Below are 71,812 nucleotides of genomic sequence, written 5' to 3' on the forward strand. Positions count from 1 at the left end.
CCCCCCCGGTTTGATAAATAGCTATCAGTTTATATTCCGAGCATTCAGACTTCCAGCTGCAGTTTCACAATAGTTGTGAAATAGAGGAGAGCATGCAATAGCAACACTTTGCTTCACCTCATTTATCAGAGGCTGAAATGGTAGGTGATTCAACACAATGCAAAAACACAAAGCAGCTAATGCAGAGCGCGCAGCAGTGGGCGAGTCCCTCATCCACACTCCCTCAAACTGGCATTGTGTTCACGGATAATCCCTCCCAACTGTAAGAATCACAATCGCTGATCTAACACCTGCCAGCCGTTCATACCTTGCAGGCAGAGAGCCACAGAGAGTCAACGTTCACACCTTTGCTGGAATGCGTTTTCTTCTCCCCAACATTAAAATATCTTTATACGCCACTTAAATAGATGTCAACAGCAGCTCTGAATCGTGTACTGGCAAGATTGATCTAAAAAAAATCACAGCTTAAGGTCTACTCGGGAGCAAAAAGTGGATTAAGCACACAGTTCCCCTTGGGAAAGAAATTGACTTTAATCGGGCCTTTTTTTGTTTCTTTCAGAGAGCTGGACGGAGAAATGCTTTCGGAGGTGAAGCTGAAGGTCATACCTCTCAAAAGAAAATCTGACGTGTCCTCGCTGAATGGATAACATGTCCTCAAGAGGAAGAAGTCTACTCAAACTGATCCTTTTCTATTTGACTTCTGCCAAGTCACTATAAAAGAGCCTTCATGGCGGGTGAGTCTGCAGAGCGGAGGCTACAGAGCCGACGCCGTGGCTGCGTATGGAAGAAAGAGACGGACAGCTTCCTTTGACCTCATTGAGCCGACGCATGAAAACCTGACAGACTTTCCCTCCAACTCTCTGATGAGCTTAATTGCCAACTGAATACTTTAAAAGCTCCGGACTGAATGAGGGACAGATAAAATGCAGGTGTGTAAAAGGACTGAATGGAATAAGATTAAAAATTGGGAAAAACGTTTCATTTTGTCAATGAGTGATTCAGAAAATCTCCGCGAGGCGTAACCCTGTGACTTTGAAGCGCCCAATCGGTGTTTGAATAGAGCAGCAAATTAAACATTTCAGTCACCATTTTCAAAGTTCCATTGCATAAATTATATTTAATACCCTTCTTTTAAAATCAGTACATGAGGAAGATAAGACTTTTTTAATTTCTGCTAAATTGGACTCAACAATCTTTACATTGTCCGCACTCTAAGGCACTAAAATTGACTTTGCAGGTCAAATACTGAATGGAATAAAGTTTACGTGATAAACTTGCACTCTCCTTTAAGAGAGAGAACTTTTTAGCACATGAAAAGGGCATTTAAAAGGATTGTTTTAAAATCAAGATCGCACATGTTGGGCCCCATTTAAGCCACATCCTGCTGAATATTCCCCCTCCACACGTCTTATGAGGGCGGCGGATGATGGCTCACTGGTTGTCACAATGATAGAAGGAACTGTTCCCAACACCTCTTTTGTGAGAGACACTTTGCACATTCAGTTTGCGTCTCCCATCCCTTCCACAGCTGCTAGAATACAGCAGGCCGGTTGATTTGCCCTTTGTCAGTTTACGTCAAAACGGAAATTGCTTAAATCCTGCTACATAGAATGCATTAACGGCAACAACACAGTGTGACTCCTCGACCGTGAAATCCTTCCCCTGGTATCTGAAATTTGACACTCGTCTGGCTCGAGTCTTAACTTTATTTATCATCTCACAGTATGATAAAGTATTCCATCAGTCAAGTCATGTTTCCACCTGCAGAATGTTCTGAACAACTGTGGTGGGAGGAAGCGGGAGAACCCGGAGAGAACCCGCGCAGACACGGGGAGAACATCTAAACTCCTCACAGATGGGTCTGACTCGTGACATTCTTGCTGTGATGCAACAGTGTTTACTGCTGTGCCGCTGTCCTTGCCCTTCAATATCAAGAAAAATTGTTCAAGAATTATAAAAGTTGATGAAGTAAAAAAAATGTTTGTCCTTGTACTGTTTAGTACTGAATGGCCACATTCTGTGTTTATGTCCTACAGAATCAAAGTTGTGTGTTTGTTTGGATGGTTTAAAGTTAATTGATAGAGGTCACGTGATTAGATTGACGTCTGAAGCGGCATCTCATATTTTAGCATATTGTAAGATCGATAGACAGACAGATAGACAGACAGAGAGACAGATAGATAGATGGACGGGCAGACTTAGATACATAGATACATAGATACATAGATACATAGATACATAGATACATAGATACATAGATAGATAGATAGATAGATAGATAGATACATAGATAGATATATACATAGATAGATTGATACATAGATAGATAGATACATAGATAGATAGATAGATACATAGATAGATAGATAGATAGATAGATAGATAGATAGACAGATAGATGGACGGGCAGACTTAGATAGACAGATAGATAGATAGATAGATAGATAGATAGATAGATAGATAGATAGATAGATAGATAGACGGTCGGACTGATTTCTGTCACCTTTAACACTAATTCGAGGTCTTTGTGTGATTTCTCTGAGGGGCGTCCATCGTCCCGTCTTGCTCCTCTGACAGGTTCCACCGTGTAACGCGGTGGTGAATCACGCCCCCCCCCCCCCCTCAGCTGATGGGCGGCTCGGCTCTGCACCGCCCGCCCCGTGGGTGTGTTTAATATGGCCCCCCCTGCGTCCACCTGCTCGCGCCCTGCCTCCTCCTTCCAGTCAGGAGCGCACAAGTTTCCCGAGGAGCACACGCAGCGCGCTCGGACCTCTCCGCCCGAGGACTTTGGTTTCAACTGATTGGTTTTTTTTATTTTTTTATTTTTTTGCCCCCCCACCCCCCCACCCTCCTCGAGATGTCGATTGTGGTCGCGCGACGACAACACCCGATCACCTCGCGGTAACACCCTGTCCTTATTGAACTGTCATTTTCTCACTGAGCACTGACACCTCCAGAGGTAAACTGCAACCCCCGCCCCTGAACAAGGACCGCCTCGAAGCTGCGCTGGGATATTCATCAATCAATTCTTATTATTATTGATTACAACTTGGAGTCGGAAGTGACCGATTTGTTGGCATTTCAATGACTTGCCTGATTGGATCTGAAGTTGTTGTCGGGAAGCTGTAACAATAAGGTGAGCGTTATTGTTCTCCCCGCTGCTTTTATTTGATTGTAAATCACCTGCTTTAACATTTAGAGTGAAAACGATTTCCGGTCTGCTCTATTTCTAGTATTTTTTTTATTTTTTATTTCTGGTCTAATTTAAGACACTACTCAATGATTAGAAATATATAAACAAAAGTCTGTCGGATAATATTTAAACTTTTCAGATAGGTTCGTCTATCAAAATCCAATTTCTTCCATGAGCCATTATTAGCTAATTTATAATATTCTACTTATTTAATTGCTCTTCGTTTGAGCGTGCGCGCTGACGCCGCGCCGGACCGTCCACGTGTGGCCGAAGCTCCAGTCTGTTCAACACAGATTTCAGTCGACGCCTCTCATGTTTAACTGGAAATTACTGCATTTATTGATTTGGAATGTATAATGTATTCTATATATTGAACACATTTTTTTCCTCTTAATTATTATTAGTAAATGTGTCAGAATGATGAAACGAGTCTCAGTAATCATTTGAATAAAGATGGACATACCTGCAGGATTGAGGAGACGCCCAGCCCGTCCTTTGCTCATTAACCTTCACTGGTTGTATTATATTTATCCAACACGTGAAAGTTAATAACTTGCAGATTTAACACAGTGAACGTGAATGTGTTTTCTTTTTACTCAACTGTTTGGGCTGAGTCTATATTTGACCCCTAAATGGTCCTTTTTTTTGTTGTTGTTGTAAACCTGAAGCGATGTTTCCATTGTACGACACAAAACCGGTCAGAGCAGTGATGTGAAAGGACTCTGTGCCTCTCAGCCTCTTTGGTGATCATCCGTGTGCGGCGCCTTGCTCAATTTCATGTGCTTGTGTGAAGCGCTTGGCCTCCGTCTCAGAATAAACAGCTGGATGCTGAACAAATTGTCAGTAAATAAGAGTGGTTTAAACAGCTGGCAATGCCCATAAAAGCACTGCAGCCGACCGTTCCGAGGACCGGCTGGGATGATGTGTGAGATGCGACCTGGACTGAACACACGTTGCTTGTTGTGATTCATGCGAGGAGAGGAGACAAGGAGAGGAGACGAGGAGACGAGGAGACTCCTGGCCTCCGTGGGGCAGCGATGCTGGTGTGGGAATTAGACTGGGGGTGAAAAAAGTTCAATTTGACCTCGTTTGAGTGGATTTGATGGATAATCGGTGAATGCAGTTGTTGATGGGTCTTTCTGATGAGCTGTGATGTGTGTGTGTGTGTGGGGGGGGCTCATTGTGCCCCCCGTGTCTATCATTCATTAACTTCACGCTTCATTGATGGCCGACGCTGCATTGTTCGAAAGACGTGTCGGCCTGTTGTAGTTAGCGTCTGAGCCTGTCATCATTCGTAATCCCTCTCGCCCGCCTTTCATCGAGCGGTTAATGTTTTATTGCAGGTTGCACCGGCTTTTATTGTGTCTCTTTCTCTCTTGAGCGTGAGGACGTGGTGAAACCCAGCATTAGGTGAGCCTGTAATTACAGAACGGTGCACGCATACAGTGTCTGTCATGAGGCAGGAATGTGTTCTGGGTGCGTGGAGAGGAGAATTCGCCGCTGCCGAGGCTTCTCTCCATCGGTTTTGTCTCACAAGCCGAAAAAACAAACACAGTTTTTTTTTTTTTTACCAAACGGAGCTCGGCACACATCCCCGAAAGCCTGGCTCCGTTCCATCGACTCATCAGACGAGCAAACCTCCCGGAGATCTGGGGCGTCAACGCCACACCTCGCCGTTTCGTTGCCAAGACTTGCAGCGATGGGTCCCACGGGAGACGGTGATGAGACGTGTGACATAAATCAACACATGGACGCAGCTTTCGGACGTCTCTTTGTAATGTTGAATCAGGAAAGCGTCTTCTCTTCTCTGCTCATGCATTTCTTCTGTATTTATTGTCCCTGCAGAGATTTCTTATTTCTCTTCCGTGCTACTGGAGGACGCTCAACCATGCAGCTGGACGGTCTGTGGACGGTCCATGCTCTCCTGGCACTGTCCACTTTTGCTTTCGGGAATCCAGTGATCAATGAGCCGTTGGCTGCTCCCCGCGTCTTCACCTCCTTCAAAGGTAGGAACCCGAAGCTCATCTTCCTCTCTTGTTCGGTCCCCTTCTTCTTCTCGTTCTGCATGATTTCTTTTTTTTTTTTTTGTAAGAACATGCTGGCAGTCCAGAAGCAAGCCTTTTTATTTGACATATAAATCAAGCAACATCAAAGAAAATAAGATGTCATCTTGCGGGTGGATTTCAACTTCTGCCCGGAGGTCATGGAGCTCCTGAACTTTGCTCCGCCTTCCCAAATTGAGGGCATGTTCAGTTAGCCGCTGTCTGCTATTAGCTACCTATTACATCACACACTCCTGCCCTACTGCCTCTCTTGCTCGATCCTTTTGTAGACAACAATTCTGTTTTGTTTCTACCTCCTCTGCCGGCTCGGAGGCGGAACGGCGGCCCCGCCATTCTGATCTTTGTGAATTTTATGCAGAACAGTTTGGACCAACAAAGGGAGAACAAGAACCGGCTTTTGTTCCTCTTTTAGAACCGGACTCGTCGTGTTTCTAACTCTTACATAGTGTTCATTGCATAAACGGATGGCGTGACAGTTGTGCAACAGGAGCCGCCGTGGCTTCGGTAAGTGTTGAAGGTTTTTCCCGAGGACGAATCTGACTGTCATGTTCGGCCACGGAGCCCTCCGCAAACGAGCCATGCAATTCTCATTTGCTCCTCCCCCCCCCCTCCCTGCAGACCCCTATGCATTGTAATAATCACCAGATGCTTCCACTTGCTTATTTTGCAAAAAATAATTAAATATGCAAAGCTTGCAAACCATGACTGAGCAGACGCACACACTGAAGATATTTTGTGCGTTTGATGTCGGCGCTCATTCCCAGACAATGTACGTGATTATTGTTTTAGTTTTTTTTATCTTCATTCATCTTTATTACGGAATCCCTTAATGGGAGTCAGAAAGAGAGATGGGATAATGAGGAGGATGTAATAACACCAGGGCCATTATGTGATTATTCCCCAGTGAAGCAGACATGTATTTTAGGGCGCTGCGTTTGTGCACTGCGTCTGTGCAGATTTGGTAAAATGGGTTGCTGAGAAAGAGATGGGGGGGGGGGGGGTGTATTATCAAGAGCAAATTGGCAGGATCAGCCAAGCACAGCGATGTCCCAGAGGCCTGTCCTGCTCGCAGATCTAGCCTTTGATTAGCATCCCCAGAAAAGCCAAGGGAGCGAGCAGCAGCGCCCCTGTTTCCTCAGTGCTCCCCAGTACAAGGTGACTTAATAAAGTGGGCCGGCATAGTTCATTGTTGAAGGCCTTTTCCTATTTTAATCAACTAGGATTTAAAACATCAATGAACTTGCATCCAGAGCTCAGCAGGTCTTTTTTTCTTCCGCTTACAAATTGCATTTATTTTAAATTTCTATGTTGTTGTTGTTGTTGTTGTCGGGTCTCCATGCAAATGCTTGTGTCGCTTTTCGGGAACTCTTCCAATTGATTTTGTTTTGCTCGATAAGTCTTGAATCCTTGAATGCTCTTGTACGGGGGGGGGTGCATCTTGCTGGAGCTCACCCGAAGTGCGTTTGAAAGCAATGGACTGCAGGGCAGAAGCGCACGAGTGGGAAAAGGTCAGCACTCCCGCTTACCTGTGTGTGTTTGCCTCGCCAGTCAATATGAATTTCACAGTCTGCTGCCGCTGCCTCTCTCTCTCTCGGGGGAATGCACCCCTCTCTCCATTCAATATGTGATTTTCTCTCTCCCTTTAATTGCTTTTTGAGCGGCCCGTGTAGCCCTTACCTTGGCAAGTCGACTGTACTTCCCCTGGTGCCTCATGACGGGGCTCCGCTTTTTTTATTTTATTTTTTTTGCCCGAGCTGTTTGAGAAGGCGGTTTGCCTCTGAGCAGCAACTTTAAAGGAACACCGCACGAAGACAAGTGCGGACAATATGCAGGTTTTAAAGCGAGACAGAGGGAAAGAATGCATCAATTATCCCATGCTTATAATTATTGATCATTATGGCAAGCATGTCGCATCGGCTAGAACCTTAAATTGCAGCTATAAAGCTGAGTGTTTCTCTCTCAGCGTCGAACTAAACACATGTTCCAAACTGATTGACTCAGTAGCCGAGGAGCGAGTTTTCCGAACCATGTCCTCCGTCTGGGAGGCCCATACTAAAACAGGTAGAGTAAATCATGGGACCTAATTGCTTTGCTTTGGCTTCAAGCAGTGTGCAAAGCTTTTATTATATGGGGAGCACTCACTGTGGTTTTGGAAAGCATCTCAACATAGAAGCATCTAGAAGGTGAAAAATCAAGGTATTTCAGTGAAAATTGCTTTGCAATGGGGGGGGGGACAAACCTCGGCAGCAGACTTTGTTCTTTGTTATCATGCGGGGTAATAAGCGGAGGAGAAAGGGCAGAGTTGGCAAGAGCAAAAGAAGTTTAGACAACGAACGTGTATAATTAATGTCAGATGAACAAACAGCGGTTCATGGAATGAGGGGGGGGGGGTACAGCGGAAGCACCGTAGATAATCAGTTGACGTTTTACGGTTAGCTGAGACAAGACTGCTGTCGCCAGTAGCCCCCAAGAGAGGAATCGTATGAAGGGAGTCAATCTGATAGTTTGAGTTAACCCCCCCACCCCAAAGCGACCCCTACCACTGCAAGGAGAGAATGATCTTTAGACATTTAAGGAGCATATTCCTTATCATGTTTTGAAGCAAGGTTTCCGCTCATAATCATTTCCAGGTTTTGATGAATCTGCTCTTTTGTGTCTCCTCCTGAAAATGTTTATTTTCGTTCGGTTCGGAATGAACAAGGTGCTTGACGATCTCCCTCGTGGTGAATTTTCACTTTTCGGAGGGAGCCTTGTGAGAAACGGCAGTCTGTTCGTGTTAATGAAATCTGAAACGGCTGATGCTACAGCGATGGAATCATGCTCTGTCAGCACAAAAGAAAAAGGTCCACAACAGCACGCTGGATTATCTCAACCCCCCCCCCCCCCCCCCCCCATCCTTCCACTAGATGCATACAAAGTTAAATCCACCGAGATGACACCAGAATGTGGGTCAAATGTGCTGCACAAGAGCTCACCAGCAGGTGTATGTGAAAGGAAGCAGCTCCGACTCATCATTATTCAGAATGTTTCTTCTGTATGCCCCACCGTGAGGGGATGTGTGTGGATGCGTACGATTGAGTGGATGAGTGGGTGGGGTAGGGGAGAGAGTGAGAAACTCCCCGTTTGGGTTAAATGACAGGGGTTCTAGTACGGGTCAAATCTTCCTATGCAGTATTCATCCAGTTACCTGGATTTTAATTCCTGGGAATAACAACAGATCAGAATCAAATATGAGCTAAAACACTTTAGGAGTGTTGCCAAGTCAGCAGCTTTTTTATCAGTTCATCTGTGGCCCCTTTACTGTTGGCCTGACGCTTATAATAGTCAATGTTTAAACTGCGATTGCGGTATTGCAGTGGCCACTTTCTTCTCTGTGCTCCGGCACACATTAGCGGTCAAAGCTCTTACTTCCTCGCCACCGTTGAGCTGATTAGAGCTCTGTGGCATGAAGCATTTCTGAGGCCTGGGCTGAGTGCTTACGCAATATTGATAGGCTCAACAAACATAGTGTGGTTTCTTTGGCCGCGGGTTCCGGCAACTTCATTACAAACGCCCCCCCAAGGTTGCCTTTAAACCCGAGCCTTTTTATTTCCAATTCGTAAGATACCTCAAAACCTGCCGCCGCACCTTAGTCCTGTAGCTAATTCTCGACTAATTCACCACACGAGGAGGCCACAGAACCGCTGCCCCAGTCGTCTGGCGCAGCTGCAGCAGTTCGGCTGTGAGCTCTAATTATTACCGTTTGTGAGGATACATCCCATGGCAGCAAATTCATGACTGACAAAGCATTGACAAGCACCGAGTCCCAGACCTCAGCCTCTCTGCTCTGCTCTGCCCGCGCGAGGTTATATTTAGTGGCGGACTCTCCTCCCTCAGCGGGCACACAGTGGTCGCTTGTAGCGCCGTGGTTAACCATTGAACACAGTCGGCGGGGCGGTGGCGGTGATTCAGGGGCAAATGCAGCTCGGTCCCGTCACAGGTTCACAGTTTCAAATCCGTCTTTCTGTGAGGAGTTTGCATGTTCTCCCCGCGCCTGCGTGGGTTCTATCCCGTTTCTCCGGCTTCCTCTCGCCGAAAACATGCAAATTAGGTGAATTTGTTACACTAAATTGTCCTTAGTTGTTAGTGTGTGTGTTAATGATTGTCTGTCTGTGTGTGGCCCTGTGATGAACTGGTGGCCTGTCCGGGGTGTAACCCCCCCCCCCCCACCCCCACCCCGTTGACTGCTGGGATAGGCTCCAGCACGACCCGGTAACGGACAAAGCGGTTAAGAAGAGGAATGAATGGATATTTTTTCACCCTAAAATACAATGTGAGAGTTTAATGTGGCCCAACTTGAAATGCATTTATCTCTGACCAAACTGAATTTAGTGATTCAGTCAGACGTTACGGTTCAAATGTGTAAATTCATGTCAGAGTCTGAGGTTGACGGCTGTGGAATTAGGCATCGATTTGCTGTCTGCCCCGGGACCCGTTACCTAAACTGCACCCCCCCTCCCCCCTGTTAAGTGCAAACACAGTCCCATCAGTCATACACCTATCTTCAGACCACTCGACATGTTGTCAGTGGAATCTGATGATCAAGACGACTATGCAGCTGCAGGAAACAAGGCAAAACGCTGCACGGCATCTGTGTGATTTGATTGCAACTAAAGGAACCGATGCTCATATTTTGTATTTGCCTGTTGCCGCGGCGATTAATCAACATAAAAGCACGGGGACTCTGCATTTTATCTGGAAATAAACGTAATTTAATGTAGCACAAATACATTTCCGTAAAACTTAGCAATTGGCCCAAACTGTGAAATCAATGATTCATGTGCATCGGTGTTATAAAATGCAGCATTGCTCTTTTTTGTCACCCTTCTCTTTATCAAGTATATGTGTGAGACAGACATGTGATATTCCTCCAAAAATAAAAGGAGCACGTTGGCGCCTTTCGGCACGTTGACCCTGAATCCGGCAGCAATCTCATAGCCGTCTCTGATGATGCCAGTTTCCCTCTGCAAATCAAATTGCGGTCAGTGTCGTCCTGCGGCTGCGTCAGCCAACCAGTAACGCTGCCTTTGCCTCCCACCTCGTACCGATTCTGCAGCTCCTGGTATATTCTTGTATTCTCTCCTTCTGATTGTTAAACACACACACACAGGCCTTTATTTACCGTGGCCAGTGAATAGAACCATTGTATGTCAGTACTGCGACATGTATCTCCTTGCCGTACTCGATTCTCATGCCACATGGTTGCAAGTTTGCAGAGTGTATCGCAGGAAGCTTGGGTGGTCCTGATGTTTGATAAAGGAGGAAACGGTCTCAGAGTTTGTGTTGTTTCTCCAACATCTGGCCAAAGGTTGCTGCACGACATTGTGTGTGCAGGTGGGGAAGTGTTTGTTGGTGACAAGGTTCTTACACATCACCGGGGGGATTATTGCGGGCAGAGGAAACTGAAGGTGACTGAGGGGCATCTAAACATAGTCTGACTCATCTTTTAAATGCTTGGTTTCCTGCAGCACTTCTGTCCGGCTTTCCTTTCTTATTATTCATTTTTCTTCCTCAGGCACAGGATGGGCCGTAAATATACAGGAACCAGATATAGTTTTGGGTTCCTGGCATGTGGTGCTCCCATTTAGCATCTGCACGGAGTTATGTTGATCTCCCTTTGGACGGGGTTTCACCTGTGTAACAGACCCGTGTCAGATTACAGGTGCCGTCAATGCCTCGCGCCCGAATTCAACATCGTCTGAGACTGAGACCCCAGTGTTGTCTGTCCGTGTTGCCTTTTGCATCCCCCCGACGAGCCCTTCCTGCCATTCTGGAAAATAACAGCCAAATTGTCCAGATACTGTGAATCACTTTCTCCCGACTGGTGCATCCTCTTCCATGTGTTTTTTATTTATGGGACAACAATTCATCTTTTTTCCCCCAGCTTTAAATGAAAAGGTCAAAGCTAGAGAATTAGAGCATCCATTACTTAGAAGCAGAGCAAAGCTAACGTAATTCTGTCTTTTATGTCCGTGCACACTACGGGTAAACATTACGGAGCGGTAAATGATCCCACATGGTCTGACGGCGGAGTGCTCGGCGTTGTCCCAGCCAGGGAACGGTTTTTGGTTGCTGTAGAGCATGCCAATCCCACCGTGGCGGTCCTGTCAGGTGTGATTAAACGCTACACATCGTTTCACTGATGTGGAGAAAACTGTCGTTCATCATCATTTGTTACAATGCTACCTCTGTCCTCGGGAAACAAATGATGCATCCTCAGGCTTGGCACAATGGTTGAACCGAGCAAATGCCCGGGCTCATCTGGGCCTATGACTGGCTATGTAGCACACCTGCCAAGTCTCAAGGTTGGTCGTTTTTCTAGGTGGAATAATTAAGACTTCCTGTGGGATTTGGTGTCTATCCGGGATTGTGAGCATTTGTGGAGACCGGATAAACCGGGTTGAGAACTCTCAGACTGGCTTTAATGACATCGGGGATGAACGCCGTATATTCTTAGCGGTAGTGTTTCTCTTGTGGTAGATTAAGGTGTCAGGTAGAATCATGGTCCGGGGTGGGGGGGGGGGGGTTAGACATGTCTGTGGCTTCAGCTGAAACCTTTGCAAAAGTTTCAAGGATCGTTAACATTGAAGAATGAATTATCTGTGAGGACTTTATCGAACAATGTTACTCAAGAAGAGAAGTTGTGAAATGGCAGAGAGGGAGGGGTTGGATTCAGTAGGGGTGTGGAAAGAATATGCAAGGGAAGAACTCACTGGTCATGATTGTCATACATCATTTCTGCATGCTCGTACTAATCCCTAAAGATCTGGAGTAAAAGTGTGCCTCTCGAAAGGGTCAAGTGGAATGTTGTGTCCCTGACTGAGGAGGTCAAGGTCATGCCCCTTTCTGATCCCCAGCCTCAATCATTTCTAACTGTCAGAGGAGGATTGAATTTCAGATTCCTCTTACAGCCTCGGACATGATGCATTTGAAGTCGACAGTAAATATCCCAGACGGCGCCCTGGCATACAACCGGAACCTCAGAACAGAACAGAACAAGTCAAGTTAAATCAGTTACAGGTTCTCTACACGCTCACCTAAATGGTCAAATATAGACACGGCGATCAAAATTCGCATCCATCGGTTTCAGGCCAGCGTGGTTTCAACGTGAAACGATACCGACGTACATCTGGTTTTGTTTGAAAGTCCAGGGAAACAAAGGTTCTTTTCAGTGTAAATTTAGAATACAGAAACTATACGGATCATTATTCGAGCTCACCAAAGAATGCTAAGAGTAAACTGCACTTTCAACACACACTTGGACGCATGTGTGCTCGTACCTCCTCGTCTGCTCAGTGATGAGATCAGACGCTATTCCGCATTAGTGACAGGAAAAGAGGCTGTTTAAAAGATGCGCTGGAGAGTTCACCACACAGCAGCTCTCAGCACTTTGTTGCTTTTGTGGCGCCATGGTTTTGAAATGCTGATTTGGAGATTTTCTTATTGCTGTTGGTGGAGTAGGTGTTAATTGCAACGTATGGGGATGGACTCTCATTCACATCCATTGAGGCCGAGCCGGGGCCAGCGGTGACCCCCCTGACAGGCCGTTTTTTTTGTCAATGACCCATCCTTTCAAGCTCCCTCCTGTGGCAGTGCCTCCTCTAGATTGGAGAAGGAGTAAAAAAAAAAAAGAAATCCTGGCATGCAATTCCCTTTTTGTTGATGCTGTTTGGTGTCGCCCACACACTCCTCCCCCCGTGAGGGTCCTATGGCTGCAGGGGAGTTTGTGTAGGTTTGCCACCTATTCACAGAAGTTCATTCACATTCTGGGAGACCTGGGGGTTGGCGTCAAATGGGCATCAGGCTTTTCTTTTTTTTAATCAATGAATGTGGCGCTAAGCATCCCGCAGGCCTTTCTCTATGCTGCCTGCAGATTTCTCGGCCCGGGTCCAAAGAGCACCTCTGAGGAGCGGCAAAAGGACGACAGCGGTTTATAATGGAGGTGAAAAATGAGGTCCTTGGATGGAGGGAAAATGAAAGTCAAGACGCTCATTGTTTATAGATCCACCACTCCAGCCGGGCCTAATGCCAAACCAGTTGTGGCAACGTGTTGCAATTTGGAATCGCGGAGGGTTCCGAGTATCTGCGGTAATGCTTGTGAAACTGTTTGAGCAAACTAAGTTACGTTGGGATATTACCAATCACTCAACCCCCCCTACTTGGGGGTTGAGGGACTCTTAAGATGAGCGGGCTTGGTGTTGCTGTGGGCGCCAAATCCCTGTTTGACTTCTTAACTCCGTTGCTTGTTTTTCCTGCTCAGGCCTTTTAATGGAGGGTTAATGAATACTTTATTGCCTACTTTACTGCGTGGATCTCAGTGGCTGTATTTGATTTCCCTCCAGGGACGTCCTGCGGTGTTTCCCAGCATTTCGAAGAAGCCTACTTTGCATTTCCTTTCTGTGAGAAGACAAACGGGCCTGGAGTCCAAGATGAACCACTTTGACATAGGGAGAAGGAGACAGGGGGAAAAGAGGCAGGCTTGGGTTTCACGTCTCCCTCTTTCTTTCCATGCTCCTGAATCAAAAGTCTCTCTCGTGGGCTACAGCATGGACCAAAGTTTTACTCCAGCTTGTCCTCACCCACCTTCCTAGAGTCGACATGCTTACGTTTTATCTTCCAGGATGGAAATAAAGATGGACCTTAAGGGTGCCCGCTGACGAATGGGGTTGCAAAGAGTCTAGCAGTTTGTCAAATGTGCTTTTACCACCGACAGTCTGTGTCGCTAACCGTTCCTTGTTGGGCAATCTGTGAGCTCGGGCTGAACTCTGCTGGTTTGCAGGCAGGCAGGCAGCCGCCCACACATTCATCAGCTTTGGGGTTGCGATTCTTCCATCTTTACTACTGGAACAAACTTACCAACTCCAGCACAGGTGGCTATTGATTTAGGTCTTCGCCCTATCAGATGGAGCCCAGTAACGCAACTCAAAGGTTAGGAGCGCTCGCTATTTTTAAGTCAGTTAGTCTCCCCTTTTCCTGTCATAATGAATGAGCAGGGGTGCCCCTGCTCCCGGTACCCACCAGCATTGAGTGATTACTTTTTAATTGAGGCCTCTCACTCAAAAAAAAAAAAAAGTCTCACGGCAGTTGAACCAGCCCGTGGGACTATTTAAAAGAGCAGCAATGAATAAGCAGCTCTTCCTGTTTTCTTAAATGTGGAATTAGCATTGAGTAAAGGTAATTGATCGGAACTAATTAGCAGTGGGGAGATAAATGATGGTTAGGTGAGATACGGAGCCTTTAACGACACACTGAGGGGATGAAGTGCACGGTGGAATTAACTCTTCAGTGGGTCGGTTGAGGCTGCAGCTCGAAGCTCAGTCGTGTGTTTGTGTTAATCTCCAAGGCGCCGTGTCGAAATCATTAGTAAACCCACGGAAGTTTCCAACCTGACCTTTAGAGCTATGATTCAAAAGTTTTAATTGGTGAAGCACTTGATTGGAAATAAACGCGTCGTTGTTGCTCGTGCATTTTCATTGGCACGGCAGATGCTTCAACTTTAAACTCGTCTACTTGTTTAATGGGTTTCATTCTACTGGTTTCTGTCATGAGCTGTTAAACGGGAACGACGCTTTTGCTATGCTAAAAGTCATATGAGCGCACTGTGTCTCACAAGCAAGAAGGCGCATTCTGTTTGCTACGAATACGAGGATGAAGGCCACATCAAAAAACGTCTGTAAATCGGCAGCAATTAAGGGATTTACTGTGATTTGCTTGGATGAAGGGAAAATAAGGGCTCCAATCTGACTGGAGCTTAAACAACACTACAAGAAATCACTTGAAATTAAATCAACAAGCGAGCATAGCCCATAGTATGTTTATATAACACGCTGTTTGAGGTAATTGCATGTTGGTGTAGATTATCATAGGTCATGGTAATCCTTGAAGGTTAAATCTGAAGTTACTGGACTCAGATGTCGAAATGTCTTCAGAAAGTTCCTTGGCAATCACCGACACAAGTGGTACTTTACCTGCCAAAAAGATGCCGCTCCTTTTTTAATTCTACTTAATCTCACCTTTATTGAGAGGGATGCTTTCATGTTATATTAATTGAGTGTTGATACGCCTGTGGATATTAACATTCTTTGGTTTAAGGTTTGTAGGCAAAATAAATACTGTCACCAATCTCGTTTATTTAACGCTATTTCACCATTGGGGGTGAGATACAGATCTATGCCATCGCTATCTCTCTCGCTCTCTCTCTCTAATGGGCCAGACAATTGATTTAAGCAGAAAATGGGATTTGCAAGAGATGAATGTTATGAAGGGGAGCCTGACTGTTAAATGTTCCATTTCACTTGAACTTGAAGCAGCAGCCCTGGTGCAGACTTCATCCCTCTTATTGTTAAGAGAAAAAAAATAAAAATAAAAAGCCCTGAGGTCGATTGTGATGAATATCATGTGAAAAACCCAGCCGTCGCTGGCAGTTTGTCCTTGTTAACCTCGCCACGCTCTGGAGTGAAAAGATTTTTTTTTGTGTGATTAATGTTACATGTCAAAGAAAACTCCTTGGAAAAACTGCCGCTATAAAAGATATATATTAAATTACCTTTTGGGGAACAGCGTAAAGTGAAACAACAATGTCCACATGTAGAGATGTCTCTTCTCATTGTCTGCAATGTTTCCAGTTCTTTACTTTTGGTGCCACATAGCAACTCACCCACATTGTGTTGCTGCTAAGCCAAGTGTGGTGGATAATATGCTGCAAGTCTTTAAAGGATCATTCCGATAATTCATGCCTCATGCACTAACTGCACGTTGCATGGACGTGCCTGCTGACTACTGTCCAAACCGTGATGCCGGTTGTGTTTTTGATTAGGAGACTCTGTTTTTAACTCTCTGTGTGTCTTGTTTGGTTGTGTGCTTGACTTTGCTTAACACGATGGAGCATTTTTCAACCTTTTCCTTAATTTCAAGCTACCTAATTTAAAAAAAAACTTGTTCGTCCTTGGCGGACGTTTACGATCTGATGACTGCAATTCGTAGTTTGGACTGTGGTTGCCATGATGTAACTGCATGACATCAATTTTAAGCTTTTTTGAGGTCATGTCAGGTTTAGTTTCACTGAATTGTTTCAAGTAAATGCAGAAACTTTGAATATCAACCTCTTTACTGTAAGAGCTCATCATCAAGTCAGATTTGTTTGTGTGACATTACAAATAACACTGTTCATTGTAGTAATGTAATTAGTTCTGCAGGCTTCAATCCTGTATAATTAGATGCTCAAAAATTAACGTTTTGGAAATATCCGTTTATAATCTGGTTGGCCAAAAAGGTACCCGATGCTTGACTTGTAGAAGTGGTAAGTTATGCAAGAGCAGTTTCAGGGCCCATTAAAGGTGATGCACTCCAATTAATCTTCTGCCTATAGTCAAATATTTTCTTTGCCGCGAACTGTCTGGCTGAAATTCATCATGTCATTTTCTGTTGAGTGCTCGACATGTTCAAGATAAATTTGCCTGCGGAAGCAAATCGCTCTCCTCTCAGAGGTTCCAGAGCGGCGCTGTTGGGACTTGTCTGGCTTAATTGCCGTGCCAATTAAAATATGTCTCAGAGTCATCATACGGGAGGGACGCAGGTCTCTGTGTGCTGCCTGCAGCGCTAATGCAGAGAGTGGGACATGCTGGATAACTAAAGAGCAGCAGAAATGTCATTACTAGGGGCCGACACCCGATGTTCACGATCCACTCTTCCACTATCCACTATCACATTTTAATAATTCATGAAGTTAAGATGCCGCCCCTCCTTTGGAAATGGAACAGATGGCCCAGACGCGCCTATTTCTCCTCCTGGGGAGGGTCGCCACAGGTACTGTAATTAACATATTCCTCATTCATGACACATTATTTCACCTGCCACATTTGCTATTAATTGAAATGAGAATTTTATGTCAAGTTGCATCAAGCAAACTTGGTTATTTGGTTGCTCTATATGGATCATTACTCAAGACGATGGTCTCAGCAATGTCGACCGATGAAATGACAATCGTCAATATTAATTGGTGGAAATAAGAGACAGCAATAAGGGAAATCCTCCGATTGTTACTGGGGTCAAGAGGAAGTTTGAAGAATATAATTCAATCACGAGAGGAAAGGAATGCAGGCTATTTTAAAAAGATTTTGGTGGCCAATCTTATGCTTCAGTAAAGTGTATGTTGCCACACACTCCTAATATATTCTACCAGTAACCTCACTGTAGCCGAGACAGAATATACTGTAAAATACTTCTTAATAGTTTCCTGTGCTGTGGCCAATGACTGGCCTTCAAACTCACGGATCTAACTTTCCAAGTGTATTTAATCTTCCCTGGGCCTGCAGCAACGCGCCAGGCCGTTGCATTTTTTTTAGCACCAGGCTATGTTTGGTTTGAAATCCCAGCTCATAGCTCCAAAGAGGAGGCTAAGTATTGCCTTAAATGAATCAAATACAATATTCCAATTGCACCGGCCTCCCATTGAATACCTTTTGGGCCTGGGATACCTGCTCTCCACCCGATTCATGTCTTCACTGTCTACGAATTCACTCTCAGCAAAGGCTGCATTTCTGACCACTTCCATACTTCCGGCCTCTCCTGCAGCTCATTACCTGCTGCTGGAAGTGCTCAGGTATGCAGGGTCACAACAAAGGATATCCTGCCTGTCAGTCAGACGCCGTGGCTGTCAGGCGCGCCTCACTGTTGCCGTCCTAAACCGAGAGGGGAAAGACAGACTAGTCATTAAAATCTCGCAGGGAGGGCGATTTTTGCCCAAGCGCCATGCTTTTTCCCTGCTGTCAAGCTGCCTGTATGTCTGCTGCCATGTGTGACTGTCACCTCAGGCATGACTGGGGCGAGAGAGGCAGCTTTCCTTTGAGTTAATGAGGAAGAGAGATGAGGATGAGGGGGCCAGAGATAAGTTTTGGGAGGGATGTGAGTGGCTCTTCTGAGAATCAGAAGGTGTTTATTGCCATTCTGCTTCTGATTCTGCAAAGAGCCACTCAGTTTTGGGAGGGATGCGAGTGGCTCTTCTCTGAACGTGTATGGCGAATGTTAACCCCGAGTGAGATGGCATTAATAGTCTGACCAGTCGATGGACGCAGAGTTTGAAGAGGTGCACAAACCTGCGGGCGCGACACTTCTCTTCCTTTAAATCCAGAGACCCTAAAGAAGCCAAACGTAGTCTGCAAGGTTTGTAGTTTCTGTTTGCCTGACATGCAAAGTGCTTTTGATCCATCGTACTCTCAGTAGGGTTGGCCATAAAGCAGCACCTGCAGAGGGACATGCCAGCCCTCTTCTTTCCCTTTTACTTGCTGCATTCTCCTGTCATGCCAGCCTCCAGCATTATAGATGGATTTGGGAGCCTTTCATGTGTTTGTGAAAGGGGGGGGGGGTCAAAGTGAGGCTATCATGCACCCAGAAGAATCATGGATGTTTTTGAGGTGATAAAAGAAAGGCCTGGAGGGATACTATATCACTGCCACACCGAAAAACAACAGAACGAGTGTAAGAGGGAGTGCGGCCTGTCGAACAAGAAGAGCCGAGTGTTCAGAAAGTTTCAAAAAGCTTTTCCTTTCCTCCCCTACCTGATCGGAGAACAGCGCTGTTGGTGGGGAGCAGCTCCGACCTCTATGTGCCCTCAGTCTCCCGGAGAGATTGCTGCCTGTGACGGGCCAAGAAGCAACTCCATTAGCCGCGATAAGACAGGCAGGGATTGTGGAGCTCAGATCAATGAGTCATTATGGCGAGTGCAAAGCTCTTGCCACAAACTCAACCAGAGGTAGACGCTCGCAGTCTCGGCTTTGCGGCGGCGCAGCCCAGCAATCGCTCAGCCGCTTCTCTCCGACCTGCCGGGAGGTCATCCTGGTGGAAAACACGGCAGGATTTCCTCCGGATTAAGAGTTGATTCCATGTCAAATATGCTATCCAGGAATAAGGAGGCCACGGATCAACCTTTTGACCTGACACCGTTCAGGTTGACAGAGTGGCCGGTGGATTTCCCACTTTGTCAGGGTTTACTTTTCCGACTTCTTTACATGCTTAAGTTGCACATTCAGGGATCTTTTCTCTGTGGAATGTGAAAGGCTATGAAAATAGCGTTTGGGAAAACCAACTGGAAAGACTTAAAGGATGTTTTCTCCTGGTTGAGATCACCATTCAAAGAAACATTCCAATTCAGTGTACACTAAACATTCTGGTCATGATTCTTAAGTCTTAGCTGAACCAGGAAGTTGCTGTATAAACTAGGATGGATGTTTACAACCGACAGTTGGGATAATGACGGCATCTTAACTGTCTTTCCTAAGGGGTTTCACAACTCGTTTGTCCGGTTTTTTGTAACTTCTTTAGGCTACATTACCTCTCAGATCTCGGTGATTTTAAAGGTGTTGGTGTCTCATTCTCATTCATCCAGCTCATGGTCATCTTTAAAAGTTGAATTTGAAGCCGCTGGACTTCTGCTTAGGATTTCAAAGACATTTCAGCTCTTGCTTCTTCTTCGATGCTTCTTCAGTTCGGACTAACCGGTTTTTTGTAACTTCTTTAGGCTACATTACCTCTCAGATCTCGGTGATTTTAAAGGTGTTGGTATCTCATTTTCATTCATCCAGCTCATGGTCATCTTTAAAAGTTGAATTTGAAGCCGCTGGACTTCTGCTTAGGATTTCAAAGACATTTCAGCTCTTGCTTCTTCTTCGATGCTTCTTCAGTTCGGACTAACCGGTTTTTTGTAACTTCTTTAGGCTACATTACCTCTCAGATCTCGGTGATTTTAAAGGTGTTGGTATCTCATTTTCATTCATCCAGCTCATGGTCATCTTTAAAAGTTGAATTTGAAGCCGCTGGACTTCTGCTTAGGATTTCAAAGACATTTCAGCTCTTGCTTCTTCTTCGATGCTTCTTCAGTTTGGACTAATCAGGGCTGCACATAGTTAGACTCTTCTGAAGGCATCAAATTGTCAGTCGATAAGGTTTAACAATTGAGTCAAAATCCAATTTTGGGGAGAATCCAACTCAGAAAATTGTTAAAACATATTTCAAAATAACTTATTGTGCTATGCACTATGGCCACATATAATTTCCTTTCCAAGGATCACCCCTGCCCTAATAGCCACTCCTCAGAGTAACTCTTTGACTACCTTTTGACTGATATTGATCAAACCAAAGAGGAGCCTTTAAGTGAGGTGTAAAAAGCACTGGTAATCAATGATTGACAGTTGGTGCGTCGGTCATCAAGGTCACTTTTACCAATTTCAATGTAGAGAAGCTGCAGGGCAATCAAGTGATGAGAGAGAAAGAAGATTATTTGTTTTGCTGTACCAGAGGGAGGTGAGCTGAGACTGATTCAAGCCAGTCCTTTTATTTAATGCAGTCAGAATGAATAAATCAAATTTCTTTTTTGGGGGGGGGGGTGTTTTTCTTAGCCATTTGATTCCTGAAACATAAACACATTGTTGAAAAGAAGATGTATAGCTCTGCAATTTGAGGGCGGCCAGGACAACCTGTGGAGTGGCATTTCACCAAAAGTTACTGCATATTAACTGTTTAACTGGGTTACAGCTGATGTGCCGAAATTTATCTTGACAAGCCCATTTCCTCTTAATGTGTTGAAGTAAAAGCCAGTGAATAAATGGGGTTGTCAGCTAAAGGTAAGACCCATCAAGTTCTTTATGAGCTTCTAATTTAAGATCGCATGTCTCTACGGCTCCCAGAGCAAACAGGAAGCGGAGTTTTGGGCCCCAGCACTTCAGATTAATTCCGTTTGGCTGGGAATGTGAGAAAAAAAGAGAGACGCTCCCTTGATTTAGAACGCATATTGCCTGGGTTGGGGAAGAGGTTAGTGTTTATTATTCGGGGGTGGGAGAGGTCTTGCTGTTTGGGTTTGAAAGGAAGCGATTGAGGATGCTTTGGCTATGTGTCTTTTCCTTTTCTCTGTGAGGGATAAAGTTTCGGTCAAGACTGCCAAAGCGAGCGCCTCCATATTCCACCTGAGAGGAACCGATACGGACCTTTCACATGCTCTGCTCGTTGCCTTCCATCTGGATTTACCTTATTGCTCTCTGCTTTTGCTGGAGTGGAAGAACCGCTGTGACACTTACGGGATCCTCGCCTCTGATGAAACTGAGTGAATTTATCCAGCTGTTGCGTGTCCGACCCACACTTGTGTTGTGTGTGTGCGCATGCTATACACATTATCTGTGCATGTGTGCAAGAGGCCCGATAGATGAGGTCCTGCACAGCCACACAGTTTTCTCTCACCCACTCTGATCTGTTTCTCTCTTCATCCATCTCCTGCAGTTATCGGCCTGATTTTATCGCCCTGTTAGCTGCAGGGAGATTACCAGCGACAAACTGGGATGGCTAAATCGGCTTGGTAAACTTGTTGACCCTTGGCCCGCCTTCTCCACGGCGTGCGCCGCTATCTCTTTAGCACCACCTTACATGGACATGGAGGGTGATGTGCCACAAATAAGTCTTCAGACAGGTAAAGCTTTTAGCATCGGTCTGGTTAAAGGCGGGATTAAAATGAAGGCTTTGGTGAGTTTTGAAGACATGCAGGAAAGAAGTCTGGATTATGCTCTTAAGCAACGTTCTCCACGACCAAAATACAAAAATGTAAAGACCAAGAAACATAAATCGGGAATCAGGGACTGCCCTTTGCTGTCTTGTGACCTTTAGGCATTTAGTAGCTGCACAGTTATGAAGGGATTAGGCTCATGCAAGCTGACCAGACAAAAGGGTGGAGACACGGGAATGGAGTGGGCACGATTGTCAGTTTGAATAAAGTAAATAAATTACCGGACAACCCCCCCCCCCGCCCCCCACCCCACCCCTCCCCGCCCCGATTCATGGGGTCGTGTGGGCGCTGTCGGGCCCAGCGGCGCGACGGCAGCAGAGAACACAAAGTTGTGGATAAAAGGCTAATCGCCTTCAGTTCACACGACCGCTCTTTGTTCAACGAAACTAAGTGATGAGGCAAAAATGCTACCGCGGCGCTGACCTACGTGTTGAACAGCAGGATTTGTCCCCTAATCCAGCTTCCTGTGCACGAGGCCTGGGAATCAGCGATGCATTGGAAGCCAGCCGAACAAGAACGATGTTTCTGTCGACATCAGCTGCTTTCATATGCAGACCACCGATGCCCCCCCCCAAAATTATTTTTTTCTTTGAATCCACTGTTACCAGAGGGAATATCCGCTGCTCCATATACAAATAAAACCTTTCCTTCTTGGATTGAAACTGCTTGAGCAGCCGAGGATGCAGATTGAGTGTACGATAAAAATCCCCTGACACATAAAAAACATGATCGATCCACTCGTGATGCAGGAAATAAAAAAAAATACTTTGGTGTTGAAGAACTCCAGATGTTGAATTCGTGGCCTTAATTGTCCTGATAAAGTGGATTTATTTCGTTTCAATGGGCTACTGTTCTTTTAATAGCTTGGTTTTTGCTCAGATGGTTTTCTATTTCTTTTCTTTATTGCCTTAGAGTCTGAGTTTCAGGCCTCTCCATTTTCACTAGCTTCAACATTCTACGGCGGGGGGGGGGCTGAAAGAGATCCATCTTCATTACAACAAGGCTGCGCTGGTCTAATAGCTGACAAAGGTCCCAGGTGGACCGTCCTCTGCAAAGCAGACACCAGAAGCAGAGATGTTGGAGTGTGTCTCTTTTTCTAAGTGTGTCCAATATGTGGGGATTAGGCTCTGACGCCAAGCAGAGACATGCGAGGCTAAGATAAGTGAGGCTAAAGATAACCAGGCTCTTCCACTCAGGGTTTTACATTCAATCTTTTTTGCGTGGTCATTGCTTTGTTCCCCTGAGGCAAACGTGCATGCTTGTCTCCTACCTCTTGTATCTCCTGTATCATATCGGCGTTACAATAAATTCACTCAGGAAACCAGAGGATGTGGATAACGGATACCAGATGGATACTATATGCATGATTCACTGCTTCATGAGGTGTAGTTAATCCTTTGCCTTAGTGCATGTTGATCTCTACCCAGTTGGAAATGAGGGTTTGGGGGTGTTAGAGTGACGGCAGGGAGGCTGCACTCGTACCCCCAGCGACTCAGGCTGGACGTACCTGCCTTCTCTCCTTCACCCCTGTCGAGCACAGGCTCATTGCGATTCTGGACAGGTCGTGCAGTGATGCCACTTTACCTCAGGCAATCCCTGTTTCCTGATTCCACTCAGGCTAGCGGACAGATAACACTGACCCCGAGCTAATCCCAGATTAAACCAGAACATAAAGCACCGCCGCCGCCGCTGCCTGGCCACCTCTGACCTCGTCCACGTCTCCTGGCCCAGGCTGCCGTAGCCCTGTCTGTCGCCACTTGCCAAGACATCGTCTGGCTTGTTTAAAATAATTGATTCAGATGAAGTGAACTGCTAATGCTCCCCCTGTGACTGAAAAAACCTCCAAAACAAATCGCATTTAAGAACAATGGTGGATTTGTCGTGGTTGCAGAAGGCTTGTAGGATTTGACATGCAGGATGAGAAGGTAGCAGCATCTGTGGTGAACAGGAGAGACTGTGAATCAAGCACAGTTAAAGCAGATCCAAGTTTGTGCAGAAGTGTGTAATTAGATTACGACTCTCATTTGAGGATCTCCTTCCTCACTCTGCTGGATCCGTGTTTCCTCCTCTGCCGGATCTCCACCTTTTACATGTTTCTTCTAGATTGAGGAAGAAATGTGTTTGTGCACATTATTGGCAGAAAACACACACTGTTGGTACGGAGTCATTTTGTTTTTGTCATGGATTAATTGCTTCGTGCTTATTTTGTGCCAGAGCTTTTATGTCTGACCTTACAAGAGTTTACATAAAGACTGAGACAAATGTGTTCCTCGACTCCAAAGGCACCCTTTGGCCCTGCACCCTCTCTACCTGTCCATCAACAGGAGGCAGAAGGAGAGGGGCTTAGATGATGGGAGCCCCCCCCCCCGAGATAAGGCAATCTCTGCATGAGAGCTCATCGGAGATGACCGTGAATACAAATTGCTTCCATTAGAGGGGTGTTGGGGCAGTTGCAGGCTGCTTTAAAAGGAGCAGTGGGGCACAACAGTGGTTCCTAATTATAGAACAGGTCTGAATATGTCAAATGAGATTGGCAGGTGCAGCAACGGCGGTAAACAGTAAAGTGTCTCGTCTCGCATGGTGTCATAGGGCAACTTTTGACCACTGTGGTGCTCGATGACGTGAGATACTGGGCTGTTTTAACTGCACCTCCTATGATGGATCACATCAGTGTCTATGGAGACAGGAAGGGGGGGGGGGGGTCACACCTTTTCCACAGTGAAGGAAACCTCTATAATACGTATGAGTGAGGCAGTTGTTTGTGCAGACATGCTGTTGTGTCCTTGTTGTCTCTCCTAGCAGCAATCTGCAGAGCCTCTAAAACATGTCGACAGACACACACACACACACAGAGGATTCAGCCAAGCTTGACCACATCACCGAGAGCGCGTCACGAGAGATTACCATTCCATTGTGGGCCATGCTTTTTGGCATTACCAGTGCGTCAGATATTATCTCTAGATCTTGTGCCCTTGTATATTTGCCGTGCGCTGCGTGACACTCCGATCTGATGCGACACGGATCCTCCGACCCACCAAAGTGGCTAAGCCGATGCGAGCAGCTGCTGTGTTTGCATACTGTTATCGCCCCTGCTCATTTAGCAGCAGGGCTAACCTGCTACCCTCGCTCCGATAATCACACAGACATTCTTTAACAACTGTGTCACTCTGGTGGATTTGAAGCGTGTAATTTACACAAACCCAAATAACTACCCGTACGTGTTTGACACGAGGAAGAGTTGTGTTGAAAGGAGGGAGAGCAAAGTGAGGCGCACTCTGCCAGCAAACAGCCCATCATATTAGGGGTGTTAGAGTCACACACGTGTCCGTGTGCATGTGCATGAAAATGTTCCGTAATCTCCCTCTTTGTGATTGTGGCCTCTGTGATTTTTTTTTGTCTATATTAGGCAACTTATCTGGCAGATATAGGAAATCAGTGTGAGAACGTTTTGATAGAGTAAGATAAGAGTGAGAACCACAGCAGCTCTCTGACGCAGGCGTCTGGGGGCGGGCCAGCTCAACCCCGACTGTGGAACTCAAGTCGATTCACGGGCTTAGCCGGACCATTTATTGCCAAACGTATCATATTTGATGCGCATGGCCGTTCAGGATTTTGAGACTTCTACTTCAGAAGTTTGATTTTCTTCTTCTTGAAACACCTGATAGATACATGCCAACACATGCATCTGCATTTCCCATGAAATAAATTCCAGATTTTACAAGTTACATAAATTAGAGCACTTTTTATAATAATAATATATTTTCCTGACCTCATTCTAGATCAGATCCAGAAGATATTTTGCATCGACTGCAATATGAATAAAGATTTGAAAGTGACCCAGAATCCAGGGTCTCTTCTGGATCATCATCAAGATGCATCTGTAACATTTTGAGTTTTCTTGTTAACAAACAGACGACAGACAGACAAACGCTGGCAAATACATAAACTCCTGGTTGGAGGTAAGAATCCGAAACCAAGATAAAAGTAAAAATAAAGACAAGTGACCAAGGACAAAGTTGACCTTTCTTTCAAGGACGGAAGCTTGAAATTCTCAACAAAAAGTGAAATAAGCTTCCTCTGCATTGACATCATTTAAAATATTTGTTCAGGATTTTTGACAAGTGCTGCCTTTGATGTGTGAGAGCATACCGACTCCCACCCGCTCTTAAACGCCACAATAATCACTCCTGCCACTCCAGTGTGAATGAACTAACACACCTCTATGACTGGTTGGAAAACTGCCACAGGCCCCTGCTCAGGTAGCACAGCTTGTTTATAATGTGCCGGGGGGGGGGGGGCTGTGGGAGTATTTCTTTGTTGCTTCATCATCCGACATTAAAAGACTGATTTGAACAGAAGATTTCTAAAATTACTGTTCTTTCAGCAGAGTGGATCCTGGTTTATGAGCTCTGGCTTTAGCGCCTCACTTTAATCTTCGGACGGACGATGTTGTGGCGCAGTTTCTAATTATCAGCCGCACATTCCACATGTGAAAATCATAGACCCAAAGAACTGAGTGCGTGATTGCTGCGCAATTTGGTCAACGTTGCTCATCGCTTCCTTCCTGTCAAGAGTCAAAGCAAGAGACCACAAATGTTGATCTTGTGCCATCGCAACCCCGTAGCCTCTTTACAGTCAGTTACAGTTCTCTGCAAGCAGGGACATGCTTTGAACCGTCATTGACAGCGGCCCGCACTTTTAATCTGCCCAATTTGAAACCAGAGAGTTATGCACATGGGTGGGGACGCCCATATCGCTGTCATGTTACGAGTGTGCACTCTATTTACTCTGTTCTGATCTTCCCGGAAGAGAAATAGGAATGAATAGCTCAATATGCAACATAGAGCGCCGTCCAATCTTTGTCGTATGACAAGCATGGAGGGAAATCATTTCGTTAAGGACTAACCCTAACCAGTGTGCTCTCTCGTGACTGGAGACGCATGATCTTGAGAGAGTGCTGCGTGCCAGTAAACTGTTCCTGTCCAAACGTACTTCCAAAGTAAATTTGGCCTGTTGGCTATTAATTTAAGATGGAGAGATACGCCGTAATATGAAGGCCTGAAGCCCCTGAGATCACCGTCGGCAGCCAAGTGCTCTCTCGGGAGGAGGGGGGTTGTTTCAGCCTGACAGTGAGGCATGTCTCTGTATTGCTATACCTCATTTAAACAAGCAAGCCGAGACCAAAGTACCGTATTTTTCCGGACTAGACGTTGCACTTTTTTCATAGTTTGGCTGGTCCTGCGACTTGTACTCCGGTGAGATTTATGTATATTAAAATATGTACAGTAAGCCCCCCCCCAAGCTATCCGCGGTTCCAACTCAAGTATCCGCAACAATTTTTTCATTGTTCCTTCTCGAACAATCTCGCGAGACTGTTTCGAGATCTGAATTTTCAGCGAAATCTCGCGTGATATGAATTTTGAGATCAATCTCACAAGATCTGAATCGGTTTGTTTACCTCGTTTTTAAGGCGGCGTCGATTAATTCAGGTGTTTTTTGCAAACTTTTACAGATAGATAGAGAAAATATTCAGACGAGATCTGAAACCATCAACGCTTGCTGGAAGAATCTGTGGCCTGAAGCGGTCAGAAAAGCGGCTTCACCCCCTAAAGACAATGAAAGTGCAGCTGCAACCACGTCCGTGTGACTGAGCTCTGAGGTCGGGAGAGCGGAGCTGTAACCACATGACGGAAACACGGCCCGTGTTCACCAGAACACCACGACCCTGGACCTGATTAGTTCAACTTCCCTCCGGTGTAATCTTTTACATTTCTGTGTCGTTCCGCAAATAATTGAGATCGAAAAACAAGAAATCACTTCCTTTCGTTTCCATTCAAATGCATAATGCAACAAAAAAATGAAAGTGATTGAAAGAAAAGATACGGCGGGTGAGGATCATGTTCCTCGACGGCTTGCTTTCACCTCTAAGCCTTTGCCATTCTGTGTGTGTGTGTGGGGGGGGGGGGGGGGGTGTATTACCCAAAAACAAAGCTCTCGCTGTGTGCGCCGACCCCCCAGAGTGAACCGAACCCGTACAACGGTAATGGCCTACTTTAAGAGTTTATCTGGCTTTAATAGACATGCAGCTCCCGGACTCGAAATCACCAGGACACGTCTGTGTGCAGAAAACCGCTGTCATGCCCTAATGTGGCTGACAAAGACCAGGGCAGCTCAGCCTTTTGGGCCCTTTCCTGTTTGAGTTGTAATCCCTGAGTATTTACATGCGTGTTCCAGGGGAAGCAGCGGACAGAGGATCTCTAGCCCTGTTCCCCGGCAGTTCTGTCCTCAACAGCCTTCTATTGATATACTCACCACTGATTTGAATCTGCTATGCGGCAAATACATGAATCTTTTATATCTAGGCACCAGGAGTTCTGCTACTCCGCATCAGTCTTGATTTGAGACGATGCGTGTCCGGGTTTTTTTTTATTTATTTTTTACCCGGCACCACTCTCAGTTCAGGGATCCGCTGGAGCAGCGTAGCAACACATCCTCAATCAGCATTTCGTAGGATCATCGGCACACTAAGCCACGTCTGGCCGAATCGAAGGTTGTGTTTGGGACCGAGTTGAGACAGGCTGACAGAATAAGGAATGGTATTTAATAGCTGGAATGACTTCACTCTTTCTGGACCAGATTTATTTTTTACTTTTTCTACTGCCCTTCTCAACTTTCTTTTTACGGTCACCATGAGAGTTGGGGAATGTCTTGAAGTATGTATTGTTTATGTATGTTTTTAGGACAACTTAAGAAGTTTTGAACAGATTTTCTAGACATTTTGTGGAAAAGCGGACTATGAGGGTTTGATGGTGTCGAGCCGAGATTAGTTTTTTTTTTTTTTTTTTATGAATTCTATTTTGATTCTTGGTAATGACCTCTGAGAAATGTCATCAGAATGACCAAACCAGTCCAGAGTAAGGCCGGTCTTGGCATTGCAAAAGGATCTGTGTCTGTTATCAGAATTACATTACACAAAAATCTTTGAATGGATTTAGCTGTTTTTTTTTTAAATGATCCATTTCTATATTATATCCGGTCATCTTCATGATCCATGATGGTTTTTAAATGATTCCATTTGCGATTGATAATGGATAAGATCTTTTGTCGAGAATTACACGCTGACATCCTCATGGCGTCACACATTTTGATCTAGAACAAATTTGACATATTAAAATAACGGCGATACATCCTGGAAAAAAACAAACCCACCATCTGTTGCTTTTCTTCAATAATTGTTATCATCATCATGATGATCAAACTACTAAGGGACTTTGGCACAAAGACAAATTGTGGAAACTGAGCTGCTTCGGTGGAGGTTTGTGCCATCTGAGTGCTGATAAGCTGCAAGTCGACATCGTCTGTCAGAGGCCAATACCGAGGCTGGACAGCATAGCTCTATCTGCGAATGATTCTAGAATTACGATAATAGATCACATATGTGTTGGTGTATTGTAACGGCTGTCGGTAGAGCATGCTGTTACTGTGTTCACATTCCCTATTCAGCTGACTGATGGTCCCATCCAGCTCTCTGACAGCAAATACACCGAGCACTTGCTGACAGTCGGCCTCAGGAAAGCGTTTTGGCTGTCCCACAGAATGTGTGTGTGATATACAAGGCACTTCTGGCTGGTTCAGTCTCTCTGTGCACACACACACACACACACAAACGCAGCGAGAGTGTATGGGGACTCATCATTCAACTAAAGTCTCCAACACAAATAATCAGGGGTCCGACCACATGTTGCAGCGCCTCTGCTTTGGGCTCTGGCAGGTGTCAATCACTCTGCTGACCTGTAAACATTCCTTAGGTGGGCACAGTTATTAAATCAAACCGTACAAACAGAGCAAATGTAATGCTATTAATCGTTGCTTATTGACATAACCCCTTGTTAAATTTAGATCTGGCTTGTAATATCAGATTCCATTGGGACCGTTTAAAAGGGTCTTTAGATGGCGTTTATTTTAAGGCGGACATGTTGACGGCTTTGGCGTCCAGACTTCTTTCGCGCGACCACATCACATTGCACAGGAATGTTTCTTAGGAGCTCCAAACATGGTGAGCCCGATTCAAAGACAGAGCCTTAGTCTTGAAATGGTTCTGATTTGAAGTCTGTGTTGTACTTTCATGGTCCGACACCTCACAATAACCACCTTTCACACTTCCTTCCTTTTAATTATCTGCCGGCGTGTCTCTGTTCTAATAAACCATTTGTAAACAGTCAACCAAAGCTAACTGGATAGGACGGTTTATTCTCTGGTTTTCCTTCGCCAGATATTTTATTTTTGTCGGTTAAATCCACTCAGAAGAACTCGGGGTAACCTCAGTGCCGTGGCTCCCTGTTTCGGCTCTCTGTTGGTCCAAGAGTAAAGCCAAACCTCCTGTTTGACTGAAATGCCTGTTTGTCCAACAATATGTAAATGCCACCCTCTAATGCCTCTCCCCTATAGATTGTGAAGGAGTGTTTGCCTATGGTGTGGCATGGGGCCTTCAGGATGCCGTCTTAGCATTGGCCTCTCTGCCCTGCTTGTATATGGCTGCTGAACCAAGACCAACATATCAAACAAACACTCCGACACAGCGCTTTAGGAAGATTGGGTTACTCTAGACATGAGAGAGCATGCCCACTGCTTGGTGCACACAATCCTCTGGCCGTGTGTCAGGCATGGGGCAGTTTAAACCCACCTTAATACTGCACCCCTTACTCTACCATGGTTCAAACTTCTTCTACCATGTCTGTCAGAAGACTTGCTAGATCTTCTGATCCCACTCAGGCGGGATTAAGGCATCAACACAATGTGACAGACTCTCAGTATCACTTGCGTCTAATGCGTGGTGTTAAGTTGCAGCAGTGTTTGGTGGGAAAACCATTAGATAACTCCACGCGGGTACATGCAGGAGCAACAAAGGGAACGTGTCAGTCATGCATGCATGTTTTTGCGAGCCACAGCTGTCCTTAATGGCTATATTTCTGTCTCTAAACAGAGCTGAAGTCCACCGGTACTGCTCATCACTTCGCCTACTTCCTCAACACGTCCGATTATAGGATCCTGCGCATGGATGAGGACCATGATCGCATGTATGTTGGCAGCAAGGACCACATCCTGTCCATGGATCTCCACGACATCAACAAGGACCCACATATCGTAAGAGCATTCCCATAACTTGAGAAAATATCTTCACCTCAGGTCAACAACTGGTGGTTCCAGTGCAAAATGTTCTGTGACAACCATCTCCATTAATTTACTGTTTATTATCGTTGGAGAGCACGTTTGTGGTGTTGGTCGTTAAAGCACTGGAATTAAATCTTTACAATCCCAAAAGGGTAATGTTTTGCCTGTCTGGACTCTGCTTTTGCAAGTTTAGCCCTGAAATCTCGATCATATAGGAGAAGCTGGGTTGCGTAGATAACTTGCCCTCTGTTTGCTCCTGGCAGATCCACTGGCCAGTGTCCGAACGAAGAAGGATGGAGTGCCTAGTGAGCGGGAAGGATGCCGACGTAAGTACAGCTTGGAATGACTGTGAATGGCTGCTGCTTTTCATTTGGATGCTTAATTAGATCTGTCTGTGTTTCCAGGAGGAGTGTGCGAACTTCATCCGTCTGATTGAGCCATGGAACCGAACTCAACTTTACATCTGTGGGACGGGAGCTTACAATCCAGTCTGCACTTTTGTCAACCGTGGGCGCAAACCTCAGGTTAGGATTGAGGATGTCTCCAACTGAACAAGTAGCTTTCTCTGTGTCTGCGTCGTGAGTGGCAAAGCTCGTCTGTCCTGTTTCTTTGTCTTACCCAAGCTCTTGCTCTCCCTTTTAATGCATACCCATTACGGTGAGTTTTCTCCATCATTAAGCAGGTTTGTGGTACCTTGTCTTCGCACCTGGCATAGCGGCAAGCACAGCTGTCCTCCCCAATGAGCTGTTAAATCTACCCTGTTCGTTCTCAACCATGGGACTTTTTTTTTAAGCCAAGCCAGGCATCACTACCTCGCCATACTCCCCATTAACACCTCACTGTTCTCTAAATATTACACGTGTTCCCTCATGATGGCCAGGGGACTTTAAAAAAAAGGGACAAATAAAAAGTCTAATTTCCCACATGCCTCCAACTCAAGTTGTCCAGTCTGGTGCCAAGAACATGTCGGTAAGCATGACTTGAACTGGTCCCTTGTTGCCTCTGCATCTATCCATCCCCTCACCCATCCATCACCCATTCATGCATTCATCCAGGCCACCTGCCAGCCTCTTCCATGTAAGACACTGGGAAGTTGGAGCTCCTATCTTGGGGTGCCGATGGAATGTTCCAGTTCTAATCCAAAAATGAGTCGGGCATTTTTTTTTCCTCCATTGCATTCAAAAGACAGGTCTGAGTCGTCCTCGCTTAGCGCACCTTTCTCAAGTTACTTATGACTGCAACAACAAGAAAACACACACATCCTGACGGACGTGAGAAAACGATTCATTAACCATCCTTTTAGCATTCAGATGGATTGTCATTTTATTGCATTTGAGTTCATGATTGAGTTTCCTGGAGCTGCGTAGCTTTTGTGATCTGTAATACCCAAGTGTGTTGTCGCAGCAAAATCGTTCACTTTGAATCTACATAGCAAACTGCGAGATCCTTTATTGAATCAGAAACAGTGGGATACATTTTCCTTCCCCCCCTCCCCACTTCTGTAAGTCAGGAAGGATTCATATGGAGGTTAGGTATGGGCTTTCAGCATTTACTGGTTTCACGGTATAGATTATTGGTGTATTTATTGTGAAGGCAATGGGCAAATCTCTTTTGCTCTTGGCCTGCCGGTCAGACTATGCACTGGGTGCAACGGGGAAAATGGGAACGGGAAGCGAGACATATATGACTGTTCTCTCCGCCACAGAAAAGAAAGTAAGATAAATATTGTGGGACTGTAGATATCTGGAAAACACACGTAGATTAAAGGACGGATGCCCTCTTTGCAAAAGATTTGAGTTGTTTTTGTCCTGTAAAACCTAGCACCCAAAATATCTTACCGATTCCATTTAAATACTAGTGAAACCAATTGCCACAAAATCATGTGCAAAGGGAATTTGAGTTGCATTCACATCCAAACATTCCAAGGAATTGAACATTTCAGTAGTGCATTTTATTGCCAAGGACATAATTCCCATAAGAGTCATATAAAAGCCTGTGATGCACAGTTTCCTTGTTTATTAAAAAATAGTCGAGGGATTCACTATAATAAAGCATCTGGTCATCCTTTATTGATCCCTGGTAATAAATAATAAAATAAAATAGGTCACACAAAGAAGATCTCATACCCTTGCAGCCCTAGTCAAGAAGGTCCTTGATCCCTCGTCACCAGTGGCGTAACATCCGGACTGTGTTGCTGTCTCCTGTTTTAGACGTCCATGTATCTGCAGATGGCCCAGGCCAGAGGAAGGGCTAGCCGCGCAGCTGAACCCAGTGCGGTGCACGAGACACTTGGACTAAAGGTGTGATGTGGGCCCTATCTGCACTGCAGCCCTGCGTACTGCTTGGGCTTGTGGTCACCAGCAGCATGCGCCCTCTCTTTGTGTTTGAACACAACATCTCTTTTATTTATTTATCTCTCTAACCTTCATCATGCATCTCTTCTCGTCCGTGCACAATCATAAAGTCTTGTGCAACGTGGAATTGCTTCTAATCTCATGCCATGTGGTTAATCCAATTTTTTCTTTTCGTAACCGTCACTTTCTGAACACCCTTTCCCCAACCTTCATTGTCTTTTCTGTGCTTTGCATTTTTGCTAAATGTCAGATTTTGCATTAAAATTATGTTGCCAAGTTGGTATTGCTTTTAGGCTACTAAAAAAAAATGTTGACTTTTGCTGAACACAAATTCAATTAAATAGGCTTTCACTGCTGCTTGATGCATGGCATATTCATTTAATTTAGCATATTCTGTTTGCCGTTAATCGAGAGCAGATATGAAATCTTTTATCCTGCTTATCTGAGACCTCACCGACCCCCCCCCCCCCCCCCCACACACACACGCACACGCACACGCACACACACACACACACACACACACACCTTCTGTAGGAATGCGGTGCAGTCGCTCCCACAGAGGCGTCAGGACTAGTCAGCATCTGACCCACTCCCACAGCAGGCTCTATTGGCCTAGAGCAAACACCCGCCATCTGTAGCCAACTAGCTGTGCAGTGCAGGAAATAAAAACGGCACGTACTTGAACATGTCTCCAGTGTTTGGGTTCTCTGAGCACTTTGCAACAATATAAGGGACTTTGGAACGATGCTTTGACTGAAGTCGGACTCGTTTTGTACTCTGCTTTTCCTTTTCTTTTTTTTAATGCCTTACAACTTTTCTTAAGGGTCATATTTTACAGCGGGGTTGTAAAAACATGTACAGAGCACAGGTTCCCTGTGGCAAACATAAATGTTTGTGACCATTTTACAGGTCTGGCATGGCTGGAAGTGGGCTGCCAGCGCCTTCTTTATTTGATCTAGTTGTGATTTTAATTAAATGTGATCTAATGAACGGAGTTTGGCAAGGTGCCGCGTTCCCTCCCCTGCTTGAGTTCTGATGTACGATGACAGAGACGTCTCCGTCTCTGTAACCGTCGGGAGTGAAAAAGTGGGGATTGGACATGCTCTGGTCTGCGAGGCAAAAAACACAGGACATGTCATTGCATGCCACTAATTCATCCCCCCCACTCTCATACGTGCGATCCTGCCAATTGCATTTCAGTGCTTGTGTTCAGAATGTCGTGATCAGTATGAGTCATTCAGCCACCATGCCGCTTCTGTGTTCATTATGTTGGATTACAGGTGTCAGCAGGAGACCTGCACCATAGGCACCATGTGGCTGAGAGGTATTTGGCATGCAGCTTATTATGCTGCAGGAGGAGGCCCCACAGAACATTGTTTTGTGCAATACTATGGCATAGAGATGGATTGGAAATTCCTTGACTTCCCTGCATGTATTTTTCTGTATGAACACATGCTCATTATTCTAACACTTCAGGCAGGTCCCGCAGGAATCAGAGGAAGCGCATTGGCTGCCTCGTATTCCCTCCACAAGGGAATTACAGCGACAAGATGAAGAGTACTGAATTTATTGCCATCTCTGTATTGTCTTTCCATTTCAGGAGGAAATCTTCCATTTGGAGCCGGGCAAAGTGGAATCTGGGAAGGGAAAGTGTTCTTATGACCCGAAGCTCAACAGCGTGTCAGCTTTAATCAGTGAGTATCATCGCACTTTGGTCACATGATTAGGGTTTAGGCATCAGTACAGCCTGGCCCAGCAGTCGTCATAGCAACGGCAGTGTCCAACCATATGGGTTATGTATAAAGCGGTCAAGAAAATGGATGGATGGATATTCTATAAGTCCGGTGGAAGCATTATCTTTAAGAAAGGTGTTTCTGAGGCATATGATGGCCTAATTAACATCCAATAAAAATAATTCATGATGGCAGATGTCCTCTGTCCCTTTGTCCAAAGTCAACCAAACCACACCGTTGCCACCAATGGAAGGCGATCTTCTCCGAGGGTGTAAATCACTGGCACTGCGTTCCCCACAGTAGCACAGTGCCAGCTGGCAAGGGTGGAACCAGTACTGTCATCCCAGATGGATTTACCTTCCCCTCCACCAGTTAGCATCCTGTAGTTGCTTTACAATTATTGATTTTTAGTGACCACTAGCTCTCTCTCCATCACATTCCCACTACGCTGTCTGATTTTAACATTTCAATGACATGTTACCAGTCTCCGTATTGGACCAGGACAGTGAATATAATGATGGTAGGACAGTGTTTTTTTTGTTTATTTCATTTGCCCCCCCACCTCCTCCTGCTGTCTCCTCACTCCATCTCTGAGAGCTCTGACAGCCACGCCTGGTCCAGTGGGGCCCTTCCGGCAGCTGCAGAACCAACACCTTGCCTTCCTGTGGCTTAACAAGGCTGTTGTGTGCATGTTTCAGTCTGCACACATGGATGTGCTCATATTTTATGTGTTTGTGGAGCTGGTGCTATGGCTGTTTCAGGAGGTTTGGGTACAACAATTTATTTTACGTCCTGCAATTTTACTGGTTTCCTGTGGTTTCCAGGGAAGGATGTTATAAATTGATACTAACGCTAGAAGTAAATGGCCATCAAGGAATATAACAAATATATTTATTTCATGGTTTAGTGAGTCAACTACAGAATTCTTCAACTAAAGCTTTGGTTGATCATTCATAATTTAATAGCATATATTTATTAGATATTATTATTGAGTATGATTTGCAATGCAAATTTTTTTTTTGCTTTGCCCTAAATATTATCAGAGGATTATGCAAAACCTAAACAGAATTAACCAGCTTAAGTCTTAATAGATGGTGATGTTTCTGCTCTAACATTAATTAGCAGCATTCGCCAGCATGGTCTGCTAACTAGCTTTCGCCCTCCAGATGTAACCCAGGCAAGGAAGCATGTCACTAGTAAACTACTTAGTTTGAGGTTTTTAAGGATGTTAAAAGTAATGAAATATCTACCTATTATTATATCCGAGTCCTAACCGGGAGCTAACGTCCGATTGTGTTCGAGTCTGCAAGCTCGTGATCGGGCCCGATTTCCAATCATGAGATCGGATTGGGACATTCCGAGATTGATAACTTGCCACTTATCGTCCACGTTGCGCCTGAATGAAGACAAATCAGGATCAGTTAGTTTGTGTAATAGGTGCTGCTGAGATGTAGAGTTTTAAATATATATTTTGAAATAAAAGTCTGTGTTTTGTGCAAAGGGTTGTGCTGGAATAATCTCAAAGTAGAGGAATTTTGTTGTTGTTTATTTCTCTTTTTCAGGTGGTGAACTGTACGCCGGGGTCTATGTTGACTTCATGGGAACCGACTCGGCCATTTTCCGAACACTGGGGAGAAAGACTGCCATGCGAACAGATCAGTACAACTCCAGATGGCTAAATGGTGAGTGTCCTGTTTAGCCCATAAATGATAGGTGGGGCTTCGAAACGGCTTTCTCAATTCACAATCCCTCTGGATTCAACGTGTGTAGCTGAAATGTTAAGATTGCAGTATTTGTATATGTTTAGGATCCCTCAACAAGTGCTCAAAAGGGAAATGGTGACTGTTTATAAAGCCTTTCAGTCAGATGGTTCTCCATATACATCCCCTGCATGAACATCTCACTGCCTGATCTCCCCACAGACCCCACGTTCATCCATGTGCACCTCATCCCTGACAGCGCCGAGAGAAACGATGACAAGCTGTATTTCTTCTTCCGGGAGAAGTCCTCAGAGATGGGCCAGAGTCCCGTGACCCAGTCCCGTATCGGACGCATCTGCCTGGTGTGTACACATTTCAGAGTTGTGTTTGTGTTGTGGTGTAAACATAATGTAAAGGAAACCAGAGCCGCTGTGAGAAATAGGCTGGAGTCGCCCGCCGCGAAACAATGATCGTGGGTGCAGAGCTAGTATTTGGCCAACGCTGACGTGCTGGAATCCACGTGTGTCTTTAACCTTCCTGTCTACAATACATCCCTCTGTCTTTAAGGTCGACCTCTGACCTTTGACCCGTCGACCTTTTGACCTCCTCTCCTTGGTAATCCCAAAATGTTTGAAACCTCTCGTGCCGCAAATAACACTCTCTCTGACTTCTTCTTTGCACTCGTTCAAAATAAAGCTGCAAAACCTAAACTAGACTTCCTCTTTAAAAGCCCAGAAACGCAAATATGGCCGAGGGGAAAAACAAAACAAACAACAACGTGCATCTTAAACAATGCAAGCATGAGAAAAATGATCGTCCCAGCAGACGAGCACGGCCGCGACTGGCAAAATGCTGCATCTGTGGATTAGTCGCCTCAGCTGTTCACCGCCGTATTTATTTGAGGAGGTCAGGCGCTGACCCGGCACACAAACACTCATCCCCCTCTCAGTGGGCTCCCACAGGTCCGGCTCCTGTCATCCTTCGTCCGACACACATCTGGATGCTCTTATTGCTGTCCTTCGCACCCTGCACACCACTCAAAAAAAATGCACCCAGCAGTTTACTGTAATTACACTTGAAATTATAAGAACATTTCAACTCCCAAGTATGCGCTTTGCATTCTGGTCTCAGCTCTTTCTTACTGGGGTACATTCTGGCCTCGCTCCACCACAGATGGGAGAATCTAAAGGCGGTGTTTACCGCCACCCCCACCGCCCCGATCCCGGCTTTGCAAACCGACATGTACTGTATAGTGTGTGTGGGCGGCTCCACCTGGACAGTGGAGGATGTGAATCTGAGTGATGGAGGAACTGTACTGTGTCTCCACCCGGTCAAATGCAGAATGATGATGGAGGACACTGCTGTCTGGTCAACAAGTGGAGCACTTTCCTGAAGGCCAGGCTCATCTGCTCGGTGCCGGGGGCCGATGGCATGGAGACGCACTTCGATGAGCTCCGTGAGTACACTTTCTGATTTTTCTGTGAGTGATGCTTCACTGTTGTTTTTTTTGGTGTGAATATCCTACATATCTAGATCTGCATCTAATAATTTATTTTAAGACTGATCAGCATTTGGGCTGTAGGATATGAGAAAATATTGAAAATATTTCCCACCAGCAAAGACGACGGCATCATTTTCTACCTTATCTGACAAATAAAAGCATCCAATTGCCTCTAAAATGCTAAATATATTTACACAATAATTATTCAAGATAGTGCTGAACCAGCCAATATTTTTTAACGGGCGGCCCCGTGTCCTCGTGGGTTTTCTCTGGGTTCTTCATCTCATCTACATGAAAATGAATGGATGGATGTCCATATTATGTGGGTGATTCTTTAAAATTCTCCAAAATAATTATTGTCATTATTTCTGACACAAATGCATTTTATTTTTAACCAAGAGCATTTGTTAAACTCCTCTTTTGAACTAAATTAAATCGATTTATGCACATTGATCATTTTTACAGTAGGTTTAAAAAATATTTTTTTATTTATTCATTCAAACATTCTCGGGTTCTTGTCATGGATGCTGCGTTTTAAAGTAGAGACCATTTTTACTGAAGAACCTGACAAGAGTGTACTTGTGCGAACAAACACACACCCTGTGCCGACATAGCAGTGCACTCCCATCATATGGCCTGCAGAGCATACCCTAATGGGAATGACACACATAATGTTACAATAACACTATTGTTGCCATTTTCTTAAATAAAAGTGTAAGGGGGTGGCCTGATGGCGGGCGGATCACATCACAGCACAGGAATGTCTGTGACTGTGAGACGACCGACTCTCCAGGGGAAATTCTTTCGGCTTCTGTCTCTCGGGTTTAAGGTGGAGCCAAAGAACGATAGAGGTCCGATCTCTCCGGCTACTGTCTCTCTTCAGCTGCGTTTCCTGTGTTTTAGATGTGAAATGCTTTCAAATGAATCAATAGCTGGAGAGATGAAATGGCTGTGATGAAGAGAAGAGGAGACAAATGGAAAAGGAAGAAGGGACACAGAAAACGGCTGCGTAATCTGGATCCTTTCCTCCACTTTATTAACACACTTTATCCCCTGGAGCTCAGTGATCTGCCATTCACGACTCTGCCTTGGCCTTGGTAATCTTGTCTGTTTGCGAGCACTTGCAAATTGCCCGTTTCTGCAATCCAGCAGCTGCACATCGTCTGTTGCTTGACGCCCGCGACAGCCCGTCACGCTGTGTCCACGCTAACCCGTGTCCGTTCCATCGCTCTGGCGGTGGCAGCTGCGGAAGATAGCATGGTGGTGGAGGCGTGTGAGACTTTGGGGAATTGGAGAAATAAGGACAAAGTATTTGTTTTATTTTTTCCCCCCCAGGAATGAACTCAAGGTTGTCAAGCGTCCCCAGAGGAAGGCCTGACTGTACAGGTGCTCTAATGTGAACAGATAGGGAGGCCATCCGCTCAGATTCAAACACAATCCTCACCCCTACTATCTATCGTTCTATCGACATAGAAGCCTGACAGCTCATGTTTCATGCTGGACTATATGGAACCAGAAGAGCATAAATCTGGGCTTTTCATACTGATGCGTTCTCCTTCTGTTTCCACACTTTCTGTCCTCTAATAGTCACATTCTTTTCTTTTTTTGGTGAATCTTTCTCCAATCTTATTTTTTTCACAATGTGGTCATTTCCCTCCACAAATAGGTCATGAACGCATTCTATTGTTGGCAGTGAAAATGCCTCCTGGGAGTAGTATTTAGGTCGGGTAAGAGACTCATCACCCGTCACGCATTTAGCTCTTCTTTCTTTGTTACCGTGGACCTTTCCTCGACGTCAACAAAAAAAGATCCTCTAAATCAGCCGGCGTTCCTTGTCAGAGCCTCGTAAGACAGAGTAGGTGCATGAGCGTTTGTGATTTACAGATTGCCAGAATTGGCCTGAAACCGCATGACGCAGTCCTCCGATGGGAGAGATGCGCTTCCCCTCACGTCAAAGACGTCAGATGCAGATGCAAGAGGAGGAGAATCTCATCACACCGTGCTCAGATTTTCTGTCTCCCCTGGAGCGGTCTCGGGTGGTTTAGCAATCACACTGCTGCAGTCTAGACTGAACCAGACGGCGTGGTTTTACTGCTCTGCCATTAAATAGCATTGCGCTGGCATTCGGATTGAACTGCTGCGTTTAGGATGCTCCGGTGATAAAGCTTCTCAAGGTTAGGGCTTGATGTGTCATCATCTCGTCAATAAAGACCTTCATCCCCGAGGTTGTTGTTTGGCTTCCTGCTGCACGAAGTGGATTGCTGTGATTTTTCACCTAATTTTTCCTTCATCGGGAATGGCAGGAACGTTGTCTGCGTGGAAAATACACAAGTTTTAGATTAGATCATCTGACTATCTACATCTAGAGATGCCAATGTCAGCGCCACTGGTTGGAGTAGGATAACTAGCATTTACATTTTGTTATGCATAATATTTAAGCCCAGGAGAGGCTATCTTGACTGGCCGGGCTGTGTAGGAAGACCCGCCCACTCTTCCTGTTTTCCCACCATACCTCATCAGGTGTTCTTCGCCATCTGCTATACGCTAATAGACCATACTCTGGTGATGAAATGGATGAGAGGATCGTATTCCCGTGACGACAGATGAAAAATCATGAAAAATATCCATCAAGGAATGAACAGGAAGTTGTCGAGAAGAAACTGAGAAGCAGCTCTAACACCTTTAATTCCACACGCGACTGATAGACCCTCAGCTGACACCGGGATATGTTTTCACACCTCCACGTCTACACCAGGGTTATAATAGTTTTGGATTTTTAATTATAGTTTAGTTTTAGTTAGTTTTGAATTTGTTTTCTCTAATTCAGTTGGTTTTAGTTAGTTTTTAGAGTGGATTTGTTAGTTTTTATTAGTTTTAGTTTTGTTTTTATTCGTTTAATTTAGTTTTTATTAGTTTTAGTTTTTCATACTTTGTGTTATTTGTCAGACGCAGGATTAAAAAATAATAAAATAATACAACTCAACAAAAGATAACGTAAAATAATTTATATTTTATATATAATAATATATAATATTTTATATATAACAGTCCGCAGCATAGCTGCTTACGTGCTACAATCTCGCAGTTAGCTTTCTTGTTTCTCTCCGTCGTAATAAACACATCCCACATGGGGCTGGAGCGCTCGGCATTTCCTGCCGGCTTCCGTCGGTAGTGACGTCACCAACCCGAGTCTCAACGAGCAGTGACAGGAACAGCCGGACGGAGCCGCTGGCTCACGTAAAACTCCTCGAGCAAAATAAATCAATTTCAAAATCGATAAAGACGAAAACGAAGGGATTAGTGTCTTTAATTTTTATTAGTTTTAGTTAGTTTTGTGAACGGACAATACCGTTTTAGTTAGTTTTAGTTTTCTCTTTTAATTTTAGTTTTTATTTAGTTCAGTTAACGAAAATGTTTTTTCAATTCTAGTTTTCGTTTTTTCGTTAGTTTTCGTTAACTATAATAACCCTGGTCTACACCCACTTAATGAGGGTTTCGCCCGCTCGAAGACGCAGCAGTGGTGGCCAACCGATCAAAATAGGGAAGAGGGAGCAGCGTTGATGGCAATGCAGCCAATCTGGAAAACGTCGTTTTCAGATTGTTTCACTGCAGTTCTGTTCAAGAAGACACAAATAAATATCTGCACAGCCCCGCAGAAACTGGTCACAATGCGTATGCCGTCTTTGCACATTGTCTGCAAATATAACCAAATGCGATGTTCCCTCTCCAAGTGATTTTCTAGTTAGTGCATCAATCCTTCCAGGGATGTGCCGTCCTAATGTCTCCTGGGCTGGGAGCACTTGGATCGACTGAAAGCTGTGTCAATATTAGCTTGTGCTCTGGAGCGTGATGCTTCCTTCAGCCATCCTGTTTCCACTGACGGGATCCGATCTCTTTTCTTGCAGGAGACGTTTACATACAGTCAACCCAGGATTCCAAAAATCCTGTGATATACGGCGTCTTCTCTGTGTCGGGGTTTGTGTGCTATAATAAATACTTTACATTCATTTATATAAAGTCGATTTATCATGGGAGGCGTTTTCTGACGTTTTTTTGTCCTCTCATTTCAGGTCTGTCTTTAAAGGCTCAGCAGTTTGCGTCTACTCCATGGCTGACATCCGCATGGTCTTCAACGGACCCTTCGCCCACAAGGAGGGTCCCAATTACCAGTGGGTGGCCTACACTGGGAAGATCCCTTACCCTCGGCCCGGAACGGTGAGTTCCAATTCCACGCTTTCACCCACACACGAATCGCAGAGCAAGCTGTCATAACAGGGGTTTCTGTGTGACTTCGACCTCAAACAGAAACGATCTGACAGGAAGCAGGCGTCAGGGGGGGGCGGGTCTACTTTTGTGGTGGATTTGGGCCCTTGTTCATAGTTTCAGCGCTTGTTTTTCTCTCTCAGTGCCCCGGAGGTACGTTCACCCCCAACATGAAGTCCACTAAGGACTATCCAGATGAAGTGATTAACTTTATGAGGAATCACCCCGCCATGTACAATGCCGTGTACCCGATACACAAGCGCCCCCTTGTGGTCAGGACAAATGCAGAGTATGAGTTCACCACCATCACCGTGGACCAAGTGACGGCTGCAGATGGCAACTATGAAGTGCTCTTCTTAGGAACTGGTGAGTGGCACTTAGAATTTGATTTAATGTGATGAAATGAGGCTTTAAGGTTACTTGAAATGTAAATGAAGTCAGTCTTAGCTCATGAACCCTTTGATCATAGCCAGGAGAGGGATTGACAGCTTCAATGGGAAGCTGGATAATTGGGGGGGGGGCAGGGAATCCCCGCCTTGAAATAAATCCACATAAGTGTAGGGCTTGTCTGCCCTGCAATCATTTAACATTACGAGCATTCTTGCCTTTTACGCTTGAGTGGAAATGCAACAAATCAATGGGTTTGTACCTCGCTCTATTCACATGGAGTAAACAACAGGAGATTTGTACCTGGAGGGCAAGGGTGGCTCGACAGAGGGGGGGGGGGGGGCAATGGGCTCTCAGAAGAGGGCTCTGTTGAAGTGGGGATATCCATCAACTTAATCTTTCCCACTGGTGTAAGGGAGATTATCTATTTGTCTGCATGCCTTGAACCTTTAAATCAGGTCCCTACTATGACAGCAGTCATACTACGACAGCAGTCGCCACCACATAGTGTGCGGCGATCACATGTGGCATATCGTGCCTGTTCATTTATGTATGCATTACGGGAGGAGGCTAAATGCGTTCGTGTGCGACATCCTTTCAGCTGCTGTCAGACGGGACCGTTCAGCCCTGCATCGTCATAGATCTCAGTGGGGGGGTTGAGGATGACAGAAGAGTTTTGTCACGGCAGTGTCGTTTAGTAAAGTTTCAAGTGAATGCAAAGCCGCTAACGGAGGTGAAGAGTATAGTACAACCTGTTGATACGGGGATTATCCCATGGTGGGTTTTGCCCAGAGAATAAAGTGGACTGTTGACAGAATGTGAGGCTGCAGGTATGTTAGCTGACAGGTGTGCGTTGCGGTCCGCAGACAAGGGAACGGTTCAGAAAGTCATAGTTCTGCCCAGGGATGATCTGCAGACCGAGGAGCTGGTCCTGGAAGAGGTGGAGGTTTTTAAGGTAACGTTTATTTCATCTTATTTGACGTTGCATACCTCTGCTTCGCCGACGACACGCTGTGCTCACCAGGAATTCATTTTTTCTTCATCAAGGTCCCCACTCCGATTACGACAATGAAGATCTCGTCCAAAAGAGTAAGCATGACGGTTGCATCGCATGCAAATCATGCATGCACGCTTGATTTTCTTACCCTTTGCTTGTACGAGAGAAATGAAACCATCTTCCAAAAGAAAGCCAGTGAATTTAATGCAGCGTGGAAAGGTCACAAGCTACGTACATCCAGCTGCGCTTCCTTCATAAGTCAGAGTAACTGTAAGTCTGCAGGCGGCAACAGAGAGACAGATATGGAAAGAAAAATCAAAAGTTTGTGTTGCATTTCAGCGTTATAGGAATTCTCGGCCTCTACGCGGCATGACATCGTTCCACAGAGAGTTTGTGTTACACACAGCCTGCCAGACTGATGAATTTCACATCAACGTGGCAATCTGAGAAGGATTAGCTCAGTGTCCTGTCAGGTGATGGCGAACCTGCTGGACCGTGCAGGACTGATTTTAAACGTACCCCAGTACATTCATCTGGGTTAGCGGAATAATCCCAAGAAATGCATGAGCCTTACCAGCTCCTGGATGTTGTTTTATGCTGAATTGAAGTACCCAGGCTCCGTCATCCTCGGTATCCTCGATCTTGAATTCTAGTGCCTGACGTAAACTGACCTAAATGAATGGCTGATATCTGCCTCCTTGTTTTTTTCTCCTCTCTGAGCAGCCGTCCTATGAAATGTCAGCATGTTTTCCATTCATCCCTCTTTTCAATCTCATCACATTTCCCTCCAGCGTCGTGCGTGACACCATTTTTCCGCCCTCTTCTCCCCAACAGCAACAGCTGTACGTGTCGTCTGTGGTCGGACTGACCCAGTTGGCGCTGCACCGGTGCGATGTGTACGGCGAGGCCTGCGCTGACTGCTGCCTGGCCAGAGACCCGTATTGCGCCTGGGACGGCAAGTCCTGCTCCCGCTACTCGGCTTCGCAGAAGAGGTAAGCACCAGCGGCGGTGTTAGCATGGGCGAGGCTAACTTCATGACTCGGCGCCCTGGATGGTGCTCAGATTGGGCTGAAAGGCTGTTTGGTGGGCATTGTGGGTAACGGGGTGTGAATTCACATCCTCGTTGTGCAGTGAAATAGGGTTTGCGTTGATCCATTTCACACTAATACCCTTATTATATATTGACGAATGGCTTTGAATGGCATGCAGCTGCTTTATGATTGTTTTTTCTCTCCTTATTTGGCTACACTGGTCTGACCCCTTTAGACGGAGCCGGAGGCAGGACGTCAAGTACGGGAACCCCATCCGCCTGTGCCGGGGCTTCAACTCCAATGGTGAGATTCCTGTCCTCCAGCCTCGCGGCTTTTCCTTTCGGCTTCTTGCTGTTTATCTTTAGACATTAATGATATATTCATTGTGCTTTTCACTAGTGCTGCTCCAAGCGCCTCGTGGTGTCAAGTTTTTTAACGACTAAATTCCGGCGGCTATGCGGCTCTTCATTTGAGTGCTTTATCGCTGTGAGCTTTGGTTGTTGGCGTTTTGTCGTGCAAGCCTCTCGTTCTGTCCGTCCCACAGCCAATAAGAACACCCTGGAGATGGTGCAGTATGGGGTGGAGGGAAGCAGTACCTTCCTGGAGTGTCAGGCCCGTTCGCCACACGCCGTCATCAAATGGCATCTGCAGAGAGATAACAGCGACCGCAGGAAAGAGGCGAGTAAATGCAGCACCTAATCCCTTTTCCAATAATCTGATAGCATCATTTATTTGATGCAAGCTGAGATTGATTCTACTGACAGACCTCCAAGTGTCCTCAGACCGGAGGAAGGACACAGAAAGGGCAGATCTGCAACAGCCCTTTGCAGTCATTTGTAACCCCGAGGCCCTGGTTAATGTTTTATTATTTTTTCACTGCACCCCCCTTTTATTGGCCAGCCTGCTGGATGGCCTCGGTTTCTACAGGCAGAGCCGACATTGCTGCCGTCCAGCACATCTGGCTCTGAGTTAAAAGGCTGTCAACACATAATCAGATTCCTCTGAGCGGATGCAGAGAAACGGATTCATAGATTTACTGTTTGGTTACATTTGAGTTTATTAACAGGATGCTAATGCAGGCGATGTAGATGGATGCCAATATATTACTTGGATTTGAATAAACATTATACATATGCACTCGTTATGAATGTATATGAATACGTTCAGGTATATGTTGCTATAAATGCTTTTTTAAATATTTTGTGGGCAGCCTATTGTTTTTTTTTTGTGGGGGGGGGGGGGGGGGCATAAATAACACAGAAACATTTAATTCTATTGATAATGTAAACGACTGGAAACCAGTTCAGATTGCGGCTTTGACTTACACCCAACACAGCCAGCCCTTCTGCAGATGTTAACTGAGCTGCTCGTCATTCTGTCGCTGCAGATGCGCTCTGACGGCCGGGTTTTGAAGACGGAACAGGGTCTCCTCCTCCGGTCTCTGCAGCCCTCTGACTCCGGCATGTACCAATGTACGGCCACGGAGAAGAACTTCAAGCACTCGCTGGTCAAGCTGCAGCTGGTGGTTCTGTCCAGCCGTGCCGTTAACAACGTGCTGGTTGAGGCGGCAGGAGGACTGGTGCCGTCCTCTCTGCACTCCAGCAGCACCCAGTGGACCGCCAGCGCCGGCCAGTACAAGGACCTGCTGACCATCCTGAGCCAGCCGGAGATGACCCTGATCAATCAGTACTGTCAGGACTACTGGCAGTTCGGAGACCCGCTGCTGGGTGCTCTCAAGGGCAAAGACCTGAAGGAGCTCAAGGAGCAAAAGAAGCCCCGCAACCGCCGGCATCACGGGGAGGGGGAAGAGAACGAGGAGCAGGAGGAGGTAGAGACATGAGGAGACCAATGTTATGTGAGACGCACTCTCGATCCACCCTTCCCATCCACCCTGCGAAAACCGGGAGAGACTCATCAAGAGTAGTGAAATGAAAAAAAATCCACAAATGGGGAAGAAACAAAACCCCACACGCATCCTCTCAAACAGTAAGATATATGATCACAGTATTTATTGTAGGTTGTATATAGTATCATTCTGTGGATTTCTTTGTACTTATAGAAGAAAAAACATGCTCTTTGTGTATAGGTACCTTTTGGGCAAATATTATTATTATTGACGTTGTTAATTTTATTGTTGCTGTTACTGTCAATACAAAAAGCTCATCTGTCGGCATTTTTATGACCTTTGTGTGCTTGGAATCTGTTATCAGGCAAGTAAGCTGTTCGGATGGAGCTTGGAGAAGCTCTCTGGGATGGGGGGGTGGGAGGTGAGATGTTGATAAGGGGTGATGGGATTTTAGTTGTTGTTGTTTTTCGTGCTTGCTTTGACTCGATGCCGGGACTCATTTATGGGACTCATTTATTTCTGGACACTCCATGAAAGCCTGTGACGCAACCTCCTTGTGGTTGCATGTAGACAGAGACTTGATATTGCAAGGGGACCATCGGCACATGGTCCCGGTTATTCTTTGGGGGGGGAATTGATGCGTCTCCCCGCGAGAGCCCAGATGTTCAGATGACTGTTCGTGTATTTTCTTTTATGTAATTGGGTCTTTTGATAGGAGCCATCGTTCATTTCTTGTATTGGCTTCCTGGTTTTAGGATTGCCTGCTATTCTTCCAGGCAAAATACTCATTCTGAATATTTAAATTCCAATTATACTTGTGAGTAACCTGCAGCGCCTTCTGACCGTGACTTTTCAAGAGGAGCCAGCGTGACGGTTTGTTTTCTTCAAGGTAAAATGCAAAACATTCTTTGAAGCTGTGACAAAGGGTCAAGTTTCTGCAAAAGAAAAGGGGCATTATTTCGACGTTAAGGGGCATCAGCTGGAGATAAAATACGACAAGCACGCTTGGGGCAAGCTATAGGCAACTTTGTAAAAAACCCACTTTAAGATTAGGCAGCGGTTGTTTGTTCACACACACACAGAGTCTTTCCTTCTTTGACATTCATTTGTAGAAAAAACGAACGACAGATCATCGTAACAATGTTGTGACACTAACCAAACTATCGGGAAGCTGGCTTTCATTGTGTGCATGAACCTGTATTTGTACTGTAATTCTAAAGAGACTTTGTGACTGTTTTTGTTTACCCGTTTGTTTGTTTTTCATCTTTAGGGTTGTACAGTACGGTGTCTGAGGGATATTCTCAGTACAGGAAATGTCGAAAACAAAAAGCTTCAACAACGCCCCCCCGATTCAGATATACCCTGTATGAACCGTGATTTTTTTTTTTTTTTTTTATTGATGCAGATTCTGTCTGAGCCTTATTCCCAGATTTGATCGCAGCTCCTGATTGTCTCCATCACGCGAGACCAGGGCTTATAAAATTCTAAGAAAAGTTGAACAATTTTTTGTTGTTTTTTTGTTTTTGTTTTTTTAAATAAGTGTAGTTTCTGAGTGTGTTTGTTTGTTTTTGTATTTTTGCATCATCGGACTTTATGTTAAAAAGAAAAAAACTAAATGCACAGAGGTGATGTTATTGTAATGACTTGTGTAAATGACTATATCTTCCCTTTCCATTGTGGTTGCTGACTAATAAATTAAAGCTCTATATTTTATAAGAATGGAATGCCCAGTTCACCCCCCCTTATTGTGATTGCCTTGAAACTGGATGTTTTCCATGTGCTGCACAGAAACCTCTGGATACTAGGAATAAAGTTGTACTTGTTAAAGATATATGGATGCACATTTTGTGTCAAATATTCACACTGCATTTATGTTACAAGGTAAAATGCCTCGTGAAAGCAAGTCTGGCTCACAGCAGAATTACTCCTTTCCTGTATTTCAGCTTCATTAAAGTGCGCTACCATTCCTCGTTACGGATCGGAATATGGCATCACAAAGGTCATCCCACAAAGAGACGAGCCATAGGACGAGCTCTGTTCCCCTTGCTTATCTGATTCCTACTGAGGAACGGCACATCGGATGACGAGAGACATAATGAGGGATTGGCAGTCCTTTGCAGAGAACAACAATATTCAGGGTTGCCTCCCCCCACAGTGGCTGTTATAACGAGGCCGGTATCGTCACCATATCTACTAGAAACAGCCTCTGAATCAGAAACTGGCTCAAAACCATGAAGCTGATCCACACTGGAAATTCAAGACTACCGACAACCAAAAGTTGACCTTTCTTCTTTGATCAGATGTTTCTCTGTGCCGTTCTCTTGCAGAGTTCTGTCTGTGGTACACTGATTCCATGGCAGCGCCTCACATGACACAAGATCCCTAAAGTCACTCAAGCGACTGTTTTGATGTGGAATGCAGCGCCGTCTTATCGTGGAGCCCGATCTGGTGCTCGGTGGCCGGGAAGAAGTCGTGGTATTCTCTGCTCTGGCTGGTGCAGCGGGAGCTGCTGGACACTTGCTGCATTGTTGGAGCAGAGAAACTCGGAGGTCTGGGGATGAGAAGGAGACATTTGGAAGGCAACAGAACTCATTAAAGTTCTGAAGAGCTAATATTTATTTAATGCTTCAAAATGATTTTCTTTGTGTGTGTCTGTATAGGTGTGTGTGTGTGTGTGTGTGTGTGTGTGTGTGTGTGTGTGGAATGGGTTGCAGCTTACATGGTTGTGAGGACCGACCCACTACACCCCACCCTGCCCTGATCCAGGGGCCTCCAAAGTGGAGTAACACTGCTCTCTGCTGCTCCTATCAGATTACAACAGCGCTGCTAACACCTGCATTACGCACCACTGACCAGCAGGTGGCGGTACGCAACAGCGTAAACGTGACAGACCTGGAACTTTAGAGAAAAAAGAGCTGGAACCTCAGAAGTGTACTTATACTTTCATGGAATCTTTTAACCTTTACTGTAGATTGATAGAACCACTGATATCTTTGAAGCAGAAATAATTATATTTAAATGAAACACACTGAAGCCATGTGGTGTTATGTTTGTTTGTTTTTATTGAATAAATTACGTGCAGGGAAGTTGTTTTTAACTCTTCATGGTAATAAATCAGTTATCCAGGCTACACCCATTCAACACTATCATAATTCACTCATTAGTGGTGCTTCCATCACTTTGGATCCAATGCCTGATGGTTACTTTAAAGGGTGGAAACATCAATAGAAACTCCGATACTAATGCTGCTTTACTATCGATTGCCCTACATAGCTCAGTTCACAACGTTCAGTAGCGACTTTATATTTTTACTTTTTGTTTTCGTGGTTGCCATATTTTGTTGTTCCCTGAAAAATCCGTGTTTCCTCACAGCGAGCACCGACTCTGATCAGCAGACTTTGATCTCTACAGCACCAGCTGCGGTGCAGGAAACTGACACTTCCCTCGCCCTTTCTCCCTTCCCGAAGTCTTCCATTGACAGAGATGTGCAGTTTGGACTCCTATGAGCTCGGTGATGGCTGCATACTGCTGTGCAACTGGCGTGAAGCACAGAAAGTCTCCCGGGGTGTGAACCTATTGAAACCCCAGAGGCCCCTGGAAAAGTAAGCTTTCGTCATTATTATTCCGGCTTAATGCAATTCGAGTATCCTCGAAAGTGTCGCCAAATGGCGCTGCAAGGGTTTTCACGCCCCACCAGGAAGGGCGCTAAGCTTGTGCTAATTGCGACGGTGCAACACAGACGCTCTGCAGTTTAGGGAAGCAGAGTGGGATAACGGCAGAGATGCCGTTTTATGAGTCGTCCACTGACACAGAAATAAAGAGGGTTAGAGATGAATGAACGCATGAATCAGAATTTTATTACCATCAAAGTCAAGGGGTACAATACGTACTGTAGCTCACAAATGCAAGACAGGACCTACATGTGACCACCGGTCCCGGCAAACCTGAACTGATGCGAAATGCACGAGTGTGAGAAATGCAGTTTCAATGGCACAGCAGTTAATCTAAACAAAGAGAACAGACGACACGAAACAACTTATTCACACAAAAGAGCTCTGAAATATTTCTGTTTGAGACACTTCTTAAGATCTAAAACGCTCACGTAATGTCAGAAATAACGGTTAGCTATAATCTGAGTGTGACCACCGATCCAGTTTAGCACAAATTAAAAGGGGACATTAAGTCGAGCTACGGGGAGAATCTCTTCATCCGGAAAGGACGTTTTCATAGGAAGGTTTTCACATGAAATACTCTTAACGGCAGTCTGGATACACAAATGTACCTTTGTTATTTATTCTAATAATGACATTGACGATGTGGCTGCTGTGAAAGGGCCATTATTCTGTGTGTGTTTTCGCGGCGATCATGCCCCCCGCCGACACACACATGCAATTATCTGAAAGCAGCCTTGTGTTTGTGCTGATGGGCCCGACAGGAGGTAAAGGATTATAGACTGCACTTACAGGTACATGGACTTGATTAAAAGGGCACCAGGAATCACAGTTTAGTGTCGCCAGTTGAATATTGCTCAAGTTCCTCTCATGATTACAGAGAACAACTTGTGTAGCTCGTTATAAATGCTCCCGGGGACCAGCGACAGGAGAGGATAGTTAGGAGCGTTATTACTGCTTATCAAGTATAAAGTGAACAAAGGAGGATAAAGGTGAAAAAAGCAATACGAAAATGTATAATAATAATAATAAGTGTAGAAATGATGATTGTATTCTTACATTATCTCAGTACGACACAGATCAGTAACGTTGAGTTAGTGAAGGTGAAACTAATCAATTAATAAAAATAAATAAATACATTCTAAGCAGAAAGTGGAAATGCATGCTGGCTACGTCTACAAAGGTCTCTATGTACAGACTTTTTACACCTACAGCTATGAGGTTCGTTCCTGAGCAGGAAGTTAGCAAAGGAGCGTCGGGTTGATGCGTGAAGCCGCCTAGTTCCAAATGCAGTGCCGAGAATAAACGCTCGCGGTCATCGCTAAAACAAACGACTGGTCCGTGGAGACAATAACATCTTGAGGAAAAGACAGGATACGTGTGAAATAAAAAGAAAGCAAACACGATGTAGCACTCAGGAAAGGTAGCGTGCAGCCTCCGCGTGATGATGCTAATGCTGCAAGTACGAGAGAAGCGGAGTCAGAGTCATCATGCTAGCAGCCGATGTACAGTGTGCAGAAGCCCGGTGGCGGCGGCGGATGTCGCACCGGGAGGACGGTGGCGTCTACCCCTGCTCGTTCCCAGCATCAGTGGCTGCATGGAGAGCGACCCGAGCTTCTCCATTACAGCGCGATGTGGGCTCAGCCTCCCGCGGCGCCGGGCTCGGCTGCTCCGGCTCAACGGCCGAGGCCGCCAGCCCGACCCCGACCCCGGCCCCGGCTCCGGCCTCTGGCGCCAGCTGGTTCATCGCCCCTCCAACGGGGAGCCCCTCCAACGGGGATGAAGGGGCAGAGGGGTCTGTGGCGGGCCGGGGAGCCGCCGAGTCGGCCGGGGTGCCGGCTGCCGTCAGCGCGCCCTGATCAGGTCCCCTCAATCTCTTCATGATGGTGGTGACCCGCACCGCTTTCTGCAGGAGGAGGAGAACACAGTGATCTGAAGGAGCATCAGCTCTCAACGGACGGCTTTGAGTCATACGCAGTGTTGCAAAGCTCTATTTCCAGAACCGCTGTTGAGCACGAACAGTTTGGTGGAAGAGAACATTAAGTCTTACCTTCCACTTTGCTCTGGCAAAGTTCTTCTCTATTTGTGCACACACATTTTCCTTGATGTTCTTATCCGACGCTGCGCCGCCGGAGATCCTGTTGTACAAAACCGGAGAAACACAGCTTTAAGCCTCCCCTAACTGTCGAAGCCACACTGCAGACAGAATTTACTGCTGAAATTGACTGAATAATTTTATTCTGATAAATGTATGTTCTTTTTATCCTACTTTTTTTTGGTTATAAGACTGTATAGTGATCAATGTGATCAAGTCATTTAGCACCAACTCACAACGCAACTCAGACAGAAACTCGTCTCGCCTGACTCTTTATTATTATTGGATGTCAAAAAATAAAACTTTATGGAACGGTCTAAATTCAAACAACAAAATATCCAAGAGAATATACACAACGAATTCAGTCGGTACATCTCTGCACGTGTAAAAAAAAGTTCATCTCAGCCAAACCAAAAGAAATTAGACCAGTTGCATTAAATGAAATAAAAAAAAAGTTTGGATATAAAGTCCCATTACGCTGCCGCTGCTTCAAACGCTCTGCACCATTTAAAAAGAGGAGCGGCCTACCATTCGTGGCTTATCGCTTCCTGCGCCGTTAGTCTCTGGTCCTGATCGACCTCCATCAGACGAGCCACCAGACTCTTAGCTATCAGAAAAACACAGATTTGAAAGGTATTTGGGTTTGTTCTTCTGATGGATGGGAGCACAACCCGCACAGGGTAAACACCTCTACAAAGTTTACGCGTTTGCAGAGCGAGCTTTGCTCATTTCTTCATGGTGACTTCATCTGGAGTACCTGAGTCAGAGATGTCATCCCAGTAGGGAGAGTCAAACTCGTAATCGCCTGCCAGGATTTTTCGGAATAGGTTCTTGTCGTGATTTTCATAATCGTCGTCGTCGGTTTCATCGTAGAAAGGAGGGTTGCCTGACAGCCTGAGGCAGCGGAGGAAATCGAGAGCATCAGGATATTCCAACATCTTAACTGGGCCCGCTTCTCAGTATCACATCCAGTATAATCTGAAGCAAGTCTGGAGATCGTTCAAGTGAGCCTGCCTGACAAACGGTGACTTCTAAAAGAGGCGAGAAGGTTCAGAAAGGATAATGTCAGAACTCACAGGATGTACACGATGACACCTGTGGCCCAGCAGTCCACGGGCCTGCCATAGCGCTGTCTGCCGACCACTTCAGGAGCTGCAGGAAAACACAGACACTTCCTTCAGCCCCGATCTACCGGCACAACAGCGCCGTATTTGAGTATTTGCCCACCGGCGAATTAGCGTTCTCACCGAGATACTCCGGCGTCCCGCAGGGGTCTTTGATTAGTCCGTTCTCCAACTTGGCAAGATGGAAGTCACTGATGATGATTTTCGAGTGCTTCAGGCGGTTGTAGTAAACCAAGTTCTCCAACTGAAAAGTGGCATATTACAATGGCAGCATTTTGATCTAATATTAATGTTTAAGTACTTTTCATTTTCATCTTTAATCATCTGGCAAACATTTTGATTTTCCCTTGTGAGATTCTGTGACAGAAATATAACGAGAAGGCTGGAAACGTCTAAAAGTTTAATCATCCAGTGCGGATTAAAACAAAAGAGAGCAAACAACAGGCTCTTTCATTTTGTCATGTCATTATAACCGGACAAAAGCTCAACTTTTCAACCAACTTTTACATATTTTCACTTGGGATATGTATTTATTTTCCATTTAAGATCCTCTTTACACAAGAAAGGAGATCAAGATAATAAAGCTTTCGCTGTGATTCGAAGACAGACGAAAACCACCTTTTTCTTTTTGAGGTTTTGTCTTCTTGAATATGCTTACAAACACAGAGCACCCCAGTGCTTTTATCCTGTGGCACACTTGGATAAAAGGTTGGATCAGAAAGCCTCGCTGTGCATCACAGGGAGGAGGCTTGGGAATCTTGTGCAGACGAAATTCACCGCCAAATTCACCTCAAATAATCAGATTTGCTTAAATCAGATATATTTAAATGTTGGTTCATGAGTCTGTGAGGAAAAGCAGACGGCAGGCGTTCCCGGCCTGACAGCAGCTGCATGAAGCCGGCGTGGCTCCGTTGCTCTGCAGGTGAAATGTTGGACCAGATTCAGATCTTGGTCTTATTTTACCTTGAGGTTTCTGTGAACAATATTCAAGGAGTGGAGGTAGGCAACCGCCTCCAGCACCTGGCGGACCACATTGCTGGTGTCTCGCTCTGAGTAGTAGCCTTGATCCAGGATCCAGTCGAATACCTCTCTGCCTGTTGCGCTGCGGGAACAGAGAGAAGAAGAAAGCCGCTTGTTGCATTACAAACGCAACTTTCCCTTTGCCTCCGTCTGATCTCCCTTCTCTCGACAAATCAAGCAAAGGCAATATGGAACAATCTAATTGTAATTTCAGGTGTAAACATTTTTGACAAGATTACATTGCCCTTCACTTCTGTTAAAGAAAAATGATGTTGCTTAAGATGTTGCTTTTGTGAGTTCCTAAACGCACTCAAAGGATGCAACGAGCAACGCACATTTGGCATTTCTATAGAAACGTATCAGATTCCCAATGACGACATGGCCAACGAGCAATCGCGTCTGAATACCAAATGAGCGGAGTTCAGAGACATTCTCATATCTACTGCGCCTCGGGCTACAGCAGCTCATTCCCCGCAAGCGTGTGATCAACACTTATAGTTCAGCAGGCCCAAAAGACTGCAAAGAAACGCAGAGAGCCTTTCCTCTCCGGCTCATCCGGCATCGGAACTCACAGTTCAAGGAAGAGGAAATACTCCTTCTTGGTCTCAAAGACGTCCACCAGTTGGAGAATATTAGGATGCTTCACCCTGAGTGTTGAAAAGCAGAAGATTATTATAAGCAAGATTATGCTATGTAGCTTTTTAAATGATGAATGTAGTTTTGCAAGATGCATTAAGCAGAAAACAAATAAACAACAAAAGCAGGGGCCTTGACAGTCTAACCAGAAAACTAAACCCGCCCTGTCCAGAGAACGTTCACCACGAGGATTAACTCACATCTTCAAAATGAGGATCTCATTTTTGGCAGCCTTGCGAACCTTCCTTCCGTCCTTTTTCAGGAACTTTTTACACGTGTACATTCTCATCGTGGTTTTGTCCTTGGCCCTGAATATCTCACAGAACTCCTCCCTGTGGAGAAGAATTTAAAGATCATAAAGAATTTAAAGTTCATATGAACAAAGATCGTAAGGGTTTCTGCAGAAAAGATTCACGTAAAACATCCGAAGTGAACCTGCTTAATTCTCTAATATATATATATATATATATATATATATATATATAAATAAGATACTCACGATTTAATGAGCTGACCCATGTCATATTTATCTGTCACATCTGAAGGATTATTATAATCCTTCTTTTCTCCGACTGCTAAACAGCCGAATGGCATGGCCTCTTCTCACCTAAGAGAAACAGAGAGAGCAACAGGAGACAGAAGAAAATAGAATTAACTCCTCTCTTGTGTCCTGATGTCCCAAGAAGCTAATGGATTGTTTTCACATTGTGCTGTATAAAAACACGGGGCTTAAAGAATTCCTTTAATACCGGTAGAAAGCCTTTCAAAGGTGCAAGAGCGTCCCGAGGAAGCGCCCGATGCACTGGATCGTTTAATCTACTGTCACAGCGCCTTTCAGGGTCAATAAAGGTGGGACGCAGCTTTATACTAATATCTAACTCCTATAGGTAATAAAACAGTCAGGGGTATGATTTCACAATGAAGCCAGTCTGGACTGTATGTGCCAGTTCTTCTTTGTGAGGTTCAATTTGCCAGCCACATGGGGTGAAGGAGGAGAGGGAGCAGCGGGCAATATGGTTCTAGAGTCCGGCGAGTATTTTCAATCAAGACAGGGAGGCAGCAATTACAGTCACAGCGAGAGGAATTTAAGGGCTTCGCCGGCTGTGCTTCAGCGCCTAATGCAGCGCAGGCTGTATGCGTCTCTCTTAAACAGCATGGAGTGAAATTCAGGATCAGATTCTTTTTCACTATAGTGCTGGGTGGGGGGTGGGGGGGAGGGGTTCTGATGGTTTAAGGTGCATCTATTTTAGTTTGAGAGGTTATTTTTGTGTTTCAAGGGAAGGGAGCGGCTTTTCCATGGTCACACCTTCCTGATGGTGATGAAATACAGACAGCAAGGTATATAAAATCATTCAGGGTTTTTTCCGAGTCGGTCTGAATGTTCTTCACTGGGAGCCGCCAGAATGTAAATCATGACGCGTATCGTCAGATAAAGCAAGAGCAGAAAATATTTATTTCATAGCCACACAAAATCCATCTGTGCCAACAGTCTGGATGATGGATGTCAGCATGTAAATGAGTGCAGGAGGCGTGAAATATATAGTGTTGTGTGTAAGAAGGGTAATCTGTTCACTGCCGCTCCGTGAACCCACTCCGATCACAATCTGTAGCAAGGAGGGCCAGCACAGAGTCGTCTCCAGACGCTGGGGAGGATCATTTGTGCTCTCCGGACCATTTCTGGCTACTGATCTCTTTTTTTTTTTTTTTTGCTCTCAGTGTTCTACTCCATCGTAAACAGTTTGGTTCAGTGAAGTTATGCTGTAAAGTAAAAAAAAAAAGCAAAGTTCTGCAAAGCCAGAAGCGTAAATGAAAGTAATTCTGAGCAAGTCTGGCAGAAGTGCAGAAGAAAAAAAAAAAAAAGACTACTGCTTATTATGCTGGAAAATATTTATATTCTGTAAGAAGAGAACAGTTCACAAAGGAGTCTTTGTGTTGAGGAGAAGGAAGAGAGACTGAAGAAAAGAGTGAAAAAGATGCTCTGATGATGGAATCTAATAAACCGAATCACAAAATCCAGCAAATAAACAAGGTCTTTGTGGTTTTTAGAAATGCTTTCTAAGCACACAAAAAAGTCAAATGGCCTCAGCAGAATCCTAGAAGTATTTCCACAAAGTTCCCCCAAGTGTGCCTCGTGGTAATGGATGACGAATTTGTAAATCAGTTCAAGTGGAAAAAGCAGGATGCCAGCTGTATCATATACCAGTGGGTGCATAAAGGGCCCATTTGGCCTGACCACCATCAGCAACACTCAAGCATTATCGCTCAATATTCTGACTGTTATCTGTCCCGGGAGCCCTAATCAATGACTCAAGATGCTTTCGGGCTCAATGCGAGAGCCGGGACCGCCGGCAGGCTCGCTTTGGGCCGCCCTGCGGAATCGCCACAGACTCTCTGCAAATGCAATAAAGATTTTCAACAATGGAAGATGGATAGTGATGAAAGATCCCGGGCTTATTAAGCGGGTGCAGCAAATGAGGTTTTCTTTTTTGCTCGTGTCAAAATCGATGAAAAACTGTTGTGTTTGGGTAAAAGTTTCTGATTGCACTAAAGGCAACGTTTATGTGTGCGGAGCTCAGAATGATTTCATTTTTATTTTTAACACAGAGGGATAATAGTACCTGCTGCTTTGGTATGAGACTGAACCACCTCAGGAAAGCGCCTGCTGCCTCTGCGTGGTAATCCTTTATGGGAGGAAGCAGCATTAATCCCACCAGGACATTTCTCACAGAGGGACAAGTGCTTCCTCAATTGTGGTAATCGTTCATGCACTGTTCAGTTTCTCGATCTGCCTTTCACACCTCCCCGTTTACTCTCCCTCCGGCTCAGCGGCCACTTAATGAGGACGCAAACTAAAGACCAGACGTCATGTATCACGCTGGCACCGTTACCTGAAGGGAACCAAAGTGGTGCTGAAAAAAAGAGAGCTGTTGGCCACACGAAGCAAAAGACTCTGAGATGTCTTCATGCTGTTAGGTTGAGGGTGATAAATCAGGTGATCGAGGTTAGATTGAGATCTGGGCTTGAATAACCGTGCGGGTCGGGGGTGTTGTTGGCGCCGATCCCTGCTGACTACAGGCGAGAGGCAGGGCACACCCCGGATGCGTCGCCAGCGCATCGCGGGGCCATACAGAGACACAAGACCCTTCACACACTCACTCTTACACTACAATTTTGGAGTGACCAATTAACCTCAATTGCATGTTTTTGGAGGGTTAGAGCTTTTTGTTAAATTTAACCTCATTATGGCTCCCAATAAAGTTCAAATTGCTGCCTGTAGTGGGGCTGAGAAGCCCAAGGGCATTCAAAGGAGTAGTCTTCCTCCTCCTCCACCTGCCGCACACCTTCAACAACCAAGCTAATGTATACAATTATTATGTATAACTGTCATTAATGTAAGCACTGTGCTTTTCTATAATTAAGGATATCTTTCATTCCTTTCTATATTTTTGCCACACATAATAATAAAGAGTGTTTCTGGGTCTGGAGAATGGATGGACTGGATTTATATTCATTTAAACAGAAAAAAAAATTCAGGTTGAGAACAGAGACAAAGAACGGATTTAAACATATTGATTATTTTTTATTTTTTAGGGTCGGGGAAGGCAAGCATGAATATTATATTAATACATGGAAAATCATAATAATTAATGATGGATGTAAATTTTCTCCACAGCGCTGTTCGGTGTGGATTCAAATGGCTGAGCTGAGCCATTTATCATCTCTTAGACTCTTGTGGTTTCTCCTTTCATGCTGGGGATCGCTTATAAAGTTCAGCCTCCCAAGGAGAGAAGCGCCAGGTTTTAGGAAATAAACATCCTTGACATTTATTTTCTCGCTGCCGATCTCCAGAGATCGCCCAAGAGACTGTGAAAAGTACTTTGCCTTCAGCTGAAACCGGAGGATAAGGTCAACACGGATGCAAGAAAGGTGCTCAAATGATTGCTTCCTGTTATCTCTTCTTGTCGGAAAATTTACCGCTGCGAGTAAACAGTGCTGGGAAAACTCGGCTTATCGAATGTGAAGCAAATGCAAGGAGCAGAGCAAGGGGGTCTCCAATTAGAGGCCGGCAATTCGTTCATATAGACATCCTACGTTCAACTTTTGTCCAGGCAGGACGTGGACGGCTAAATCGAATCAGCTGGGTCCTGTTGCTGCAACCACATGCTGCTGCATCCTGTATGCTCTGTTCAGCTATAGCGGGGACAGAGATGTACAACATACAGGAAAGATGACCTTAAGGACCAGGAGATTGTGAAATCCACCGTGAGTGGAAACGCTGATCAGCGTTACGACGGCCTCCACGGACGCTGAGGAGAGTTACCTGCAGTCCAAGGTAAGAATCAGCAAACTGCATGGATCCCCCGCAGCAGAACCAGGTGAGTGTCCAGTGAGAGAAAGTGGATTTTCTGAATACGGTATGTAAAAGCCCTCTGCAGATAATGGAAATAATAAAGGGGTGTATGCAGATGCAAGGTCGTATAATCAATGAAATTATTTTCGTTGCTTTTCACTTCATTAACTCTGTGTGTTTCTGACTGATCGTGTTTCTTAAACTCAAACGATGTGAAAGCTTTTCACTGGAGAGCAGTTCTGTCTCTGACCTGGCTAAAATGCCATCGCCCATTCAAAGGAGGCTGAACTGATCAGGAAGTGGGCAGATCTCTACAGATAGAACTTATTGATCTGCACGGAAATGTGACATCGGGGGGGCTTCCACCATCAACTGAGCACATTATCCATTTCTCCTTTCTGGATTCTTACTTTTTGTGCATTTCTTACAATTATTTGCAAAAAGTTCGATCAACCAGATTTTATTCTCAAAGCCCTGAGTGGAGCCTCCGGTTAAAGGGAACCAGGGCCCAGCAACAGAGCTTTTAAATAATATAGATGCTGTAGTTCAATGCTTAATGTAATGGGTTCAAACACAATCACACACACCTTTTATGGCATTTACGTGTGATTTATTGATCAGATTAATTCTAAATTCACACATTATCTGGTTTTTCAACTAAGCAGTGAGGAATGCAACCTCATCATTCCCTTTGTTCTGAGTGCTTGCTCTTCTCAGCTCTATGTTTATTTCTGACGTGAACTGATTCGATGTGAGATCTGACATTTCGGAAACGGATAAAAAAAAAAAAAATAAGACATGCAGGTGTGGATGTGACATTTTACAGAAGCAACCACTAATGCGAAAGACGGACTGATAACTGTGTTAAATCGTTTTTAAGTGTCGGCTCATCAGAGTATGAGCTCTGTGGTGTGAAGGCGAGGCAAGAGTGGGCGAGTAAATAATGTAAGCTACATGAGGGCAGCTCATGCAACTAAAACAGCCTTCTAAGCTACGAATGCAGAGTGTAATTTTCTATTATGCTCCAAATGTAACTATAAATCCGATAATTAGTTTTATTTATACTAAGAGCTAAAGCCCATTAAAGCCAAAGCGGTCTGACTGTGATTGAATTGCTCTGCAAGCCGGGCTGAACTAAAGGTCAAGAGATCCCGTTTTCTGGCAATGCTGGTGCTATGAAATAAATCTAAAGTGTCTCTGACAAAGCTGGCAAATGGTCTGCGCAGTGCTCTGTTGATATCTGCGTCTGGTCCATCTTATTCTAATGGACACCCAGGAAAAAGCAAATTAAAGCAAAATTATTTCACAATCCAGCAAACAAACAAAAATACCAACTGCATTCGTTCGAGGATGATGCTGCATTTGAATGAAAGCAATTCTCACAAACCCGCTGGGGAAGAAAGATTTTCAGCAAGATAATAACGCCGCCTCTTTACCGGACCTCACAAGAACCCTGTCTGTGTCCATTTGACTTGGAGAGGAAACGGATGCGTGGAACCGTTGACACAAAGATTTGCGTGCGCCATCTCCGGGGTGTTTTAACGCGCTAATTAAAGGTGCATTGCAGAATATTGGGCTCGCGGTTTTCAACCTTTTTTGCATAGCGAGCGGGAGGAGAAGAGCAGGGTGGCAGTTAGGAACTGAGCATCGAGTTGGAAAAAGCGCATCAATCAGCAAGCGAGAGTTGACCGAAACCAGAATAAAGATGGTGGCAATGTTTTGTTTGTTTTAAAGTCGGTGCATGCACAATTGTAATTAATGATTCATGGGATTTCTGCAGTCGGCATGCGGTTCGTGTGTTGCTTGTATCGAGGAATGGCTTTGTCCCGCGAACAGCAGAAGCATGGCAGCTACGGCAGCACTGTAATAATTACCAGGATTCTTTCCTCGGCGCTCCTCTAATCCCGGTTCAGTGCACCGCTTGTTGCCGTCTTTGTCGGCCTCACACATCACTCAAGACTTAAGAGCTCAGATGTCTTTGGAAACATTTTTTCTTTCAAGGAATTATCCAAGGCCAAGCATCCTAATCATCCTAATCATCCCGTCACAGTCACACTTTGCGCTGTTTTTCATTCCAAGCAAGGCTCTGGGTCTGACTAGTGTTGCTGAATGGGGGGAACGCTGCAGGCCTGGAAGGAGAAGCGCCAACCAAATATGGCCGTGTTTCATCTGCTCCGCTGGTTGATTGACCTTGGGGGGGGGGGGGGGATCGCAATAGTCGAACTACCCGCTAGCATTCTGGTGAAACTAAATTTCACCAGTAAAAGAAAACAACAGAACTGCAATTCTCTCCAGCACCATCTTCTGTTCAAAGCAAAGTATATAGTGTGTAATGCCCTCATTAACGTCCCTCGTCGTCTATCTCTGTGCAGCACAGAATTCCAGCTCCGGCTTTCATTCGCTCCTCTTATTCCGTTGGAACGTCTCTATCTCTACTGCCGGGGAGAGGAGGATTCTAATATCTTTGTTGCGCTGAACTGAAAATATGAAGTTCAGAGCATGAAAATGTCTTTGACAGAGGAGGGGGGGGGGGGCTGAAATAAGGGAGATGTGGAGGAATTTGTCTGAAGTCCAGCACAACTGAAACCAAATGCAGCACGATGAATCAGTGGCTCAAAGGCAATGCAAGCATGAAGAGGATGTGGGCATCTGCATAGTTTAGATGCATTCTGTGTGATTTCTTTTTGCTAATGACGTAGCCTAAAGGGGCACCACAAAAGCTCCCCCTTTTAACCAAAATATGTCAGAATTAGTTATGTAAAACATCAAATAATGCTGGAATGAATATAAAACATGCAGCAAACAAACAACACAACGGCTAATGATAATACAGTCATTGGATTTTCAACATCATTGTGCAGATAGAAGGTAAACTGTGTCTAAAGTCAACCTGGCTCTCTCCAAAGCAGGAAACCAACATCAAATCAGCAGAATGGAACAGACAAAATGTAAATTTCGTAGCTGCTGTTGGCTGCATGGAGATCTAAATACAAAAGAAATGCTTTTTGAAAAATACAGTTTTTCAAATTCAAATGTAGGAGTCACATAAAAACCTAATCGGAGGTTCTTAGAGGTGGAACAGGTCTATGTGTATCTGCTAAATACACCATGATTTTTTACTATGTATTTTTTTTTTAAATCTAAACAAATACAAAGTCCTTTTTTGGAAAATATATATATAAAGAATATGCATAACAATATTATTTCCTATTCTACTCATATTATAGTCAGTTGTGCAATATTCTCCACAGCCTCGTCATATTTGTGTGATGTTCTCTGAAAATAAGCTCAATGAAGGAGGTGTAATCGCTCTCTTGACAGAATTCTTGAAATTTGGGATTCTGTTCCCGCTGTGGGTGCCTTTGGGTGCTTGGCAGCAAAAGCTGTCGCACAGTGAAACACTGGCTGTTGTACAGATCGCAGTAGAGCGGAGCAGCTGTTTGTCTCGTGTATGCAGGTAATGATGAATGCACCGTTGGATGGTTCATAAGTAATCCAAAGAATGAAAGCTGAATTAGAAGCACTGCAGAAACATCAAAGTTTCACATGGCTATAAGTAGAAGGAGGCAGGCTTATCTCCATGGTTACACAGCGGACGATGACAAAGAAAGAACATCCTGCTGGGAGGACATGTTCTCACCCCTCAGACCGGGGTGAGTGCGTATCACAGCCCACAGACCCAGTGGAGGAGGGAGCGGTGAGCTGTCCGGCATATGGCCTTGATGGTTCTGGTGGTATCGCACCAGTCCAGCCCACCTGCTCCTCAACAGCGCCAACTTAGTCCCGTCCCCATGCTGGCTGCATTTCCTGTTATTCACACGCAAACACTGTAGCCGCTGAAGTAACGTCATCGACGTTTGCATATCAGCCAATGCTTAAATTGTTCTAGGCATTCATGCATGTTTTAACAACATCGCAAATTTGTCGCTCCAATATAACTCCAGTGTTCTTTGAGTTAGCCGCTAACTGCTTACGAGCTGTTTTATAAATCTCCTGGCTTACACTCGTACGCCATCAAGATATCACACATAGATCTGCTCCATCCGAACGCCACGCTGATGCTTCTACCGCTCATGTTTTAGTCTTACCTTCCTGTCAACCTAATCTTGGCAGTTTGAAGTATCTGAACCGATTGACCGGTCTAAATCCATGCATCATGCAAGCAAAGAAACTGTGCACGATGCAGTCCAGGGCGATGGCACTGAAGGCTCCTGGGCCGTGTACTCTGGTGCACGCTTGGCCTGTTCCCTCTGAGCTAATGTGTCTGGAAGACCAGACGAACTGCTCTGCAAAAAACCCACGATCCACCACAAGACTTCTTCTCAGCCCACGTAAATGAAAAAAGCTCCTCTCTGAGGCCTGCCTTCAGTCAGCAGTAGTAGTCTGTGGCTATATATATGCTTTCCTCTGCCTTCCTGCTTTGCCTCGGCAGCGATGCGGTTAATCTGCTGTTGGCGTGTTGTGCGCTACGAGACAAGGGAGAGAACGTTGCCGTGCTGTGCTGCGAGAACATGCAGTGAAGGAATGGCTTGGAGCCAGGTGACTCAGGACATGTGATGGAGTCAGTGTGGTGGGAGGTGGCGCGATGAATGACCGAGGTGTGAATCCTTTTCGCTAATGGAGGCATCCTCCTCCACCAAGCTCTCTTCCTGAAGTGTGCGATTAGCTCATCTCTTGCCTCACGCTCAGCTGGGTGCCGTCAGCTTTTGAGTTTGAATATTCCTGCTTGAATTTCTTCTTGGGATAAAGAAATGAAATTGTCCCAAAGAGTCTGGCGATTAAAGAAAATCCCAGTTCATTTATGCAGCACAAAGAATGCCGCGCGTGCCCAACGTCACAGCGGCTGCTGCAGCTGATGTCCAATGCAGCAGTTTATTCCAGTTTTAAATGCTCTGTTCTCAACTAAAACCGCTTGGCCATTCCGCTTCATGTAAAATCTGAAAAGCTTCCTCTTACAGCTGATCTGACCGTTCTCTGAGCCGGTTGGGAGTTGCGTTGGTTGCAAAGTCCTCCGGCGTGGCATCACAGTATACGGTACGGTTTCATCTCCATGCATAGACATGCACAATGTGCTTCAAAAGGGTGGGGCTCCGAGTTGAATTCCACATTGCTATTTTTTCTTTGCGGGGTCCAAGAGTTTGTTTACATGTTCACACTGCAAAATTCTGATGAATAAATACATTACCACACTACTATTGTGTTTTTCACCCAAGAGGAGTAGGAATGGCTGCCTGGAACGAATTTAATTCGATCTGCTCTTTAATGCCTACCACCTGTTCCCTCAGCCCCGATTGCCTTCTCTTTATCCATTGGCAAAGAGTTTGCAAAGGGGATCTCATTCAATGTGAAATTTCTGCATCTCAGCTGCTAATTAGCGACGAGCCCCCAGGTGGAAAACAAACTCAAATCCGGGAAAATCTCCTCACACACACACAGCGGCAGTCATCATGCAAAATGTGGCGTGCTTTACTGCATTGCACTTTTGGAGTCTTTGCAGGCTTCCCAAGTTGGGGGGGGGGAGTCTTCGACCATGGCTTGCTGTGTTTATCAGGGAAGTGGAACTGCTGCCTTTCATTCAGAGACATTAGATCCAACAAATGGATGCGCCGGAGTCGCAGGAAGGCTGTCGGGCTGCACGCCTGCCGTCTGCTCGGATGTTTCAGAGGACTCTAAAAGCATGATGGAAGAAGATCCTCTGCCAATGCTGTGTTTTGCTCCTTTCTGCTCTTACATCAGTGGCAAGGAAAATCACTATAATCAAAAATGCAGGTTTAATCGCAGTGTGGCAATCAAGATTCAGGCAGACAAATGCATTTTCTTTCCTTTTTTTGCACTTGAAGCGTGAAGTTCACAATAAATTAAATGATTTGTTTTTATTTGCGAATCGCTCATTTGTAATATGCAACAAGCTCTGAGTTTCCAATCCTACTGGGCTGAAATGATTCATTCGGGTTGTTTAGAAAATAACAACTCCTATTTGCTCCCTTCGGTGACCCAGACCTGCTTGAACATTTCCCATTTAATTGCGTGCTGTTTGTGAATGCAGAAGTTGCCTGCTCCACAACTGAGCCCCATCTCCCCGCTCTCCTCCTCCTCTTCCCGTTTTGCCATGAGAAGCAGCATTAGCCAAGCGTGTTCAACCTCCAACATGTTTCCCTGTCAAGATGTCAAAGCATAGTGCATGTTATGTATTACAGCAGGCCAACGCCAGAGCATGAAGTCAATTTAAGTGTCGACTCAAAGCATATTTCTGCCTCCATCGCCACGGTGACAAACCGAGAATGACGGCGAGGCATTGATTGCACGGCGAGCAGCTACCAGCTGTCTTCACGCGCTGTCCTGCAACTTTAATGAAAATAGATTTCTCCTGTCCTTCACCTGTGCGGCATGACGTATATGCCAGTGCATGCAGAGGGGGGGGGGGCAGAGAGAATGTGTTAACTGGAGCGACATTACATCTCCAGCACAAGTGTTTCGCTACAGATGCAAATTTCAATATATTTCATCAGTTTATTTTTGCTTTGTTGCACAAGCAGAACAACGCTGCAGACTTGATATGCCTAACATGCCACCGTATGATTACCTTGCTCATTCAGATATTATGGAAATGCCATGTAGTTCTCGAGGACACAGTCAGCATAGACTACAAAGTTAACTAGAAAACGACAATCAGAGATTGCAGACCCTCGCCTCCAAAAGACTATTCGATCTTGTGAGACAGTAAACAGGGCTTCCGGATCAGAGGGGCCAAACCTGCTCTAGCTTGCTGCTCCGGAATGTACTACAAGCCATCTTCTGGACTCTTTTTCCCATCATGCCATTCGTGCCCCTCCCTCTTAAAGTGGCAGTTTACAGCACAGGCACAATTCCAGATGTAAAAATAATTCTAGAATCTGGATCCAGATCCGGATCAAAGCCATTCTCGGGGAGGACCGAGCCACGGACAGAACCTTGCTTGTGTAAAAATTTCAAGTCGATTGGGTTACTAGTTTTTGACTTATGCGCTCGGACAGACAAACAGACAAACAGACAGACAAACGCACCCAATTGCAATACCCTCGCTTCCGCTTCGGCGAGGGTAATAACAACACCTTCTGTCCATCACAGTCGCTGACGCCTCGCCGCCACTGCCGTGAATGAGAGGATGACAGAGCAGACAGCCGGGGTGACAATCTAAGCAGTGATGACAGTGATGCTCCGCATAGGAGGCCCATTGCGTCTAATGCACGCTGCAGCGGAGAGGGTGTGCCACATCAAGGCTGCAGCAGAGTCGCTGCACCTTTGCATACAAGTGGTTCACTCATAGAGAAAAAGGTCTATCGTGGCAGCATGACTCAATGTTGAGGTGAAATATTAATCTGCTTCCATTTATAATTCCCCTTCAAATGGTAGGCAGGGTGGCCCTTTGAAGCCGCATGGCGCCACAAGTAGCCCTTTTTTAAGCAGAGACGAGGTTTGAAGGCAGGAAACACGTTCTGTTTGATCCTTTCCATGGAAACTTCCACAGTCGTAGATACGATTGATGGCACTGATTAATTTAGTCTTGCTTTATATATATATTTATAGATAGTAACTGTAGCTGACCGCCAATGTGTGCAGACACTGCATGGGAACACAATACTTTACGTGTCTTTGTTTCAATTCATCCACCTTTTATATTTACAGCGCAATGTCGTATTCTGCGTGGAAGCTTTGACGGACGATAGCTACAGGTATGTGCAGGATCTATTTCTGCAGCATCTCCTTGTTTTACTCTCCTGCATGTCTAACAGCGGGGTATTGATCAACTCCGAGAGTGAGAGAGCATGCATGCCTTCAAAAAAATTGCTCACGTGTTTCGCTAAATCACGGCATCACTCGTTCACTGCTCGAGTCATGCGAGGACAGCATTTGGGGATGGACAGCGGCAGACAGAGCACATCTAATATTTCACACTGTAATATCTCCTGGTGGGACTTCACACATGCAGAACTGCACGACACATCTTTTCTCAGTTTGCAGGATGTGTGGTTCATTCCGTGAAAAGCAAGCTTTTTTCATATTTGAGTGACATCATGCTTATGAAACAACATATATCTGCAGGCTGTAGGATTTTTTTCTTCTCATGCTTAAGCATGTATCAGGTTATTGTATTTATTGTATTTATATGCTTTTTTTTGTGTATGGAAGCAATATGGGGGGGGGGGGGGGGCAGACAGTTGATCTGGCAGAAATCTGTATTTATGTGGGTTATGTAAAGTCAATGTAACAGTTAGCCTCTGTAAATCCACAAACTACGCTCACAGTCCACATGAAAGAGAGCCAGTCCCGTCTCATTACTTTTGATCTAACCATCCACACTGCTGCGGCGCTGTCTCTGACTTAAGCCATTAAACTTCCGTCCCTACACTCACAGGCCCGCTATTCTTCTGTTCTCACAACACCGGTGACAATATAATGAAACGCCACAAACATTTCCGGCAAGCAGCAGTGCCTCCTCACGACGGCAAGTCCTGTACTTTAATGTCAAAATGTGCCTTCCACTCCTCTCCACACAGAGAAGGACCCCACTTTATGGAGACGACGCATAAAAGTTCAGGAAAAACAGGAAGCCGTCCCTGTTGTGCGTCACTGCATTCACTGTCGCCGCTTGTAGGAAGGGTCTTAATTAATGAAAAGTGTATCTCAGATATTGGATAATCTCTCTCTCCCCCACTCCCCACATGACGTCTTCCTTCCTTGCAGCTCAAATATTGCAGCTCAGTGTGTGTTTGGAGTTCTCAGCGCAGCGCCTGCCTTTACGCCTTAAGAGGACAAGCGGTGAAAATGATTTTTTTCTTGTGGCTCTTCATAGAAACATTACCGACTGAGGACCCTCAGAGGTCCCGTACACATTTTAATGAGCGCCGATGTAGCCACATGCAAGGAAGAGGAAACTAGATGCATTATATCATAGAGGCGAAAAGAAAAAAGAAAGTGCTGCTCTGCATACAGAAGGCAGAAAGCAATAAAAACACTGCATTGGGATGTATTAGCACCTTCAGAGAAAGCATAGAATATGAATGAGCAGGCTGACAAAAGCTGATCCCACAGCTACTTATACGGGACCACCAACTGCACTCTCCCCCGAGTTTCATTTCACCAATTTAGAAACGCAGCCGTCGCTTTGTTTATTTCACCGCTCACATCTGCAGCTGCATTAAAAAAAAAAAAAAGCCTCCCTTACACTTCCAACATTTACTTACATTTCTCTACCGTGACTGCAGCAGAGGCGAAAGTACGGATGGCTCTCTGTTATCCGACTCCAGCTCACTGCTGATCCAAGCATCCCCATCTTAAAGGAGCTCAAGGATGTGACATGTGGATAAGCATCCACCTGTTATGGAGATCCCCCCCCCCCCCCCCCCCCCCCCCGAGGAAACTTCTCCTTATGAAATGCTTCAGAGCTGATTATTGTCAAACCCTAAAACGGAATGTTTAGCACGCACTCCTTCCTTTATGCGCCACAGGGACGGGACAAAAGAGGAGTTAATGCCAGTGTCATGTTGCTACAGTAAAAAGCGTGATCTACTCATTGCAGAATTTAAAATGTCGATTAAGACACATTTTCTAAAAGTTAGAACTACTTTCACACCCACAAAGGTCATCAGTGAATGTGTTTTGAACAACAACAACAACAAAGGAGTATTTCATGTGGTAATTGATTAGCATTAAGCTCAGAAAGTCTCGCTGCTTTTAGCATTCAGCATCCGCAAATGTCATAATGGCATTCTGTTCATTCATATTTAAAGTTCCCGCATCTCTGAGGTGTTGTGTGATTGTCCTCTGCAGATCAATGATGCCGCGTTGTCCTGATTTATAGCATGTTTAACCTCAGGTATATGAAACCCACCAAAGACCACCACTGCCCTTTGACACGGTGGAGTCGGCGTGGCTTTCCACGCTAAAAGGGCGTGACGATGATGGTTGAGTATTTTGAATGCTGTTCAGTGTTGTGGCATCAGCATCCACTCAGAGCTGCAGCGTCCACGCGGTCTGTGGATCCATGGAGGACTTGGAGGCTGCTTCAGAATAAGGAGGTCTTAATTCAGAACCATACAGCGAATGAAGTAAACACATCGCTTTGATATCATAACAGTCTAAATTTCTACATGTTATTTTATGCTGTCTGTACATTAGTTTTTTAACATTTAGATATCAGCTTTGCCCAGATGCTGTAAAAGAAAACCAATTAAAAAGCCGATTCATGCATTTAGATTTAATTTCGGGTTAATTAACGCCAGCGTGCTTCAATGCGTAAAATATTATGCCGCACGTTTTAAACGACTATAGAACCGGTGTTATAGACGACTTGAAGTTATTGCCCGTAATGATTTCGAGGTGTAAACCGTTCTTTAAACTTACCTTTACGCCGAAATCCGACTCTGTGGGATCCAGTGAGCGTCAAACTCCTCGGAGAAGCCCCCCCCACCTGTTAGACTAAACGAGGCTGTGAAGTTTAGAGAAATATTAGTGCCTCTGCCTCAGAATCTTGCGCTCCTACAGCCTTTAGTTCTGTACCATCTTTTTGTGCGTGCGCTCGTCCGGCTCCGCGCGGCGGTGAGAAAGAGGAGGATAAGGAGGGAGGGGGCTTCGCGTCCAGAGCGCACGGCGGACAGCGGGGCGCGCACCGGGAGGAGGGTCACCGGGTATCTGAACGAGGTGGTCCCTTCTCAACGCCACATGCACTGTCAGCGTTCACCTTTATAGCGCGCAGAATCAGCAGGTGACGCGCGGCCGGATCCTTTCTGTCTGATAATCCAGCAGTGCGTAAAACGCGCCAGCGCTGAATGACAAATAGGAAACATAAAACTGGGTTCTGCTTTTGTAATTACATTGAAAACTGGAAACACGTGGTATTGTTTGGGTCCGCTGTCGTTATTATTATTATTATTTGCTCATTAAGAGAATGTAAGAATATCTTATATCTGACACTATAGTGAATTTTCCATGAGCGCGAATGGAAACATTCGGTTTCACCAAATATGGAAGCTCATTCTGCTCCAGATCAAACTTGGATGCCTGATAGATCTGAGAGTTTGGATGCAAAAAATGTTGCAGTCACCCTTATCCAGTGATGAAAGAATCTGGATGCAGACGATGATCCGGATCACTACCAAAAATCGAATGGATTCTTCCATCTGGGCCGGAGCCTGAACTGTCAGTTATGGCTGGGCTGGTTTAACAGAGTGCATCGCCATTCCTCAAAACAAGAAATGCACAGTTGCGATTTGTTTAGTCCTCATCGAGACATCCAGTGAACCATTGCGTGTAAATGTGCATGCATCGTTGGTGCTCACAGCCTCGGGAGGGACAAAAACAGACTCAACCGTTTCTGAAAGGTCATTTTCACGCAGAACATCAACGGTTCATCAGCTGTAATAATTGTGACGGAAGAAATCTCGCAGATGGGTATTCTGTCTCTGAAGATGTGCAGGGAAATCCACAATCAGAAATATTACATTTACGATAGAATAATCCAGACTTTTGTATGATTTGGTTGCATCGACTCTTTTAAACCTCATTATGGAGATTGCCTCTGATTATTGTTCAAGATCAAACATGCTCTTCCACTATGTGGCTTATCCAATCCAATCCCCAAAGGGTCCACACGTCCACACACATTACCGAAGATGCATGAGGGGAAACGTACCGAACTTATACTAAATCCAGGAGCAGAAGGCAGGAGATGCTCATGCATGGAGACACTAAGAGAGCATATGTTTCCCTTAACGCGGCGGGGCCCGTACGATGACCTCAATATGTTGAGAACGGTTACAAAAAAGAAGGTCAAACTCTAGTTGCTGCTCAACAAACTTGGATCTCATGATAATGACCCCCACAAACAGGTGTTCCTTGCAGGATGATTCATCTTTATTTTCAAATTGTTTCCCTGCATAATTTGTCAAAAAGTACATTTCATGTTGCTCCCAACGCTCCCGCGTCTTCACACGCATGTCCAGAAATGAGCCGAGGCAGGTGGAGACGCAGGCCCTCCTGCTCGGGATGAGTATTTCTGGTGAGGCACAGAGAGAATGTTGACCCAGGTGTCTCTGACGCCATTTGCAACCGT

The 71,812-nt window shown here is 45.3% G+C and overlaps 2 protein-coding genes across 2 annotated transcripts; one reads left to right on the forward strand and one right to left on the reverse strand.

Annotated features, from left to right (window-relative positions):
- The first annotated feature begins 3,107 nt into the window (after positions 1 to 3,107).
- On the forward strand, positions 3,108 to 46,818 carry sema3fb (sema domain, immunoglobulin domain (Ig), short basic domain, secreted, (semaphorin) 3Fb). Its single transcript, XM_068742618.1, has 19 exons — positions 3,108 to 3,136; positions 5,039 to 5,199; positions 30,825 to 30,985; positions 31,276 to 31,338; positions 31,417 to 31,536; positions 33,223 to 33,312; positions 34,967 to 35,060; positions 36,662 to 36,781; positions 37,022 to 37,161; positions 38,141 to 38,255; positions 42,206 to 42,275; positions 42,371 to 42,515; positions 42,707 to 42,929; positions 43,817 to 43,905; positions 43,998 to 44,039; positions 44,782 to 44,938; positions 45,198 to 45,281; positions 45,523 to 45,656; positions 46,366 to 46,818. Exons 2-19 carry the CDS (start codon positions 5,082 to 5,084, stop codon positions 46,816 to 46,818), a joined length of 2,418 nt encoding a protein of 805 aa, XP_068598719.1. The 5' UTR covers positions 3,108 to 3,136; positions 5,039 to 5,081.
- A 5,241-nt stretch (positions 46,819 to 52,059) lies between these two features.
- LOC137898701 (caM kinase-like vesicle-associated protein) lies at positions 52,060 to 55,964 on the reverse strand. The gene is made up of 10 exons (XM_068742742.1): positions 55,870 to 55,964; positions 55,571 to 55,702; positions 55,307 to 55,381; positions 54,678 to 54,816; positions 53,838 to 53,958; positions 53,667 to 53,742; positions 53,348 to 53,484; positions 53,119 to 53,197; positions 52,546 to 52,633; positions 52,060 to 52,401 (listed from the first exon to the last, which is right to left on the reverse strand). Exons 1-10 carry the CDS (start codon positions 55,962 to 55,964, stop codon positions 52,060 to 52,062), a joined length of 1,284 nt encoding a protein of 427 aa, XP_068598843.1.
- Positions 55,965 to 71,812: the final 15,848 nt, after the last annotated feature.

Source organism: Brachionichthys hirsutus, chromosome 8 (assembly GCF_040956055.1).
Source record: "Brachionichthys hirsutus isolate HB-005 chromosome 8, CSIRO-AGI_Bhir_v1, whole genome shotgun sequence".
Taxonomy (NCBI): Eukaryota; Metazoa; Chordata; class Actinopteri; order Lophiiformes; family Brachionichthyidae; genus Brachionichthys; species Brachionichthys hirsutus.

Coding starts and splice junctions, on each gene's coding strand:
- sema3fb (XM_068742618.1), top strand. CDS start 5,082: ATGCAGCTGGACGGTCTGTGGACGGTCCATGCTCTCCTGGCACTGTCC. Junction 31,339..31,416: donor TGAGCGGGAAGGATGCCGAC/GTAAGTACAGCT, acceptor CTGTGTTTCCAG/GAGGAGTGTGCGAACTTCAT. Junction 36,782..37,021: donor CAACTCCAGATGGCTAAATG/GTGAGTGTCCTG, acceptor ATCTCCCCACAG/ACCCCACGTTCATCCATGTG.
- LOC137898701 (XM_068742742.1), bottom strand. CDS start 55,964: ATGCCATTCGGCTGTTTAGCAGTCGGAGAAAAGAAGGATTATAATAAT. Junction 55,703..55,869: donor ATGGGTCAGCTCATTAAATC/GTGAGTATCTTA, acceptor TCTTCTCCACAG/GGAGGAGTTCTGTGAGATAT. Junction 53,485..53,666: donor GGTGTCATCGTGTACATCCT/GTGAGTTCTGAC, acceptor CCGCTGCCTCAG/GCTGTCAGGCAACCCTCCTT.